General features: G+C 43.7%; 2 protein-coding genes across 2 annotated transcripts; one reads left to right on the top strand and one right to left on the bottom strand.

Annotated features, from left to right (window-relative positions):
* Positions 1 to 35,597: 35,597 nt before the first annotated feature.
* Positions 35,598 to 53,800, bottom strand: hrob (homologous recombination factor with OB-fold). The gene is made up of 10 exons (XM_084328728.1): positions 53,672 to 53,800; positions 53,298 to 53,342; positions 52,218 to 53,174; positions 51,654 to 51,737; positions 50,581 to 50,715; positions 48,926 to 49,034; positions 43,966 to 44,051; positions 38,106 to 38,228; positions 36,398 to 36,593; positions 35,598 to 35,872 (listed from the first exon to the last, which is right to left on the bottom strand). Exons 1-10 carry the CDS (start codon positions 53,672 to 53,674, stop codon positions 35,817 to 35,819), a joined length of 1,794 nt encoding a protein of 597 aa, XP_084184854.1. The 5' UTR covers positions 53,675 to 53,800; the 3' UTR covers positions 35,598 to 35,816.
* Positions 53,801 to 54,611: 811 nt separating this feature from the next.
* asb16 (ankyrin repeat and SOCS box containing 16) lies at positions 54,612 to 59,616 on the top strand (the record flags this gene model as incomplete). Its single annotated transcript, XM_084328233.1, has 6 exons — positions 54,612 to 54,954; positions 55,762 to 56,029; positions 57,573 to 57,981; positions 58,706 to 58,789; positions 58,883 to 58,993; positions 59,431 to 59,616. 6 exons carry the CDS (start codon positions 54,612 to 54,614, stop codon positions 59,614 to 59,616), a joined length of 1,401 nt encoding a protein of 466 aa, XP_084184359.1.
* Positions 59,617 to 72,089: the final 12,473 nt, after the last annotated feature.

Below are 72,089 nucleotides of genomic sequence, written 5' to 3'. Positions count from 1 at the left end.
CCAATCAGCCGCCCTTTAATTAAAATTGTTTAATTATTATTAAAAACGAAGGTTCGAACGTCCGTTCGGAAAAACCCTGACAAAGTTTGAAGCCCAAAAACAGGCTTCGGGGACAGCCCTACAGTGCAGTGCAATAACTAAATAACTATTAAATAATTATTAAATAATACAAAATAAATCAGAAAAAAACTAAAATGTAATTTCTTTCAAAGAGATGTGCTTTAACTCTTTGACTGCCACACTGTTTTTCCATCTTGACTCCCTGGAGACAGCTTTTTTTTTTACCATTTTCACGATGTTTGCAGACCCATCGTATATTCTATATTATAGCTATGGAGACAATAGTATGGCTCATTTGACAGGCACTATTTATACTCCAACAGGGAAAAACTTTTATTTCTACATGCCTTTGTTCGTGTGCTATCCCATGCTAAAAATCGTCCCGTTTCAAAATAAGCCAGTCTCGTTTTCTGGAACGCGAGATATGACGTGTTTTGTCAGAGAGAGAGAGAGAGAGAGAGAGAGAGAGAGAGAGAGAGAGAGAGAGAGAGAGAGAGAGAGAGAGAGAGAGAGAGACACACACACACACTCGCTTTACGGAACTCGCACTGCATTCCGTTGTCCCGGAATGGATTTGGTAGCGGTCATTTCTGCGTATCCGTAGGCCATGCAGCGTTACCGTTTTAGAGTTGTAGTGAATTAGGGATGGGTATCGTTAGGATTTTATCTATACTACTACTCTTATCGATACGGCTTAACGGTTCGGTACTTTATCGATACTCTCATCGGTTCTTTTTGATTATTTTGCAAGGCATTTTGTTTTTATTAATTAAGAACAGAATCGATATTGCTTTATTATTCTTTTATATTTACTATATTACTGCTAGAGTTGTTCCGATACCGATACCAGTATCGGAAATGCCGCCGATACTGCCTAAAATGCTGGTATCGGCGAGTACGCCGAAGGTCTAGCCTCCGATACCATATGACGTAATTTATCAACAACACTGCGGTCTGCTGAGTGAGCATTATAAAACAAACATGTTTTTAATCGACCGTGAATTAAAGTGTCAATGCTGTTTGTCATTTTAACAGCAGATACTTTCTTAATGCCATCGTCCCGAGAGAGGGGTGTTGACGGGGAGCTCTGATGTGTTCGTTGCTGGTGTTATTTAGCATTAGCTGAAGCGCTAACTGAAAGCTAGTTTTAGCTTTAACGTTACCTTGGCTAAAGTTGGGGCTATTCATAATCCAGCAATAATGGCTGCAGACCTGCAAGCAAAGTACAGAAAGTTGGCACAGGAGTATTCCAAGGTAAATAACTTTTTCATCAGTAACGTTACATTGTTTGTATTTCCATCTAACGTTAGCTAACGCTAACCTAGCTCACGCTAATGTGGCTAACTGATCGACCTCTCGCACACAATTAATGACATGTTGCGGACAGCCATATCGGTGACAATGTTTAGCTTTTAGTACCAAATGATAAGAGTCTGAGGCGGAGTCTCAAAAGAGAATGTTGAATATTTATTGTGCATTAAAAATCACAACAGCGCCTCTGCTACAAACTGAAGTTAACGGAGCCTTCTGGAGTGCAACAACGTATAACGTCCGTGCGGAATCAATGTCCCAACAACCATTCCGTGGGTGAACTCATTGAGATAGTTGTCAATTAATGATACTAATACTAATCTATACAATCACCTGTTGTTGAATAAATACCATTACTTTATAGTTATTACTAAAAAACAGTATATATAAAACAGTAGCTGTAAAAAATAAAATAAAATAAAAAAATTATAATTTTATATAATATTAAAAAAAATATATAAAAATTAATGTGTGCACTGGTATCGGATCAGTATCGGTATCGGCCGATACCCAAAGCTTAGGTATCGGAATCGGATCGGGAAGGAAAAAATGGTATCGGAACATCTCTAATTACTGCACATGACTACTTTTTTTTTCTTTTTTTTTTTAATCTTTTTCTCCCTCCTTTTTCCTCCGATTTTCTCCCCATCCCAATGTTAGTCGTTATGCCAATTCCCAATCCCCTTCCTGGTCGCTGCGCACTTACCCCCTACAGTCGGTCTGGGAGAGTGGAGGCTACCACGTGCTTCCTCCGACACACGTCCAGCCAATCAACCGCTTCTTTTCACCTGGCAGCGCGGACTCTCACTGAGAGCGTGTAACGTGTGGAAGGATCACACTATCCCACTTAGATCCTATCCGCGCTTAGCAGGCGCCCCGACCGAACTGTAGGAGTCGCTGTTTACAACGACCCGGACCCACCCCGCCAGCTTCTCCCACCCTCTAATACTGCCAATTGTATTAGTGTGAACGGCCAGCCAAGCTGGTGACAACCCCGGAGCTGTGAGCTGGAGGCGAATCCAGCCGCTCCGGGGTTGGTGACGAACGCAATCTCTGTTACGCCACCTGACCGCCCCCACATGACTACTTTTTGATCAATTAATACAAGCAGTCAGATAAATTAACAATTTTGGGACTTTCTATTTTATTTAGAAAGTTCGGAAAACTCCTACATTTTGGGAAATTAGCTTATTTAACATCTTCCCTGGAGTTAGACAAGAAAATACATACCTTTTTTGTCTCTGTGCATGCATTAGGCTTAAGGAACGCCTGCACCGTTAGCGTAGCTTAGCTTCATCACTGGAAGTGGGTCAGACTTTTACCCTGAAGTTCCCTACAGTCCCCTACAGTCACGAAATACACTCCAAATACAACTCCAAAACGTTCCTGTAAACATGTTGTGACCTGTGTATTTACCATGTGGAGAAATAAAAAATAATTTAATTAGACATTTACGTTTTCTAAGCAAATATACTCGGAATAATTTTTTGCCAAACCACTCCTGTCGGGGCGCAGTGATTTCACGCAACGCAGTGCTACTTTCTAACGCTAATGCCAGTGTTTGTTTACATTTTCATTTCATTCAAAGGATCCGAACCGATTGAAGTTTATGGATACCATGACTGTGGTAAGTTTTAATTTGTGTTTTTAGATGGAAGGCTGTATTCCATCTGTCTAACGTTAGCGAATATTGTGAGATTGATGAATAGGACATAACGTTGCTGGACTATCAACCTAGTTAGCCCCTTTCATGACTGCGATACACGGCTACAGGGTTTAGGCGAGTGAATCCACACTCGTGGTATTATTATAACTCATTTATTGTGTAACGCTAGCCCCTTAAAACTTACCACAGTCATGGTATCCATAAACTTCAATCGGTTTGGTTCAGTGTTAGGGGTGGAAAGCTGGTGGGTGGGAATCGGACGTTGTGGACAGCGACTCCTACAGGTCGGTTAATGCGCCTGCGCAGCAGAATCAGGAAGCAACAGGGGCGGCGTGACCCTCCCACGCAGACCCTCGCCGCTGAGAGATCGCGCTGTGCAGGTGAAAAGATGCGACGGCTGCCTCCTCGTGTACCGGAGGGGACACGTGATGCAAGGCTTCGTCCACATTGCAGCCGGCTTGTGGGAGGCATGGCCTAACAACGTTCGAGACAGGGGAGGGTAGAATACGAAATTGGGGATGGGAGAAAAGCGGAAAAATGGGGAGAAAAAGTAGATAAAAAAAAAATATATATATATAGCAGTGTTACACACGTCGTGATATGCATGCTTAGCTTGCTAACGTTAAGATAGCAGTGTAACTTAATGTTACACACGTCGCGTCATGCATGCTTTTTTCGAACGTTTCGTTCTCTCCGCTATGATGAGCTCTCTGAAGCACCTCTCAAGTACCCGTATGTATGTGCATGTGTGAGTGTGAGCTGAGTGCGTGTGTAACTAACAGCCCCGCTCCTCGTGCAGGCGGAGAGAGACCGAGGGAGGAGAGATATAGAAAACGGCCAACAAGATTAGTTTGCAACGTTTAAATTCCTCGAAAAATAACTCTTAATTTCTCGAGTACCGATAACAAAACCGATAACGTCGGAGCTTATCAATACTCTGTTTTTTTCTAATTTAGTACCGGTTCCCGTTTAGAACCGGGTTTCGGGGGGCATCCCTAGTGAAGATTGATTTATATGAAAACCGATTTATGTATAATTTAAGCAAATTCCACGCCATTCCGCGATGATTCAGAATTCCGTGTTAATATCTCAATTCCGTGAAATTCTCCGCGATCGCAGATTCCATAGGGCCCTACCAAACCCACACACAGGCCGAAGCATGACTTTTGACTGTCGTACTCTAACTAACAGCTAACACTTTTCTGATTGCTAAGGGAGGATCTAATCACTGTGAGATCAAAGTTGAATATTCCTTCCTCTATCTTGGCATCAGTGTAAGTGTAAACCTTCTAGCCCAGGAAGAGCAGGCGTCACACTGGATACTGACAAATAAATCATTTATCCTCACAAACACAAACAGCAAAAGACCATAGATGCAAATTGCCGAGATGCAGATACATATGAGGCTAAACAAACATGCAAGGTAAGTGTACAGAGTGACGCTGTTCTCTTTTGCACAGTGGATTCTGTGTGAGGTTCTGTTTTGCGCAGTAGGTTTTGTGAGTTTCCGTTTTTTGCACAGCGGGTTCTGTGAGGTTCTGTTTTGCGCAGTAGGTTCTGTTCTGCGCAGTGGGTTCTGTTCGGTTCTGTTCGGTGCAGTGGGTTCTATGAGGTTCTGTTCTGCACAGTGGGTTCTATGAGGTTCTGTTCTGCACAGTGGGTTCTATGAGGTTCTGTTCTGTGCAGTGAGTTCGGTGAGTATCCGCTTTGTGCAGTGGGCTCTGTGAGGTTCTGTTCTGCGCAGTGGGTTCTGTAAGGTTCTGTTCTGCGCAGTGGGTTATATGAGGTTCTGTTCTGCACAGTGCTCTGCAACAGTTCCACCAGTCACATGGTACTGACTTCCCTGTTCCCGCAATCCTCCCCACGGTCATTCATCACTGTCACTCAAACGCTGACTCTGGTCTCTGGAGTGTCATGGTAATGCAGTTTAACTCTGAATGTGTGTGGTGTCTGTGTGTGAGTGTGAAAGTGTGTGTGCGGGTGCGTGTGCGTGTGTGTGTGTGTGTGTGTGCGCGTGCGCGCATGTGTGTGTGTGTGTGTGTGTGTGTGCAGGAATGTAGTAGAGGGTACCTTTTATTCTGGAATTTGTATTCACTCACCTTTTTCATAGCGTTTAGTGATGCCAGTGTTGGCGCTCAAAGCGCCTCTTGTCAGTGAGTGAGCCAGAGGTTGCCCGTTTATTACTTTTGCTCGCCAGATTTTCCTGGCAGCTTGTTTCCAGTACTACTCTCTTAAACTGCCAACTCCACCCATTCACAGCATAGCATATAGGGCGGGGTGAATTATACATAAAACAAGCCCTCCCTCCCTGACAGGCAGGGACCACCTGCACAGATCCATGAGAATACTGTGGCATTAAATAACAAAGCCTGGACAGAATCATGTTTTTGTTGTAATTCATTCCGTTTTTAGAGTAGTGTCCAGGAACTTGCCTGATACAGAAGTAAACTAATTTAAGGGTTACTAAGTTGAGGAGGGTTACTAGGTTGAGAAGGTTACTAGCTTGAGGAGGTTACTAGGTTGAGGAGGGTTACTAGCTTGAGGAGGGTTACTAGGTTGAGGAGGTTACTAGGTTGAGAAGGTTACTAGCTTGAGGAGGTTACTAGGTTGAGGAGGTTACTAGCTTGAGGAGGGTTACTAGCTTGAGGAGGGTTACTAGGTTGAGGAGGTTACTAGCTTGAGGATGGTTACTAGCTTGAGGAGGTTACTAGGTTGAGGAGGTTACTAGGTTGAGGAGGTTACTAGGTTGATGAGGTTACTAGGTTGAGGAGGGTTACTAGGTTGAGGAGGTTACTAGGTTGAGGAGGGTTTCTAGGTTGAGGAGGGTTACTAGGTTGAGGAGAGTTACTAGGTTGAGGAGGTTACTAGCTTGAGGAGGTTACTAGGTTGAGGAGGGTTACTAGGTTGAGGAGGGTTACTAGGTTGAGGAGAGTTACTAAGTTGAGGAGGGTTACTAGGTTGAGGAGGTTACTAGGTTGAGGAGGTTACTAGGTTGAGGAGGGTTACTAGGTTGAGGAGGTTACTAGGTTGAGGAGGGTTACTAGGTTGAGGAGGTTACTAGGTTGAGGAGGGTTACTAGCTTGAGGAGGTTACTAGGTTGAGGAGGGTTACTAGGTTGAGGAGGTTACTAGGTTGAGGAGGGTTACTAGGTTGAGGAGGTTTCTAGGTTGAGGAGGTTACTAGGTTGAGGAGGTTATTAGGTTGAGGAGGTTACTAGGTTGAGGAGGGTTACTAGGTTGAGGAGATTACTAGCTTGAGGAGGGTTACTAGGTTGAGGAGGTTTACTAGGTTGAGGAGGGTTACTAGGTTGAGGAGGGTTACTAGGTTGAGGAGGGTTACTAGGTTGAGGAGGTTTACTAGGTTGAGGAGGGTTACTAGGTTGAGGAGGTTATTAGGTTGAGGAGGTTACTAGGTTGAGGAGGGTTACTAGCTTGAGGAGGTTACTAGGTTGAGGAGGTTACTGGGTTGAGGAGGGTTACTAGGTTGAGGAGGTTACTAGGTTGAGGAGGGTTACTAGGTTGAGGAGGTTACTAGGTTGAGGAGGGTTACTAGGTTGAGGAGGTTACTAGGTTGAGGAGGGTTACTAGCTTGAGGAGGTTACTAGGTTGAGGAGGTTACTAGGTTGAGGAGGGTTACTAGGTTGAGGAGGGTTACTAGGTTGAGGAGGGTTACTAGGTTGAGGAGGGTTACTAGGTTGAGGAGGTTACTAGGTTGAGGAGGGTTACTAGGTTGAGGAGGTTACTAGGTTGAGGAGGTTACTAGGTTGAGGAGGGTTACTAGGTTGAGGAGGTTACTAGGTTGAGGAGGTTACTAGGTTGAGGAGGGTTACTAGGTTGAGGAGGTTACTAGGTTGAGGAGGTTACTAGGTTGAGGAGGTTACTAGGTTGAGGAGGGTTACTAGGTTGAGGAGGTTACTAGGTTGAGGAGGTTACTAGGTTGAGGAGGTTACTAGGTTGAGGAGGTTACTAGGTTGAGGAGGTTACTAGGTTGAGGAGGTTACTAAATTGAGAGGTATTGAAGGATATTCAGTAATATCTCACACATAAGCCCAACGTATCTGCTGTCCCCCCGTCTCTCTCTCTCTCGACCTAACAACCTCCCTGTGCCTGGTGCCTATTCGACCCTAGGTCACAGACCGGTCACTGAAGGCTCTCTCGATCAGGAGCACAGCTCCTGTCCTGATCCTCTGTCATGCGTGCATGATATCATATGCATGGCCCAAGGCATGATGTCAGCTCACATGGTGTCATGCGCAGCTCTCTCTCTCTGTCTCTCTCGGTCTCTGTCTCTCTGTCTATCTCTCTCTCTCTGGCTCCCCACCTCTCTTTCTCTCTGTCTGTCTCCCCATCTCTCTCTCTCTCTCCCTCTCCCCTCGGAGCCAGCCAGACACACTGTAATACATGTGTCTGGAGTCAGCGGAATATCACTTAACCTAAACGACCTCGCTGTGCTTGGTGCCTATTCGGCCCTAGGTCACAGACTGGTCACTGAAGGCTCTCTCGATCAGGAGCACAGCTCCTGAACCTCTGTCTCTCTCTGTATCGTTCTCTCTCTCGCTGTCTCTGTCTCTCCCTACCACTCTCTCTCTCTCTCTCTCTCTCTCTTTGTCTGTCTCTCTCTCTGTCTCTCCCTACCACTCTCTCTCTCTCTCTCTTTGTTTGTCTCTCTCTCTGTCTCTCCCTACCACTCTCTCTGTCTCTGTCTCTCTCTCTTTCTCTCTGTCTGTCTCTCTCTCGGTCTCTCCCTAACACTCTCTCTGTCGCTCTCTCTTTCTCTCTGTCTCTCTGTCACCCCATCTCTCTCGCTCTCTCTCTCTCCCTCTCCCCTTGGAGCCAGCCAGCCAGACACACTGTAATCGAACATACACGCAACACATGTATCTGGACTCCAGCGGAATATCGTTTGACCTAAACGACCTCCCTGTGCCTGCCTGGTGCCTATTTCGGCCCTAGGTCACAGACTGGCCCTCATCATGCGTGCATAATGTCATGTGCATGGCACAAGGCAATGATGTCAGCTCACCTGATATCAGGCACAAGTGAAGTAAACACAAAAGAGACATATAGCTTGCATATTCCAGACATAGACTCATGACCATATTTTAGACACCGCCTATCTGCCATCAGTCATCAACCAATAAGCAAAATGGGATTCCCAAACGTATAATATAACCTTGTCTGTTTCTGTTGATCAGGACCTTAGTGCACGGTGGTGAGCTCTTGCGTGAGTCTCCACTCTGGCTCTGGTCCAGGCCTGTATTGTACTCTACATGTGCTTCAGACTTCAGAAGTCATCATTTAGGAGCACATAGGGATGGGTACCTTTCACATTTGAACCGATACGGTACCGGTACCTGTGAATCGATACCGGTACGCAACGGTACCTTTTTTCGGTACTTTAGTCTCAAAGATTTTTATTTACCTACCTTTAAATAACTACAATTTCGACAGTTTTTGGCTTGCCATTGGCCATAGGCCTTCGGTACCCATCCCTAGGAGCACAGTGTGCGAGTAATAGCTTTGTGTAGTGGGTGTGTCAACGCGCAATTGTCATTTCATAATAGACACAGAGCAGTGCGGACCTTCAATTTTAGAAGCTATGACAGCTCTGTGACAACTTCTCTCATGAGTCGCGCTGTTTCTATGTGCAATGAAAACTCTGCGAACAACGGGTCCAATGGTCTAACATGCTTTGCATCCCCGCCATTCCTGTATGCCCATGTCGCGGTAAAACCTTAACTAATGTTAGATGCTAACGCTAACTAAGCTAAGCTAACCTAACTAAGCTATCCCTGGAAACACACACAGGGAAGGAGGGGCTGAGAGTATCTCTCTCTCTCTCTCTCTCTCTCTCTCTCTCTCTCTCTCTCTCTCTCTCTCTCTCTCTCTCTCTCTCTCTCTCTCTCTCACACACTTTCCGGGCTCCAGTGCATGTTTTACCTCACATGCTCAAGTCTGCACACCTGTGATTGTCAATAATAAATTGCTCCTACATTTATTTGTGTGCTCCACGCATTTTTTTTAAATTTATTTAGGAGCACATGTACTCCATGGGGGAAATGTTAGCGTAGAGCCATGCAACAGACATGGTCCCTTTCCCCCATAGACACTACAAGTAACATGAATGGTCAGTCTCCACATCTGTCTGTTAACCCTTGCACACCTGATCAAGGTCTTGCACTCTCCTGTACAAACTGTACAAACATTTAGTCCTATTTTATATTTATTTGACTGTTTACTTGTATTTGTTTACAATTCTATTTTCATACTTTTCCTCTATTATTCTATGCACCAACGTACCAAAAAGAGAGTCAAGCTCGAACATTCAACAACATACTACAACAACGTATAGGCCTAGTACAATCAACAACATACATCAGCAAAATGGGACGCTTTTTGTTTGAAAATCTAGAGAGAGAGAGAGAGAGGGGGGGGATAGAGAGATAGACCAAAGCAACAGGCAGTGGTCAGAGATTATGACATTGTGCCTTCTATCTAGTACACACTCTGGTCATCTAGTCTGAACACAACTTGGGTCAAAGCAGCGGTCACATGACATACAACACAGTTCCAAAACAGAGGAGGTGGAGAGACTAGAGCTCTAGGATGTCACATAGTTAGTTCACATTCCCTGGGGAGATGACAACTAGTCCCCCTGACAGGAATCACTAAGAGACCCTCCACTCCCTGAGGAGATGACTACTAGTCCCCCTGACAGGAATCACTAAGAGACCCTCCACTCCCTGAGGAGATGACTACTAGTCGCCCTGACAGGAATCACTAAGAGACCCTCCACTCCCTGAGGAGATGACTACTAGTCCCCCTGACAGGAATCACTATAAGAGACCCTCCACTCCCTGAGGAGATGACTACTAGTCCCCCTGACAGGAATCACTAAGAGACCCTCCACTCCCTGAGGAGATGGCAACTAGTCGCCCTGACAGGAATCACTAAGAGACCCTCCACTCCCTGAGGAGATGACTACTAGTCCCCCTGACAGGAATCACTAAGAGACCCTCCACTCCCTGAGGAGATGGCAACTAGTCGCCCTGACAGGAATCACTAAGAGACCCTCCACTCCCTGAGGAGATGACAACTAGTCCCCCTGACAGGAATCACTAAGAGACCCTCTCCCTGAGGAGATGACTACTAGTCCCCCTGACAGGAATCACTAAGAGACCCTCTCCCTGAGGAGATGACTACTAGTCCCCCTGACAGGAATCACTAAGAGACCCTCCACTCCCTGAGGAGATGACTACTAGTCCCCCTGACAGGAATCACTAAGAGACCCTCCACTCCCTGAGGAGATGACTACTAGTCCCCCTGACAGGAATCACTAAGAGACCCTCCACTCCCTGAGGAGATGACTACTAGTCCCCCTGACAGGAATCACTAAGAGACCCTCCACTCCTTGAGGAGATGACTACTAGTCCCCCTGACATGAAAAGAGACCCTCCACTTGTAGCTGCAGAGCGTCTGTCGCCAAGTGTCTCTTCAGCAAACACATCCAATTGCCAAACTATGAAATCACTAAAAGCCATCACGTAATCCATCTGCTATTGTTGTTTTTCCAATTAGCGTTACAGCATTGAGGGGTGTCTCAAAGATGAATCGTGAAGATATCAATCCATCTGTGAGAGAAAACAATAAAGACCTAGGCTAGATGCTTTGCTGGTTTTAGACGCGATGCTTCGGGTGTTTCCCCTCGATGACAAGAGTGACTGCTCTCCTCAGCTAAAGTGATTCAGATCCTGGGGGGTCAATTCTATAGCACTGCCGGCGCCAATTGCTGGAAGGCGATAAGACAGTAAAACATAAAGAACATCTCATTAACAGCAACCCGTATCGGCTACAATCTGTGAAGAGGCTCCATCTAAGACAGTGTGGCTAGGTGCTGCTCCTTGCCTGTAAAATAACTTAGAAGTCCAGTCCAGCAACACACACCACTACATGAGGGCTTAGACCATAGATATGTGCGGTTAAGAGTGGCATATGACAGTTGTTTTATATAAATAGAAAAACACACTATCCACTCATCAAATGCTTAGAGGTCTTGTCTCATCCGATATGTATTTGTCTTTGGGCAAACATAACTGTTTATTTGGCAGACCAACGTTCCTGGCACCTGTCATATTTCCTCTTCTGGAGTGTGTGCTCCATATCGGGTGGTCTTGGCCGGTAATCAAGCTAAACGACCAAATGCATGAGTAAGCAACAGGTGTGTGTGCGTGTGCGTGTGTGTGTGTGTGTGTTTTACATACAACATGAGTGTTCTCACACAGAACAAGGTGATCATTTGAATCTGCAAAAGGAGTAGAAATACTAAATAGTGAAGGTATTGGGTCGCTCGTCTAAGTGCACGAGATGTATTTCTGATGCTGCATGAAATGCCACTATGCTACTATGCATAGCCACGTGCCTATGGATGATCCGCTCACATCATACTACCGTGGCATATGGTGGATTAGGCTGCTTTAGAAATCCTATCAAGGTGAAAATCAGAAAATCAGTGTTTAAGCAAAGACACAGCTCAGCTTCTTCCCCCAGGCCATCAGAGCCTTGCACACTGAACTATCCACACACAAGCACACATGAGCACACACACAACACACACACTGTACACGCTCACACACTAGCAGCCACTTTAACATGAGCACACACACACTCATGCTGCACACGCTCACACTTATGGTCACTTTACAAAATGAAAGGTCACTTTAAAAAATAGTATAGTATAACTTGAGATTGTATAGTATAGCATTGTATAGCAGTGTACATAAAGACCCAGTGCCTCATCCGTAGCTAACAGTGTATTGCACTATCACAGGACCTAGCATGTCTTACCATGCTCTTGTAAAAACTCATGTATATACCGATATGCCCTACTTTGATTACTTGTATTATTGCACAAATGTCGTTTGCATCCTATTGTATTCTTACTATTGTATTATTGTATTATGCACAATCGTTGCGGTCAAGACCCCCCACATTTCACTGTATACTTGTATGCCGTGACAAATAAAACTCTTGACTTGACTTGACTTGACACATGAGGCTTATAGACCTGTTGCGTCTGCAGTACACACCAACAGACTGGTTTATAGACCTGCTGCAGCAGTACACACCAACAGACTGGTTTATAGACCTGCTGCGTCTGCAGTACACACCAACAGACTGGTTTATAGACCTGCTGCGTCTGCAGTACACACCAACAGACTGGTTTATAGACCTGCTGCGTCTGCAGTACACACCAACAGACTGGTTTATAGACCTGTCGCGTCTGCAGTACACACCAACAGACTGGTTTATAGACCTGTTGCGTCTGCAGTACACACCAACAGACTGGTTTATAGACCTGCTGCAGCAGTACACACCAACAGACTGGTTTATAGACCTGCTGCAGCAGTACACACCAACAGACTGGTTTATAGACCTGCTGCAGCAGTACACACCAACAGACTGGTTTATAGACCTGTTGTGTCTGCAGTACACACCAACAGACTGGTTTATAGACCTGTTGTGTCTGCAGTACACACCAACAGACTGGTTTATAGACCTGTTGTGTCTGCAGTACACACCAACAGACTGGTTTATAGACCTGTTGTGTCTGCAGTACACACCAACAGACTGGTTTATAGACCTGTTGTGTCTGCAGTACACACCAACAGACTGGTTTATAGACCTGTTGTGTCTGCAGTACACACCAACAGACTGGTTTATAGACCTGTTGCGTCTGCAGTACACACCAACAGACTGGTTTATAGACCTGCTGCGTCTGCAGTACACACCAACAGACTGGTTTATAGACCTGTCGCAGCAAAAGCACAGATAAGCAGCGAGGCACCAACAGAGAATGTGCTGTAGCCTGCTAAGAAACCAAACTATAAATACAAGTGAGAAACTCAACGGTGGCGTTGTGGTTAGCTGCACCGTGGTGTGGCGTGGCGTGGCGTGACACAGTGGCGCAGTGATTAGCACTGACTGTTGCCTCACAGCAATAAGCCCTTGGGTTCTGTGTGGAATTGGTATGTTCTCCCCGCATTCGCATCAGTTTCCTCTGGGTAGTCCTCCCACACCTCGAAAGACATGAATATTAGCTGCAAAATCTCTGCCATTGTCCCGCACCAAGGCACTGGCACTAGAACTGCAGAAGCCCCCGATGCTCCTAAGTAGTTAGGGTGGGTTAAACACAGAGGACACATTCCCGGTATGTGTAGAAAATGTAATAGAGAGATTCTAACTGGAGAAGAATACACAGCAGGGGAACTCACAGCACAGCAGTGTGTGAGAGGGGAAACAGCAGCTATCAGTACACATCAAGTCAACTCACTGGCAGAAAGGGAGAAAGAAATCCACCCATCTCTCGGGGAAAAGGTGTAAAACACAACACTGCACTGGAGAGGACAAGCAGCCCAGACGCCTCGCTGCCACAGACCTCTGTGACCCGCAGCCCTGACATTTAAAAGACAGCGTGTGTAGGACTCACGGTTTTGAAGTCGCGGTGGCTACACTCCTGGCCCTGGTAACGACAGTACAGCATCATCTCCTTCAGCTCGTGGCCGACCCGCTCTGTGAACTCCTTCATGCTGAAGGCCTTGGGCCTGTAGGCGGTGAAGTTGGCCTTGTCCTGGAGGAAGGCCAGCACGTCCGGCTCAGCCAGGTGAGGCTGGGGAATGGCCAGGTGGACGTCCAGCAGAGCCAGCAGCTCCCCGGCGTGATACAGGTCGTTGCGCGTGAGGCGGCTGAAGCGGTAAGCGTTGAGGTTGCAAACGGTGACGGCGGGGAACACCAGGCTTCCCGACACCACGGCGTCCATGCTGGTCACGTGAGGGTAGGAGAGGAAGTAGGTCAGGCGCTCGGCGCTCTCCCAGAGCGAGCAGTCCCAGGCAGGCCAGCAGGGCGGCGGCCAGAGCAGGCGGCGCGCAGTGGGCTGACCGTAGGGGGAAGATGAAGCGCAGGCCGTGGAGGGTGCTGCTGTGGGCGAAGGCCTGCCCAGGAGGTGGGACGCAGGCTGGAGCTCTCGTGACTCCCCTCGCTACCACAGCTCTCCTTTAGATCCATCATGGCCCCCGCCAGCCCCTCAGCCAGGGAGCCCCCAGTGCACTGACACCTATACAAAGACACGGGCAGAGAGAGAGAGAGAGAGAGAGAGAGAGAGAGAGAGAGAGAGAGAGAGAGAGAGAGAGAGAGTCAATGAATTCCCTCTACTACATATAGTACAGAGAGACAACCTCACTATCCTCAACTATACTGATATGTTTAGTCCAGGAAATAAGAAAGACAGACAGACAGACAGACAGACAGACAGACAGACAGACAGACAGACAGACAGACAGACAGACAGACAGACAGACAGACAGACAGACAGACAGACAGACAGACAGACAGAGACGAAATACATATACAACGAGATCAGCATCCGCTGAGAGATAAGAGAAAAACATCCAGCCAAGTCACATATGACCTGCGCTGAGGAAATAAACATAAGCTAAGAGATCCTCATGCCCCCAATTACTACAACAGAGAGAGAGAGAGAGAGAGAGAGAGAGAGAGAGAGAGGAGAGAGAGGAGAGAGAGAAGAGAGAGAGAGAGAGAGAGAGAGAGAGAGAGAGAGAGAGAGATACTCCCTTGGGGGATGCCTCTTTTCCTCACCCCTCCCACACTTGTGGATGCCAATCTGCCTGTGGCTCCTAGCCGGTGGCTCCTACCCCCCCCCCCCCCCCCCCAGTCCCCTCCCACAAACACACACTGCCCCCATTACCCCCTCCCCTAACCTCTCCCGCTCTCTGTGACCAATCCCAGAGGTAAGTCCACCGTGACACAGAGTGAGGAGGAGGAGGAGGAGGAAGGGTGTCATTTAGGCGCAATCCAATCAAAGCTGCCTCTGTGTATACCCTGCTTCACATGCACTCGTAAACAAACATCAATTCGTACACGTGCACCATCATCACACACACACACACACACGCACACACACGCACACACACACACACACATGCACACACACACACATGCACACGCTACTCCGTCTACAGGATATCCCTGCGCAGCTAATGACAAGCCTATAAGCACCTCTCGTTCAGCCTAGCGAGATGACATCCAGCCAGTGCGTGAGTGTGTGTAAGTCTGAGAGCGCGTGTGTGTGAGAGGGAGAGAGAGAGCGAGAGCGGAGAGAGAGAGGGGAGAGAGAGAGAGGGAGAGAGCGAGGGAGAGAGCGAGAGAGAGAGAGAGAGAGAGAGAGAGAGAGAGAGAGAGAGTAAAAGAGGAACAGTTAGGGTGAGAGAGGGGGAAAGAGTGAGGGAGGGAGGAAGAGAGAGAGAGAGAGAGTCCGCTGATGATGAGAGTCTCGGTTAGTCGTGCATCACGCCGATCCAAACTCCTCCCGCTTTTTCCTCCAGCCGGCTACAGCAGCTGTCCCTCCTCTTCCCAGCGCCTCTGTGGAGGCAGTGGACAACAGCGGAGCCGGGAGAGACCAGAGACGGGAGGCGCACACACACACACACACACACGCAAGCACGAGAGAGAGAGAGAGAGAGAGAGAGAGAGAGAGAGAGAGAGAGAGAGAGAGAGAGAGAGAGAGAGAGAGAGGGGGCAGGCGACGCACAGTCAGACACACACTCTCTCCTCCGTGCTCCACGCCGCAAACGTCTCTTATTGAATCTGTTCCTGTTTTTTTTTTTCCACACTCTCTCTCTCTCTCTCTCTCGCTTTCCCTTCTCACACTCTCATTTTTCTTCTCAGCCCCGACTGTTTTCGTATCCCACGTCTCAACACGCTGACCGACCGTGTGATGGATGGATGGATGGATGCGAAACGGAGATTGTCAGGGAGACTGATGGTAGGGAAGCGGTGGTGCCGTGGTGGTGTTTGGGGTGGGGGGTGGGTGGGTGTGGGGGGGGGTGCAGGGGGTGGAGGAGGGTGCCAGAGGGAGATGAAGTGCTGAGGAGGAGGAGGAGGGAGCGAGAAAACAAGGGAGGAGAGAGAGAAAGGAGAGAGTGTGTGTCAGTCTCAGTCTCCCACATTAGCATCTCTGATAACACTGAGCCTTGCGGATGTGGCTTCCTGAAGCACCGTCACACAGGGAGAATACAGACACACAGCTTCCCATAGACCGGAGAGGACCTACTGGAGATTTAAAGGAGAATGTTAACAAAGTAATGTGTGTGTGTGTGGGGGGGGTTTCAGTGTGTGTGTGTTTTTCAGTGCGTGTGTGTGTGTTTTTCAGTGTGTGTGTTTTTTTTTCAGTGTGTGTGTGTGTCCGTGTCTGTGTGTCTTTCAGTGTGTGTGTCTTTCAGTGTGTGTGTGTGTATGTGTGTGTGTGTGTGTGTGTGTGTGTGTTTTTCAGTGTGTGTGCGTCTGTGTCTGTGTGTTTTTCAGTGTGTGTGTGTGTGTGTGTGTGTGTGTGCCCGTGTCCGTGTGTTTTTCAGTGTGTGTGTGCGTGTGCGTGTGTGTGTGTGTGTGTGTGTGTGTTTTTCAGTGTGTGTGACTGTGTGTGTGACTGTGTGTGTGTGTACATGCTTATGTACTTATGTATTATGTAGTATAAGATCAGCGTGAGACTGTATGTAGCAGTGCGTGTGTCAATTTACATTTGTGAATAGCTAAGTGTTTACCAGTGCAGAAGTGGGAATAGGCTGTATGAGAGAGAGAGCGGAGAGAAAGAGAGAGAGGAGAGAGAGAGAGAAAGAGAGAGAGAGAGAGAGAGAGAGAGACTCTGCATGCAGAATTTTGCAAATCCATTCTCCGCACCCAACGGAAAACACCAAATAATGCATGCAGAGCAGAGCAGAACTAGGAAGATACCCACTAATCATCAAAATTAAAAAAAAGAGCATTTAAATTCCACAATCACCTAAAAGAAAGTGACCCAGACACACTCCACAACAAAGCCCTCACCTACAGAGAGACCCTCGATAGATGCCCACTCAGCCAGATGGTTATGGGACTCTGCTCACAAACACAAGCAGAGCCACCAGACAGAAACCACACTGGACTAAATCAAATTATAAGAAAACAAAAAGAAAACTATCTGACACATTGGAAAGAATCAACCCAAAACCAGAGCAAATTGAAATGCTATTTGGCCCTAAACAGAGAGTACACAGTGGCAGAATACCTGAGCACTGTGACTGACCCAAAACTAAGAAGATACTTGACTAGGTACAGACTCAGCGAGCACAGCCTAGCCATCGAGAAAGGCCGCCATAGGCAGACCTGGCTCCCAAGAGAAGACAGACTATGCACCCACTGCACACAAGAAGAGGTGGAAACCGAGCTCCACTTCTTAACAACCTGCCCACTATACCAAGACATCAGAGACATGTACTTCCCACAAATTGCAAACACCGAAAGAGACTTTGAAGACATGGACAATAATTCAAAACTCCCATACCTACTGGGCGGCGTGGCTCAGGGGTAGAGCTGGTCGTCCAATGATCGAAGGGTTGGTGGTTCGAATCCCGCTCAAGCCCATGTCCATCCCACTGCCGTTGTGTCCTTGGGCAAGACACTTAACCTACTTGCCTCGCATGAATGTGTATGCATGTGAATGAATGTTGGTGGTGGTCGGAGGGGCCGTAGGCGATGATTATTCGCCACGCTTCCGTGAGTCTGCCTCAGGGCAACTCTGGCTGCAATTGTAGCTTACCACCACCGGTATGACTGTGTATGAACGAATAATGGACTCTGTAAGCGCTCTGGGGTCTCTGGGGTGTCACGAAGAGCGCTATATAAATCCAATCCATTATTATTATTGGGAGAAATACAAGAATGTGCAAACACAGCAGCAAGATTTGTGAGCTGCTGTGACAAGAAAAGGACATCCAACGGAATAAAACCACCATAAAAACTGTACAAGAAATTCCTTCTGTAATGTACTGATTTCCTTTGATTTCTCTGTTTGATTGTTTTGTTTGGCTTTGGCAATGTAAACGTATGTTTCCCATGTCAATAAAGCCCATTTGTATTGAATTGAGAGAGAGAGAGAGAGAGAGAGAGAGAGAGAGAGAGAGAGAGAGAGAGAGAGAGAGAGAGAGAGAGAGAGAGAGAGGGGGGGGGGGGGGCAGAAGTAAGTGAAGTGCCAGGACACAGCTGGGCGGAGTGAGAGGAAGAGGAAGAGTATGTAGGCCCAAACGCATGGGAAGTGTCTGACACACGCGTTTTCAAGTAAATCAATTGTTTTGATTGGCTGAACGTGCACTGTAAGCATTTTGTGTCAAACTGCCTCAACACCCCTACTCCCTACTCCCAAGTCTCCCACTTGTTTTTTTTACTTTACTTGACTGTTTGTGTACATGATTCTGTTTGAGGCTGCAGTAATCACTGACCCGTTTGAAGACAAAGCCAATGTATTTATCCAGGGAATGGGATGGGTATTTCTTTCAGTTACTCTGATGTTTAAACAAGCGTGTAACAACTGTCCTACCCAACTAGTTAAACAAAAACATTCCTGAAATTATAGCGGGCCAAATGAAACAGACACTCTATTTTTTCCACAGTAGCCCGGGAGGAGAGATTTAAGTCACACACATTATATTTCATTGATTTAATGACGTTTTTAATGTTCACCCACTTAGGGATGAACGTTTGGAAGAACTGAAGAGCACATCCAATTAATTTGCTCTGGCTGTACACAGTCCCACCGAAACAAATAAGACGCTTGTGTAATTTCCCCTCAGACTTGAGCAGCAAGAGAGGAACAGTAAACTTTGCCTACCGACAAAGCTCCCTCCTGTTGCAAAATATAGCTAGCAGCGCCATACCTACCACTGGCTCTGTGTGGGCATTTCAAATCGGATGCTTACAGTGCGTGCGCCATAAAACCATCAAATGAGGCTCGTCGCCACTTTTGGTATGTTTAAAAGAGGAGTAGAGGAGGGCGCTCGCCACGAATGCGGAGACGCTGGGCTCGCCTGTTCGAGCCCAGCGCTCCACATTGCTTTCAGTTTAGCTGGTCGTTCATACTAATACACATTGGCCGTATTAGGGGGTGGGAAACTGATGGGTGGGGATCGGGTGTTGTGGACAGCGACTCCTACAGGTCGGTTGGTGCGCCTGCGCAGTAGAATCAGGAAGTGTCGGGGGCAGCGTGAGCCTCCCACGCGTTACTCCTCGCCACTGAGAGATCGAGCTGCGCAGGTGAAAAGATGCGACTGCTGTTACCTCAAGTACCGGAGGGGACTTGTGCTATGTATGACTTAGTCCACATTGCAGCCGGCTTGTGGGAGGCAAGAAACAGCGTTCGTGACAGGGGAGGGTTGAATTGGATGATATGAAATTGGGATGGGAGAAAATATAGAAAATGGGAGAAAAAGTGGATAAAAAAAAAAAAAAAAGAGGAGTAGAGGAGGCAGGATTGCATAGATTAGATTAGATTCGAATTTCTGATGTATTGTCATATTACAGCACAAGTACAGTACAATGAAAATAGGTTTGGCATCCAACCAGAGTCAAAATGTAACAGTAAAGTGCAATAGTAGTAATATACAATCTACAGGTGATTAAGCTGGGTATAAGATATATAAATTATTACTACTGAGTATAGTGCTAATCAGATGTATGTACAGAGTTTTAGTATTTATATGTACAGGTATACAGGTAAGACATGGTAGTAGTCATGCTGGTCAGCAGCGTAACTAGTAAGAGGTAAGGGATATGTGATATAAATATAGTAGCAGGGGCGTCGTTTTGGTATGCCAAGGTATGGCACTCGCCATACCTTGGCAAATTAAAATTGTAAAACATTTATTCGGTACAGCCCTAGCATGTTTTGATATTGTCAATTATCTCACTTTTACTAGGTGACCTTTACTGTGACTAACTGAAATATGCCACAAAAAAAAGGAAAATGGACATACTGAAGTTTTTTAATCAAATGGTAGCAGAGACAAGTGATACAGGGACACAGGTAAGGTCTTACAATGGCTTAGTGATTATAACAGTGCAGTTCAGCATTCAGTAACCCATACATTTTGTGAACGTGTTTTTGTTACTGCATTCTGTTGAACACACACCTCAGAACCGTACCTAATGAAAATTGGCTCAATTACAAGAAAAATAATAATATTACATTCTGCATAATTTGTATGCAAAATATTGTGGTTCCCTGCTTTAGTCTGTTGACACATTTGTATAAAAAAATGCTTGTGTAGTCCTGTGTCATACCTAAATGTCATATAAGTGAATTGTATAGAAACAACTCACCAAAAGTGACTATTGCACAACTGATTTGACAAAAAAAATCCACCTATCCCCCCCCCCCCCCGCCATACTGTGGCTTTGACTGAAATGACGCCACTATAGGCTATATATATATGTAAAATGGATTATATGCAGGTATGTACCAGATTAGATATATACGGTAAGAATAAATACGGTATACAGCATTATTGTACATGCTATCATACAGAGATATATGGGTTATATGTAGGGGAGAACGGGGGACGTTGTCACATTCATTATATTTCACCACCAGAGGATCCTGTCTCCCATACTTTGGTATTTAAATTTCCAGAATTGGGGTCAGAGTTCACCTACATTGTCATATTTGGAGTGAAACAGCTGAATTTGAGGTGAGAGGACTTTTTGTGTTTTTCATGTCCATTTGTAAATATTCTTCTAGGCTTTTACACAATTGGTTTATAATGAAAAAAGTGTGAAGGGATAGCTATAGTTTAGATTGTTGTTAGCTAGCTAATAGTTGTTAGATGGCTGTTAGCCTTGATGCTATCAAGACATTCCAGTTGGGGTTGGTCGTCACATTTTATTTGGGGTTGGTTGTCACATGTTACAACTATGAATTGAAAATCGGGGACCCTGATGTAAACAAGACAAACGTCTTTCTCTGGTCTGCATCCCCTTAACAATTGTGTGTATTGAGCCGTACTGTAGTACCCATTCTGCAATCTGTTAAATAAAGTTCATTCATTCATGTTGTGTAGGCTATTGTTGTTAGGCCGATTTATTGTGTTCTTATTTTGTTATATAGGATGGCCTAAAGATGTGTTTCCTGTTTATGTTCATGTTAAGATGCATTAAGTTATGTATTTGTCAACTTGTCAATGCAATTAAACTTTCAAAATTAGTTCTGCCTTCTTGTCTTCTTTTCAAGATTTTCCCATTAAAAGTTTTTAAACACATGCCAACCCTTACCCCATAGTGTGTGACAACCTTCCCCATTGATTGATTGAATTGATTGAAAACTTTATTAACAGATTGCAGAATGGGTACAGTACAGTACAGCTCAATACATACAATTGTTAAGGGGATGCAGACCAGAGAAAGACTTTCGTCTTGTTTACATCAGGGTCCCCCATTTTCAATTCATCATAACATACATGACATACAGATAGACATACAGTATTTAAAAGTGACATTTAATGCTTTGCAACTTGTCCCTTGTCAAACACTAGACATCTACCAAAAACTGTCTCACCAAGGATATGATCCCAGCCTATCAAGTCCACACGCTTTTACATTATAAATATAAAAGCACAAATACTACTATAAATACCTTTAATATAAATACATATTACACCTCTAAATGTTTTACATATTTAACATTTTACTTTCACATCCATTACTCGTGATACCATGGGAAGTTCACTGTTGAATTATAGTGATTTGGTCTTGTGCATCGTTAAAAACCGCTATAGCCTACAATATGGAATTCACTGCTGAATTGTGATTTGGTCCATTACATTGTATATCGCTATCTCATAATCTGATTTGTGTTTCACTTTTGCTAGATAAACAATACAAATAATAAATAGTTGTGATTCATAAGTTAAAAATGTATTAGAAATCAAACAGTAAGCGTTCTTTCTCTATATACAAATATTATGTTAAGCTGGTCAGAGATCTACTGCACTAAATAAGCATCTTTTATGCAAACATCTCAAGAAAACCTACCTTAAAAATGTAAACTTTGCAGAGGATGGAATAAATAACAGTTACCTGCAGGCCCAGATTAAAAAAAAATTATATAAAAAAAATAATAAAAAATTATTATTATTTTTTTATTTTTTTTGCCAGGCCATTGTTTCTAGTTGTGGCGGCGGCGCGATAGTTAGATAACCTAGGTGGGTGGGGAACAACCAGGATTTCACTGTCTGCGACAGAGTTGGAGAACTATCTGACTCTCTCCCTCACGCGGATCACACACACAATGGAGCCGTGCTGCCGCTTGTGATTGGTGGAGGCGAGACCAGGCGATACAACTGATTGACAGCGGAGGCGGCGAATGGAATGGCAGACGGCACTCGGATGCAGAATAACAGCCAGGCAGTGAGCCAGGTAGTGAGGGACTCGGGAGAGATACAGTAGAGCGAAAGTCAATTAACATTGATGTCAAGATGGACAGTGGAAGAAAGAGAAAGGGTGGAGGAGAGAGGGATAAAACAAAGAAAAAGAAAGGCCCTTACAGGAGAGAGTGGTTAACTGTATTATAATAGTAAATAGAAAAATATGTTGTGCTCTTGCTTTTTTTTTTTTGAAGGTGGAGAGAGTAGCATTGCTAGTGCCACAACAGTTTTATTTGAGGTCCATAACAGTACATTGTACTAAGCAATTGTTGGCTCATTAGTTTGTGATTCACATGCACTAAAATTCACCAGAATGCAGGAAATTAAGTCTTTGTAACAAAAAATGTCCTGGTGGGGGACCCCCAGACCCCCCGCTTAAAAAGTGGCCTGATTGGGGCTATATTTCGCGCTATATCTCCCGGTATGAATTATTTCCCCAGTCCGGCCCTGGTTCCCTGGATATTAAAACCTAGTAATGGACAAAAAGTAACAGTCGATGGAAAAATGCCATTAAGAAAGCCCTTAAGAAAGCCCCTCAACCAGGCAGAAACCTGCCATTAAGGGGTTGGTTGTCACAATGTGTCAGAGTGTCTTTGATAGGTGATTAACTCTTTGTTACAATCAGCGATGCAGTCGTGCACACACGCAGTTACACGCCGTTGTAGTAGATCACTGAGGCAGAAGTGCGCACGGATGTGCATGCGTGCACACAAAAATGCGTTCACAATTGTCACTGGACTCGTCGCCGTGCGGCAAGTACCCGGCCGGCACTTATCACCTAGACTTTGCATAATAATAGGATACCGATAGCATAACAACGAGAAGAGCCAAACCAAAATACAAGCCCTGTACCAATTGGTGGGGGGTTGCATCCCCTTAACAATTGTATGTATTGAGCTGTACTGCACTGTACCCATTCTGCAATCTGTTAATAAAGTTTTCATTCATTCATTCATTCATGCTTGATCTGTGGTCCCGACTGGAAGGATGAGACATTAAGTTGTGCTTCAGTCTCTGAAGGAAACTGTCCTTCTGTAAACTAACTCTTAAGTTACATTGTTAATTTAGTTTGTATTTACTTTTCTAGTTTAAGTTAATTCAATTAAATAAATTGTATTTACAATTACAATTACATTTAAAACATTTATGCATAATAATCATCTGTTCTGTGCGCAACCGAGGGAACATGTATGCGCGTGCGTGCACGTGGCGTTTGGGCAGTTTCCATATTACGACTGCACCACTGGTTACAATACGTTGGAAAATGAGAGGGATACACATTTCAAGCCAACATCTTAAGCTTCAATTTAATGTAGGAATGACTATTGAAAGATGTTTTGATTATGAGCAATTCACACTGACTAGAGTAAAAAGTGTGACAACGTCCCCCGTTCTCCCCGTATAAGTAGCGGTATATAGAATAATAATATAGGTATTCAGACAGATATGGATATATATATATATATATATATATATATATATATATATATATATATATATATATATATATATATATATATATATATATATATATATATATATATGTATATATATGGAGTAAATATATAGTGCATATGGAGGGCTGATCATGAAGATAGAGAGCAGTGGGCATGATGTTGCGTGTGATTTGAGGCGGCGAGGGTGTAGATCAGGGGTCAGCAACCTTTTTGACATGGAGTGCCTGTTTGAAATATAGTTGTAACTAGTGTGCCTCAACAATATTCCATGCATCGTAATATTTTTTTCTCATAATCAGGTCTTTTTAACATGTGCAATGTTCAATGAAATAGAAAAATAAATAATACAATTTGTTGATTAATCCCACTGGTCACAATGGTGACCGTAATAATGTTTTTGTTATAAGGCTCTGCAAATGTTACTGAATGATGTAGCAATGTATTTCCAGCTAAATTGAAATAATAAACAAATAAAGGGTCTCAATTAAATATGTGGTAGTAAAAAGAACCTGTGGGAGGATTTCAACAAGATAAATGCGACAACAGTGCAAAATATTTCACTATAATATTTCAAAGCAAAAAAAATATATATATATATATATAATTTTCATTTTTTTTTTTTTTTTTTTTTTTTTTACTGCTGCCCCCTGTGCCTATGCAAATGCCCCCGCAGGCACGCGTGCCTAGGGTTGCCTACCCCTGTAGATAGAAGCTGAGCTGCATTATGCAAACATTTTACAAGTACACATGCTATCAGCCTATCACTTTAACCATTATGCATCACGCCTATGCAAACGCAGCCTCTCCCAGAGCCATTTATGACCCCCGATGTTACATCACAATTACATCGCACACACAGCTTTAGCCCAGCCCCAGCCTACTAATTGGACTATCAATAAATAAGGGGGGGGGGGGTGCAGTGCGAACTAATAATTGTAAAATGTATTATCTAGTAGCCTATCTATAGCCTTGTCAGACCTGGCTTTGTTGTTTGTTTAATACACTTACATTAGAATATTACACAGGAAATATGGTATATTTAACAACAACAGCAACAACAAAAACAAAAACAACAAGCAAACAAAATACTCACATCTGCCCAAAGTTACCTGCTTCTTCTGACTGAGCCCGCGGAAAGTGGATGTTGCACATGCTGGCGGGTCCCTGCAGCAGCTGGGCTGAATCCTTGATAAAGTGGTGGGCAAACTAATGACGGCTATTTTCAAAAACCAAATTGTACTCCACACGTGCTTTCTTCAGACTCTATGTAAGAGCCAAACTAACCGTCTCTAAAAGGCGCGACGGCTAGAAATGTCCACTAGGTGGCAGTCACCCATTTATTTACTAGTAGCCTACATGTTAGCAGTGTACAATTATGGGGGGGGGGGGGGGGGGATGTGTTTTGCTGTGCTGTCTGGCATGTTATTAATCATCTCCCTTAATCTCCTTTGCATAAATTGATATAAAAAGACGATATATATCCACAATGCAAATTAATTGAGAGAACACAGATAATAAAGCCACATATCTCTCTCTCTCTCAACAATACAAATTCTTCTACATCTCACATTGGCAATGCCTAATGTTTGCATGTAATTGCAGCTTTATTCAAATTGTTATTGGTTTCATTATTTAGGCAATGAAAAAGAGGCAGGGGAGTGGGACAAACGTAGATCTCCCCACATTATAACTAATAATAATAATAATAATAATAATAATAATAATAATAATAATAATAATAATAATAATAATAATAATAATAATAATAATAATAATAATAATAATAATAATAATAATAATAATAATAATAATAATAATAATAATAATAATAATAATAATAATAATAATAATACATCAGATATAGCGCTTTTCCAAATGCTCAATTACAATTACAATTATGTACTACACTGAGTACTGTACTATATGGTTGAGAGGAATAGGATGGGCTTATCTATTTTACTTCCTTTGAATCACTTTCTGTATGAGCTGGTTTTCATTGAGAGAAATATGGGTTAAGTGTTGATTGATAACTCAGTGCATGTGTGTTTGCTGGGAGCCGAAACTGGTCACCTCCATAAAGCAGCTGGGGTTCCGAGAGGGATGTTGAAGCTTGTGACACACAGACGGAGTGAGAAAGAAGTGGAACGCCATTGCCCACGAGACGGCTACTCATTGCGTTTTGTCTGATCAGAAAACCAGTATTTGTTTTTTCACTGCACCAAACCAAAAAATATATACAAATGAAAAAAAAATAACTATCTTTATCGACCGCTGCTGTTGGTATTTCTCTGTCCTTCATTGACAACCAGCCCCTTTATTCTGTTTCTTAGTATTTTCCTTAATCCTACATCTAAGGTTAGGGTTAGTCTGTAACAATACACACTGAGTGCTATATACTATACACACACTGAGTATTACTATATACTATACACACTGAGTACTACTATATACTATACACACTGAGTACTACTATATACTATACACACTGAGTACTACTATATACACACACACTGAGTACTACTATATATACACACACTGAGTATTACTATATACTATACACACTGAGTACTACTATATACTATACACACTGAGTACTACTATGTACTATACACACTGAGTACTACTATATACTATACACACTGAGTACTACTATATACTATACACACTGAGTACTACTATATATACACACACTGAGTACTACTATATACTATACACACTGAGTACTACTATATACACACACACTGAGTACTACTATATACACACACACTGAGTACTACTATATACTATACAGTATACACACTGAGTACTACTATATACTATACACACTGAGTACTGCTATATACTATACACACTGAGTACTAATATATACACACACTGAGTACTAATATATACACACACACTGAGTACTACTATATACTATACAGTATACACACTGAGTACTACTATATACTATACACACTGAGTACTGCTATATACTATACACACTGAGTACTACTATACACTATACACACTGAGTACTACTATGTACTATACACACTGAGTACTACTATACAGTATACACACTGAGTACTACTATATACTATACACACTGAGTACTGCTATATACTATACACACTGAGTACTACTATATACTATACACACTGAGTACTACTATGTACTATACACACTGAGTACTGCTATATACACACACACTGAGTACTACTATATACACACACACTGAGTACTACTATATACTATACAGTATACACACTGAGTACTACTATATACTATACACACTGAGTACTACTATATACTATACACACTGAGTACTACTATATACTATACACACTGAGTACTGCTATATACTATACACACTGAGTACTAATATATACACACACTGAGTAGTAATATATACACACACACTGAGTACTACTATATACTATACAGTATACACACTGAGTACTACTATATACTATACACACTGAGTACGACTATATACTATACATACTGAGTACTACTATATACTATACACACTGAGTACTGCTACTGTATATACTATACACACTTGTAACTTTTTTGTTTAATATCTGTAATACTGGGAAACCGGAGGGTTTGCACTCACAACTGTACCCAACTAATATGAGACATGGATATAACACAAGGCAAGCATTAGATTCATGCTTTACTTTACCTCTACCAAAAACAAATTCTCTGAAAAAGACGGTAATGTATAGAGCAGTTGCTTATTGGAATAATATACAGAGAAATATAACTATGGTAAGGAACAAATGTATGTTTAAAAAAAAGTTTAAATTTGCACTCATGAATAATGAGTTACATTCTGGTCATTGACTTATTATGGAAATTAGTATGGAAATATAAAGGTGGTCGGTGACTTGAGAAAAGTTATGCTATATTATGAGTTAAAATCATATACATTTTGATCTGTTTTGTTCTTATGGACTGACTATGAAATTTGTATTTTATGGTTGGAGAATTGTGATATCTGACTTATGAATATTGAGTGAGCTTTGATTCACTGTTTTGTTTGTTGTGATGTTTTCTTGTGAGTACTTCAATGTTTGTGGTTTTATATTTTTATTTATTTTTATAACTTTTTGTGTGTGTTTGTATTTTTAATGTTTGGACCCAGAGTAGTTTCACTTTGGTGTAGCCTATGGGGATCCACAGTAAAACAACAACAACAACAACAACAACAACAACAACAAAAACACTGAGTACTGCTATATACTATACACACACTGAGTACTACTATATACTACACACACTGAGTACTACTATATACTATTCATATAGTGGTGAATGGTGTAAAAGGTGTTAGAACTGTCACCTCTAGCCTATAACTAACTAACTACAATGTGTAAAAAAAAAAAAATGATAATAATAATAAAAATAATTATAATAATAAAACAATTCTTACGGTACTAGAAAACTCCGCCCGGATGATTTTCAATGATACACAGAGTCATACACAGAGTCACAAAGGAAGTGCGACATCGGCCGCATACCACCAGATGGTGGTATTGGACCTTTGCGATCTCAGACACATTGCCACACAGTACCACAGCCTTCCTGGATGATTTATGAATGGAAATAACGAATAAAAGAAATAACGATCATAATAACGAGTATACTCGTTGTTGGCGTCCAACAATTGACGGCCAATAACGAGTATACTCGTCGATGGCGGGGAATGAGTTAAAGACACTAAACAAACAAAACAAATGTCTGAAAACGAAAACAATTTTTTTAATTTAAATTGAATATTGTAATTAACCTGCAAATCAACTAAATAAGACCCCCCCCCCCCCTTCGCACGCACACACACACATGCACACTATAAGTCAATCAGTAAATCTTATCCCAAATTAAATTTGTTGTGGTCCCAGACAGCTGCAGGGTTTGCTGGCTCCTTAACGACTTAATTAGCAAATCTCCCCTTTCCCACTAAGGTAATGAGCATAGTTTTACAGGAATTAGCAGCAGTCCCGGGGGTTGAAGATAAGTCTTTATTATACCCCCAATTCTATGCTTAGCAAACATCATCTGCCTTGAGTAGATTAAATTCAACCAACTTTCCATCCACAAGATTCATAAGTGGCTGTATTAGCCTTACTGTATTCTTACTGAGCTTCTAGTAATTTGTAGGCTATTCACACTATACAATATGAACTGTATTGTAGGTATATTCATATTCCTTTTTATAGATCTCTTCCTCCAAAGTATAGCGAGAGGCAGAGACATCAAATATCAAGTTACCATTATTATGAGTTGTACTTCATATTACACAAAGCCTATACTGTATCTATCAGTTGAAATAGGCTACTGTGCTCAAAACTAGGACTGAACAATTTGGAGAACATACTGTATCTAACTGTGATTGTTTTGGGGGTAAGTTGACATGGTACGGACCTAGCACATTTGGCGCCCTAGGCGAGGTTCACCACTGCCTATCATCACACTTCAAGGTTAGCCTGTAGCTCCTACTGGTTTCCATTTACAGTGCAATCCTTCTGGCCTTCCTCGCTGCAAAGTCATCAATCACATCAAATTGTCCAACTCCTGAGCCAGCTCCTTCCCATCCAAATCAGATTGCCCTCCATGGTTTAAGGTGTGTACAAGTGCCTCTGCTTGTTTCATCAGCTCTTGGTGTGGCAGGTCTTGGAAGTTGTACAAAATTGCATACCTTTCACCTTGGCACGTTTTCTTCTCTTTTTATACTGGATGGCCGGATGGCTTTTGCCTCTTCATAGTTCTCTAACGTTAGTCTTTCTTTCCTCAACGCTCAATTCTATAAACACTTGACCGATACCCATCAATGCACAGCGCTCTAGCATGTTCTGACTGTGAACACCTAAAGCTGAGGCTCAGACCGACCGACCGTTTTAGATTTTTGGCTAATTTTCCCTTATGTTAGAATTTTTTTAATGTAAAAATAATGGTTGCAGATATAGAGGGGGGCGCCAAAACTGCGCAGAGCAAAAAAATAAAAAAATAAAATAAAATAAATTTGCTCTAGGTGACCGCCTATATCGCCTGTAGGAAGCTCCGCCCCTGTCTTTCATTAGGATAGCTGATTATATTTTATATTCACTTCTGTTTATATATTTTTCCACATTTATAGACCAGTATGCTATGTTACTTTTATGTGAATATTGTCTTCACCAACAGCCAGGTCATATTTCTGGTAGACATACAGTATGCTGAATACATCTGATCCTCAAGTAGAGCACAACCATTCCATGGTTAAAAATCACCCAACCATGACAGTGTCATTCATTAGCTGTCTTTGTGCATGGATGTGTTTATTCTCCATACTATGTCGTTGATTGATTGATTGATTGATTGATTGATTGATTGATTGATTGATTGATTGATTGATTGATTGATTGAAAACTTTATTAACAGATTGCAGAATGGGTACAATAGTCAATACAGTATGGCTCAATACAAACAATTGTTAAGAGGATGCAGACCAAAAAAAGCCTTTCGTCTTGTTTACATCAGGGTCCCCCATTTTCAATTCATCAAGACATTTATGACATACATGACATACAGATATACAGTACTGTTTCATCACAACATTTACTACATACAAGAATTATACACAATATACAGTACTGTTTGAGAGAAAGAAATGTTGACAGAATCCGGCTATAGGGCGACAATAATAATAATGTGGTTCTATAGTTCTCCTCTCACTGAGAGGCTGAGGGAAAGAGAAAGAATGGGAGGAGACATCTCTATTTATACTCGTCACCTGGTGGTGTTCCTGAGTGGCTCCGCCTAGAGCGCCCTCTAGTGGAAACAGTTATATATGCAGTTAGACAGTTACTAGTGGAAACAGTTATATATGCAGTTAGACAGTTACTAACAATCCTACACAGAACCTCTGACTTCAACAAGAGATCATAAAAAAAGATATATACATTCGAAGGGGAAGAAACTGTACATTGGAGGGGGTTCGGTGGGTGGGTGGGGGATTTGGACATTTACCGGGGCCAGTTCCTAATTGCAGCCACCCGTCTGTGCTCTTTGAGAGCGGTTTTGAAGGAGGGTAGGGATTTACATTATTTTACGGCTGTGGGTAGGGCGTTCCATTGTTGTGGCATAATTGAGAAACGTGTTTAGTCCCTTGTTTGAGCCGAATCTGGGTTGAACATGATTTGTGGAACTCCCTCTGGTGTTGTGGTCGTGGAATTCACTGACCTTTGGGAAGTATTTCGACATGTACATGGGTATCTTAGTGGTGTAGTGTATCTTGTACCAGGCCCATTGCAACTTGCTGTACTCTGTTGTCTACTCTAAGCCATCCTAGGTTGTCAAAATGGGCAGGGGTGAGGTGGGTTTTAGGAGTAAGGTCAAGCAGTAGTCTGACCAGTTTGTTTTGTGATGTTTGTAGTCTTGTTTTTAGGGCCTTTGAGGTGCAAGCATAATCGTAGTACCCTTGAATGAGTGCTCCTGTTAAGAGTCTTCAAGGTATTCTTGTTTACCAGAGAGGAGATCCGGTACAAGAATCTTGTTAGTTAGTTGACTTTTTTTTGTATTATTACATTGGTTGCCATTTTGTCACAGGAAAGATTTGCCTCTAGGGTGGAACCCAGGTAGGTAATTTCTAGGGATGCTCGATATTGGCTTTTTTACCAATACCGATATACCGATATTGTCCAACTCTTAATTTCCGATACCGATATCAACCGATATCAATATATGCAGGGTCCCACCCCCCCAAAAAATGGAATAATTTCAGGTAATTAACATTACATATCTCTTGTTGTGGAATTAACACAACATTATGCATACTTTTGACAATAAATACAATCAGAATTTGTTCTTACTTGCTTGCCTGGGTAAATAAAGGTTATAGAAAAAAAATTTGAAAATCGATACAGATATTTTCCGATATCACATTTTAATGCCGATATCGGCCGATAATATCGGTAGGCCGATAATATCGGACATCCCTAGTAATTTCATCTTTCCTTGTAACAGAGAAGCCGTTGGCCTTGCTGAGTTTGTTATTGTCATGTAGCGCACTGTATGTATGGTTGTGGATTCAGAAGCTGAACATCACTCCCCTGGTAGGAAAGGACCAACTGAGGAGGACTGTGCTTATTGGAGTGGATGGCTTCACTAGTGATTCAGTCTGTGTCCATTAGTCCCATACTTGGGCCATGTCTGCTGTTGCTGAATCTATTCACCTCCCCCCAAACCTAAGAGCATGTTTGTGACCTTTACTGAAGCCTTTGATTTATTCTATAAGCCGGGAATCAAAATGAATTATTAATGCAGTCCAAATCAGCAGCCTGTTACAAAAAGATGGATAGGATCAGGGATATCAAACGTGCCTCAGTGGCAAGTGGATTCAGAATTCTACCAGCCACCTGAATTTCCTATCTACTACAGCCAGAATATACCAGCATCTGGCTCGTTGCTGGTCTTATTTTCAGACTTTTACACGGCTATTTCTCTTGACTATAACCTTGGAAATGTAACTTTATTTTCCATCAGTTAAAAACGTTCTACGCCCCCAAGGTGTGAAACCCCAGGTGGACAAAACTACAGATAAGAATTAGGGATTTACATTTTATCGCCTTTTTTTTATAAGAAGCTCTGATATGTTTGTCGAGATTGAAAGAGTAATTACACTTTCATACTATCTTAAAGGATTATGGAAATGAATAAGCGCTCACCAGGAGATCATTATGAAAGGTAAAAGTGAGGAGAGAGAGAGAAGGGGAGACCGGGCACAGCTGATTATTACCACTGGAGAGAGGTGAGGTGATTGAAGTTGAAGGGCCCATTTGTCCGGTGCAACATCCGCACACTTGCTGGAATTGAGCCAAGTATAGACCGGCTTTTTGTGACCACCTTAATGGGAAGATCTGCCGACAAAGGAAAGAGCAATCGTAACAATCACATTGAGCGTGTGCACGCATGCACACAAGATGTATATTTTCAGTTTCTCTGGGATTCCGTTGCAATTGGGAGTGTGGTGACTCTCAAAATGGGTTATGCATATCTGTGTGCTTGAAGTTCATAATGCTCAGGCACTTGACTAATGATGTCCACAAGGAGCAAGGGAGCAACAGCGTCAACAGCGGAGAGGGTGTTAACCACTGCCCCCTGTTGGTGGGAGACGACGCAGCCTGGTTGCGTCTATTCTTAACCCAAACGGTTCATGCGTTTTACGAATCTGATTGGCCACTGACGTTTCTGATCATGTGACATGTGCGCCCAATCGCGTGACGCGCCCATTTCCGCCTCGACCAGCAGCAAACCCTAACCCTAACCGTTCTATCGCCATGCTCTAAGACAAACTCTAACCTTAACAGACCAGGCTGCAGAAACAAATTAGTGGGGGGGCATAAAATGTTCTCGGGGGGGCACAATGGTTTTTCAACACAGGTTCCCTTTTATACGTTTCAGCTGGGACAACAGCGCTGTGGCTTCCTTGGTGCTGCCCAAGGTGCTGAACTAAACAGCAGAGAGGCAATTGAAAAATCAAATTTCTCTCTATCTTAAGAACATTCACTTATACAAAAACAGACTGAACGGATATATATAACAAACCTGCTGGGGCAGCGAACTGAGAGCAGGGGACACAAACAGGCTGGATAAGATGGTCAGGAAGGCCAGTAGCGTGGTTGGGGTGGAGCTGGACTCTAGCGAGGGTGGTGGAGAGGAGGAACCTTGCTAAGCTCCAGGCCATCAGGGAAAACCCCACCCACCCACTATACCCAGACTTGGCTGACAGGAGGAGCATGTTATAGGCTCACACTACCTAAATGCAGCACTGAACGGCACAGGAAGTCCTACATTCCGACAGCCATCAGACTATACAATGCATCACTGTGCCTCACTGCATCACTGAGCACAGAGTGACAGTTACCATCTTCCTGGACTCTTACTTTTTAAACACCACTGTGCAATATTACACCTACTGTAGACTTCAGTATATTTTTACTGTATCTTTTATTCCATTTCATTTTATTCTATTCTTAGGCCATTTGTTTTGTTATTCGTGACTTGTTCTGTCTAAATGTTTAATGTTGAGTGATTCGCAGTGTCAAATTTCCCTCAGGATAATACATTTCTATTCTATTCTATATCTTTGAAAAGTCTCCATTTATTCAACACTTATGAATTCACTGACAAAAATAAGGTGCATAAAAAAGCAAACTAAATTCCTCCACAGGCTACTCACCATCATTAGTAGAGCGGCAAGCGGCGTTTGGGGACAGAGTGAAATCTTCTTAAAACACTGCCCCTCCATTCATTCCTGAACTTTTTTGTTAAGTCCTTCTCAAATGCCAACTGAATTAAATTGGCCTTGCGTCGATGAAGCATACTAAGGCGATGTTCTGTAAAGACGTTCTTGAGGGTAGAAAACGAATTCTCACAGAGTGCCGTACTAGCTTCAGTAGTGTTGTTGTTGACATAAGTGCCCACTAGGGCTGTCCCCGACTAAGGATTTGGATAGTCGACTTTGATTGACAAAAAAAAAAAATTTACCAGGGTGGGCACAGCTAACTTGGTGGGCGGGCCCGGCCCCCTAATGCCCGGGTCTGAACCTTAACCAACTTCGAAAGAGTGCCTAAGCTTAACCGGGGAAAGAACTTGCCGTCACACGATTGGTGCGACCAGAAACATCAGTGGCCAATCAGAGCGCAAAAAGGGAACGCGGAAGCATGCACCGTTTGGGTTAAGAATACAGGCAGCCTGGTTACCAGATCAGGTTCCATTCAACCTTTTCCTGAACACGAGTTCAAGTTTTGTTTTATTTGTCACATACAGTACATGTACATTACAGTGAAATACTTGGTTCTGTATGAGCCCCGAGAATGTGCTTCATACAGTAAAAAAGTCAAAAGAATAAAGTCAAATATACAAACTAAAGTACAAAATGCTAACTTTTTTAAATGCTAAAATGATGTTGGGATGTAGTGCAAATATTTTTTTGTAATAAATAAATAGATACGAATATAGTGTTGTGTTAAAGTGTCTGAAACTGGCCGTTTGTGAGTCTTATTTACCCGACAGAATACGCTTCATAAGCACTATAGGACACACGTTCACAATGTACTTTCAAACGGGAATTACCGGTAATCAGAAAAGAAGACGGAAAATGAAACACATTTTGGAGAAACAAGGTTTTGAATTTTGATATGACAGCGGCATCTCTTTTAACATCATCTGAGAGACAGACAGCAGTGAAGAGTAGTCAGGGTTTGTGTTCCAGTCGGATCCCGCTGCTAAAGCCTTGATAAAACCCCATTAGTCAGGCTGTGCCTCCCTCAGATGATCCTCCCTGGACAGCGCTGGGTAAATACAGTTGGCCAGGCTGATGGAAGGGGCTTCAACTGCACACAGACTGGCCCCCCGCTGTCCCAGGCCTTGACACACTCTTAATGCATGGTAATCACAGAACCAGTGTATCCAGTGGGCTTTGAGGTCGGGACAAAGACATGAAAATAGAAACGGAAAGAAATAGAAAAATTCAAGTCTCCAGGCTAGACGGATGCTTCTTCAGACGTTTACTTGGGATTACAATTACAGAAAAGCACAGTGATTTAGCAATTTACACATCTTAAATATTACATATCATTTGATATAAATATATACTTATTTGCAGCCTTCCTAAAATGCCACAATAAAAAGAGGAATTCAAATCAACAAAGTGGATTTGTGGAGGCGTTTAATTCTTTGAGCAGATGTTGATAACTATTTACACTCTTACAACACAACATATCCAGTAATTATGGTTGCACAGAAATTCCAGAGTAGAAAACAAAATCGGACCATATTTATTGAGTCTATGATGTATTTTAAACTGGACAAACTTTCTTTTAATATACAGAAACAGAAAATCTTTTTCACTATATACATATTGTACAAGATGTTTTGTGCTCATGATTCTATGATCGGAATAAATCATGACTTGACTGAGGAGATGGATGCAAAGTTGAACCGTAGCCAGCCATGTGAAATAGCCAAACTCCAAAGCTCGCTGAAGACGATGTCAAAGGCTGTACGCTTCCTCGGGTAACTCTCCCAGGAGTTCGTCCAGGTCATCATCTGTAAAACAGAGCAGAAAAGTCAAACAAAGACAAAGACAAACAAAGATGAACACCCCTCACTTTTTCCCATTCCAGACGTTTCAACGGGACCATTATCGATTAGGGAGGGGCAAACCTCATAACATATGATTATTATGATATTGTTTTTACTTAATACTAGCGAATGTGAGATAATCAAACAAGAGAGCTATGCTGGCTGCTGTCATTGCCAACCGCTAGATATTTAGGAGTCAAAGCAAGCGCTCTTTCTTTATCTTTCACTTCTGTTCTCCCAGCTGTTAACAGACTGTTATGCTACCTGGCAAGTGAGCTGTACCCAGCATGCCGTTCAGTGGTGTAACAGTTAACAGAGTCCCTTCTTAATACACTGTACAGTGTAGGTGCCGGTAAAAAAGGGAAATATAATTTTTGAGACAAAACAATATTCGCATTAACAATTATATTTTTTCTTTATAATTTAACCACTATTTGAATATTCGAAAATGTATGCCCATCACTATTATTGATTGTGAAAAAGCCCCACCTGCATCCCAGGTGGGGTACGACGCCGGAGCTGCTGGGTTTCCAGCTGGCGTTTCAGGGGTCCCGCTGGAGTGGCCTCTACAGTCTGCTGGAACTGGACCTGCCTCCCCGCTGTTCTCCTCCTCCTCCTCCTCGAACACCAGATGCATCTGAGACATGTGGCCATCAGGGACACCGGGAGACGACAACACAGGCTCCTAAATAGAGAAGCTGCTATTAAGGGAACAGCTAGGGTTGCCTACTTTCTCACTACCAAATATGTGACAAAAGGCCTGAAGAAGACACAGAATACATGCACAGTGTTTCTGGGGGCATGCTTTAACCGTCTGTAGTGTGGTGGTGAAAGGGTTAGCCTTCTGTATTGTCACAGTGAAAGGGTTAACCCTTTGGTAGTGTGGTAATGAAAGGGTTAAAGTAGCCTCTCTCAGGCAGCCATGAAATAACACCAAATTACTCCATCTGGTTCTCCACAGGAAAAATAAGTCCATGGGACCATTGTATGTGCATGTGCAATCTTACCAGGTAAAACAGTCAACAAAATGTTGAACTTGCACTTTTTTTTAAGACAATTTTACCGACTTGATCATAACAATAGTTTGAACTGAACAATGGGCTTGTCAGCTAAACAGCAAACTCTTACTTATTATTATGACTCATCTCTCTCTCAAAGTTCTTGTTTGAGAGACTGTCTATTGACAATCACTCAATATCAGCAGCATTACAGCAAACACAATAATTTGATAGGAATACAAAAGGAAACACGTGTGAAATAAACAGAATTATATAGAAGGGAAATAAACAACATTTGAATGATCCATCTTGATTTTAATTTGGCATGAGCCAGGGTCAAATGACGACAAACTGCGTTGTCCATGGTCCTTAAAAAACAGCATACTGTCTCCTCTCCACTCCTTATCACAAAGCATTTGGCAGTCAGTCAATATTCGGGACAAGGGAAGTCCTGTATAGGACAAACCAATTTAGCCCAATTTGCGGGATGTCCTGGCTAATGCAGTACAGTTGGCACCCCTAGGAACAGCTGACACAGGCTGACACAGGCCATGTTCTACAGGAGGGCAAAGGAAGGCATCGCATTAGCGATAGAGTGCCCGAATTCAAACGCCCCCTTAGTGATTTTGTTCTGCAAACAATGTTGCAGACATCTCTTGGGTACACCATTTGAGTCACGTGACTCAACGGTCATGGGTTTGATCCCTGTAATGTGTCCATTCTTGTTGAAGCAGCATTTAACTCTTTCACTACCACACTACCAAAGGGTTAACCCTTTCACTGCCACACTACAGAAGGTTGACCCTTTCACTGCCACACTACAGAAGGTTGACCCTTTCACTACCACACTACAGACGGTTAACAGTCTGTAGTGTGGTAGTGAAAGGGTTAACCTTATGTAGTGTGGTAGTGAAAGGGTCAACCTTCTGTAGTGTGGCAGTGAAAGGGTTAACCTTCTGTATTGTCGCAGTGAAAGGGTTAACCCTGAAACTGAACCCGTCTGCTTCAGGGGTGCCCTGCACTCCGTCCCCTCATGCTCATATGCACGTCTTTCTCAGTGGGATATGCAAAGAAATAAATCCCTACTCACACTGTAGTTGAAAAGAACATGTCCAAAGAATAAAAAACATTTAAAAAAGTGGGAACATTTTATTTTAATATAATCCAATTGGAGTCTTAAGTGTAGTGGTTTGACTCACCAGGACGGGTGGGCAGAGTTGACTGGCGGACAGGCAGTGTCCGTCAGGAGGATATATCTTCAGCAGGTTGTTGGGCGTGACGTTCAGGTAATGGTTACGGTGGGAGGGAGAGAACACGCCCACCTGTCCAGAGTCAACAGGAGAGGAATTAGTTGAAAGCTGAAGGAAAAACCCTCTGCAAGACCAGCGCCGCACGGGCAACAGTGTCCACACAGCACCGCTGCATACAGCCTTTGTGACCGATTCACTAACCACATACAGTCTGTTCACTAACCACATACAGTCTGCTTCACTAACCACATACAGTCTGCTTCACTAACCACATACAGTCTGCTTCACTAACCACATACAGTCTGCTTCACTAACCACATACAGTCTGCTTCACTAACTACATACAGCCTGCTTCACTAACCACATACAGCCTGCTTCACTACTAGTCAAATTTCCCACGGGATAATAAAAGTATTTCTATTCTATTCTAGCCACATACAGTCTGCTTCACTAGCCACATACAGTCTGCTTCACTAACCACATACCGTCTGCTTCACTAACCACATACAGCCTGCTTCACTAACCACATACAGCCTGCTTCACTAACCACATACAGCCTGCTTCACTAACCACATACAGCCTGCTTCACTAACTACATACAGCCTGCTTCACTAACCACATACAGCCTGCTTCACTAACCACATACAGCCTGCTTCACTAACCACATACAGCCTGCTTCACTAACCACATACAGCCTGCTTCACTAACCACATACAGTCTGCTTCACTAACCACATACAGCCTGCTTCACTAACCTCATACAGTCTGCTTCACTAACCACATACAGCCTGCTTCACTAACCACATACAGTCTGCTTCACTAACTACATACAGTCTGCTTCACTAACCACATACAGCCTGCTACACTAACCACATAGCTGTACTTCCCAGGCCCCGGTTGTTTTACCACAGTTGGCAAGATAGACTATCGAGGTAATTTGTTTTTGTGATCTATGGATAAGTATATTTTAGTTTATTCAGTTATTTAGGCTATTTATTTATAATTTACAGCAGTAAATAGGAGAAGAGCTCTTGTCCATTTTGGTTGAAATTGTGTCCAGCATCAGTAACAACAGACGCCCACTGTGGGGTTATGGACTCTTACTGTAGCTTACAATTACAACAAGTAAGATGGATGGATCCGGTAATGTGAACAGATACTACGGATGGGTCGCAAAAACACTGCCATGTGCAGACAGGATAAGGGCGACATTTTCAACTTGGTGTGAATCCTGAGAGAGACAATTCTAGACTGTAGCCTACTGTATGTCAATTTGACTGGCAATGTCCAATGGCTGTATGTCCAATGACTTTCTTGAATCTGTGGAGCATATTCGTTAGCATAAAACCTAAGAAACGAGTTTAAGTAAAAGAAAAATGGCATACATCTGTTTATTTGCAACTTATAAATGTACAAACCTTTAAAAAAAAGATTTTCCAGCACCCCTTTCTTCCCTTGCATTGAAAATGCCTTTGGTGGGTGTAGCAAAACACCAAATGTTAAATTAATGATTCCCCTCCCTGCCAGGCCGCCCCACACCCAAGAGTAAAAGAAAAAATGTGTCTCCAAAAAGCACAGCAAATTGATTAATCAGAGCTAATTAATTGCTTGTGTCTCTCCCTATGTGCCCAAATAAGTTTGGCTGCGGCCCGACTGCTGCAGGCAAGTCCACACATTATCCAAACCACTTTGTATGGACACAAAACTTGCCAGAGGAGCACAGTCCACTGTTATGAAGGAAAGGATGTAATTTTATCAGTTGTGGCATGTCTCTCTCTCTCTCTAAACTGATGACATCAATAATTGTTTTGGGATTGCTTGCCATCATGAAAAGGCATGGGGCAGCTGGGGTGGAAGGGGGCCACAATATAATTCATTTGAACAAATTCTATTTTACTTTGGACTTGTTCAAACTTGATTTTCAGAAAAAGTGACAGCCCTAATTACCATGGGTCGAATGAATCATAGTCATTGGTTTATTATCATGGGAAAAATATGAGTCTAAATTCTTAGTGTCATGGATCTATAATTTATTTTTCTATTTAATTTCAACCTTTATTTAAAATCGTAAGCTTCTGACTGAGGTTTCCCTCATTTACAGAAATGACTATTGTACAAATGTAAACAGTACATAATAGAAAGCAATATCCACAGAAAATGAAACAACATAATAAGTAATAAAGAAATAATAATAAAAAAATTTAAGAATAAGAAAATCGGCTAAAACAGTAGTCACACAATGGTCTGAATTTTAAATCATAGGTTTAAACATACCAAGAGAAGGGAGAACCTCCAACTTCAGTGAGAGTTGGAGGACATTCCAAGAGTTAAGAGGCATCAAAGGAAAAACAACGAGTTGCAAGTATCGTCATGGGTGCAATACTAATATGTACTGTATAATCCATTTGAATGGCAAGTCTTACTGTTCGTTCATATATCAGAATCAGAATGCAAAGGGGAATTTTGAGGCGGCGCGAATGCATACAAAGTCAATTGAAAGACGTGGACGGAGGCAAACTAACACAGCTTCGCTTTAGAGTTGAAAATATTTCAACTTGAGTGAGAAATTCACCAGGCGAGATGGAACAAATATAGGTATATCTTAACGATGAATATGAAACAGACTGCTATGAATGCTCTGTGGCATATAGATATTGAATAGGCTACATTTAGAAATGTCGTTTTTGTAAATGTCAACAATACCACTGTTCAAACACATTAGCATGTCTCCGCATCAGTTTTGCTAGTCATCAACTGTCAAACTAATGAGAGCAAAGCGAGACAATATTTCTCTTTGCTTCATATCTGAACTTCAAGTTTCAAGTTTCTTTATTAGTTGTCATATAGAAATACAGAATACTTTTATATGAAATGCTTCTTTCCGTTTTGCTCCTGAAAGTGCGCTATATAAAAGGATAGAATAGAAAGTCACCAACAGTTGGTACAAACAAAACCCTTAAAACTATAAAAATTAACAAAATGAAGCACAGTCTCGACGGAGCACACGGAGAGGCAGCCGGCCGTTGCGGCGCCATCACGGGTGTATGTGGTGTGGGGATGGCTGGTTTAAGCAGCCACACTGGCCCAGTGGCCCACGGTCAAGCTAATTAGACTTGTGTAAGAGTTGTTGCATCCCCCACACACAGAGAACTCTGTCTAGACAGCATGTTTCATCTGCTCCTGGCTTGTAAACATCTTACCACCGCTGTTCAATAAATATCTTCAACCATAAGCTAAAAATGTACCTCTTCACCTGAGCCTTTTAATGCACTCTGCCACTTACTCATTACATCCACAATATAATTATTGTACTGTAAATTATATGCTGCCATCTATTTTATACAAATGTCTCCACTTTATGCATTGGTTTTAGTCAATTCTCTGCTCATTTTATGCCCGTCTATTTTTATGCTCATTTTATGCCTATGTCTATTTTTGTCTAATTGCATCACTTTGGGCTGCAATTCTTGTATGGAGGATGCTATACAAAGCGTTTATTATTATTATTATTATTATTATTATTATTATTATTATTATTATTATTATTATTATTATTATTATTACCCGTGTCTCAGAGCCCCTAGAAGAGCCACTCAGGTGGCAGATGCCACTGTCACAGTGTAATCTATAGGCTTTTTCAATGGTAAGTCTTACTAGTATCATTGTCATGGTGTAGGCTGTTTCAATGGTAGGTCTTACTAGTATCATTGTCATGGTGTAGGCTGTTTCAATGGTAGGTCTTACTAGTATCATTGTCATGGTGTAGGCTGTTTCAATGGTAGGTCTTACTAGTGTCATTGTCATGGTGTAGGCTGTTTCAATGGTAGGTCTTACTAGTGTCATTGTCATGGTGCAATATGTGTAGGCTGTTTCAAAGGTAGGTCTTACTAGTATCAATGTCATGGTGCAATATGTGCAGTGGCGAATCCTTATGGAAGCCAACGGAAGCCATGCCTCCCTATTGAAATATGAATTCATATCAAATATGAAATATGAAAGAAAAAAAAAGAAAAAAAAAATATATAATTTTTTTTTAATATAGTTTACATTCTTTTTCATCTGTGTTATAATTTTTTTTTTTTTTTTTTTTTTTTTTTTAATGTCTCCCTCTTCTCCTTCTCACTCCCTCTAACACACTGTCAGCCTCACTATGCTCACTGCAGCTAGTATAGAGGAGAGGAGGCAGGGGGTAGGTCTCTTTCTCCAGGCTTCCAGCATGTGATTCATGTATCTAGAGTCCAAATCCGATCCTAGCCAATCAGATTCGAGCTGACTGCCACACCCTAAAAGTTTAAAACGGGGCTGTGAGGAAGACACATGAGTGTGGCCTCCCCTTTGCACTCAGCATATTTCCCCCCCTGGAGGCGGGGCAGGTCAGAACACGTCTGAACGTCAAACCCTCGCAGGATTGATTGAAAATGTTATTAACAGAGCGGGCACGTTCGAATCCTCTATTAGTGTATCTAACATTTAGCACTTTAATAGCAACTTATTTTCGCCGGCGGGACATTTACTGAGGACCAGCAGAGCACACCACTGTGGATATTATGATTTAACAAATCTATCTGGCAAGAGGAGGACCACATTATTGACCAGGTAAGCACTGAGCAGCCTGACTAAGGACTAACTAACGTTATCAGGCAAGCTTGTAGACCCTTTCATGACTGCAATGCAAGCCAGGGGCTGGAATACGCAGTCACTTATTCCTCGTAGTAGCCAGGTTAATGTGCACCATCAAGCACTGCTTAAAAGCTAGCGGTGGGTCCAAAATATATCGGATATAAATGTCAAAGGTACCCAGCGTTCCATTAGGGTTTCACACACAGATGCGGCAGGGTTTGAAAGCTCGGCGTTGCTAATAAACATTTAAAATTTTTTTTATAAACGAGTAAAACTGAGGCTGAAATGGCTGCTTCCTCATTTTACAGTAGGAGCGCTCTGATGGCTGGGCGCGCCGCGCAACAGACACGTGAATGAATGAATGAATGAAAACTTTATTTAACAGATTGCAGAATGGGTACAATACAGTACGGCTCAATACACACAATTGTTAAGGGGATGCAGACCAGAGAAATACGTTTGTCTTGTCTTGTTTGTCTAGACTCTAGACGTCATATTCTCTCCCGGCCGTATGTATATTTCTCTCCCACCCACCCACCCCCTCCTAATGTACAGTCTCCTCCCCATCATATACTCTGTCAGGATCTATGGGTAACAGTACTGTATATTTGAATATCGTATATGTCACAAATGTAACCATACTAAATACCTGTATGTCATGTATGTCCCTATGCCATAAATGTCATGATGTCTTGTATGTCATAAATGTCACTATGAATTGAAAATGGGGGACCCTGATGTAAACAAGACAAACATCTTTCTCTGGTCTGCATCCCCTTATACAATTGTGTGTATTGAGCCGTACTGTATTGTACCCATACTGCAATCTGTTAAATAAATAAAAAGAAAGTTTGACTGGCCGCCGAGCCATACATGGTGACTGCTTGACTTAAAAAAAAATATATATATATATATATTAATAAAAATGTTTAATCATTTTTTTTTTATTAATTTTTTTGGCTTCCCCTGTTATTTTACCCACGCGACGCCACTGAATATGTGTAGGCTGTTTCAATGGTAGGTCTAACTAGTATCATTGTCATGGTGTAATATGTGTAGGCTGTTTCAAAGGTAGGTCTTACTAGTATCATTGTCATGGTGTAATATGTGTAGGCTGTTTCAAAGGTAGGTCTTACTAGTATCATTGTCATGGTGTAATATGTGTAGGCTGTTTCAATGGTAGGTCTTACTTGTTTGAGCAGCAGCACAGCGCCGGCCTTGAGCTCAGCCAGTCTGTCCTCTAGCAGCCGCCTGTGCACCGTTCCTTGGATCTCTCCTACAGTAATACAGGAAAAGACACACACACACACACACAACCCCCAAGCGTAAGTATAATATATATATACAATTATATATTATGTTAGGGATGGGCACGAGTAAAGTTTTCCCAGATCGAGTACTCGCATGAATTACTTGACTAGTGCTTGAGTAATTGTTTAGGGAAATCATTTTTTAGAACGCATCTTAAAGCACATGCCAGCAGCAATAACGAGATATTGCACTGAGTCACACACACACAATTATATTATGTCTCACTCCGCGGACATAATGCACATATGCAATCAATATACCCCAATGCTTAATGCGCATAGTCAGTCAAAACAGTCAGTTACCATTTGTAATAATTACATTACCTCCACTCTCTGTCTGCAACAGCTCACCGCTCATGGAACAGCATGTCCGTATCAATACTAGTCTATGAACACTAGTCTATGACCCAGCACACCCCCTGTTTCAGCCCCTGCCCTCAGGTAGGCGCTTCAAGTCAATCTTTTCAAAAACCACCCGCTTCAAGGACAGCTTCTTCCCAACCGCCATTCGGACCCTGAACTCCCTTGGCCCCCCTCTCCCCCTTACACTAACCAAGCTCCTGACCAGATGGACTAGACTCTTCCGTGTGTTTATGTTGTGCTGTGCTGTATTTATGTATTTATTGTGTCATGTTGTGCTGTATTATGTATACATTTTTTTTTTAATCAAATATTTTTATTTTATTTTTCTCTTTTTTTTTCAAACATGAAACAAAACATATATCACATACAATACAATAATACATAAAAAGACTTCCCAAGACAATAACTTAACACCACATGACAAGACAATAACTGATACAGACTGTACAGTGATCATCCTACATGGACACTCGCTCGTTCTCTTCCCCCCCCTCCCCCGCTCACCCATGGACCTCAACATGAGTCACACTCACAATACATTATTCAGTAAAAAAAAAGAAGAAAAAAAATCCCAAACTTATATGCGTTCTTTTAACTTTGCCACTGCAGCCAACCAAATTGTGATATTAGATTCCTTAACCCCTACAACACGTGCCGTGGATATCTCCAAATAGATCACATCAAGGTAGGTGAGAAACCATACCTTCGGGCAGAGTTTGTCTGGGTGAAACCAACGTGAGGCAATAAAAAAAATTGCGGCTGTGAGGCCGGCCAGGATGAGTCTTTTCACCTGTATAGAGGTCGGCAATTGAGAGAGATCATTCAATAACAATACAGAAGGAGATACAGGTATGGTTAAAGAGAAAATGTCTGAGAGCTGATATGTAACATTTTCCCAAAAACTCACAACAGGAGGGCATTCCCAGTACATATGCATAAATGTACCTGTGGCGCCGTTTGGACACAAGGTACATAAAGAGTCAAGTCTGAGACCCATTGAATTCAATCGTCTAGGGGTTAAATAAGTCCTGTGAATAAAATTTAGGTGAATCTGTTGGTGATCTGGGTTGTGTGAGGATAACTGAACATTTTCCCAGACTGCATCCCAATCAAAATCTACATCCAACTCCGGGACATCCTTTCTCCAAATCGTATCCAGGGGAAGGTCTTTATACGAGGACATGAGTAAATGGCGATAAAAGTCAGAAACAAAGCCTCGCCCTCTCGGTGTCTCTTTGTCATAAAAGAATTTGTGAAAGCGGTGATGCACTAGTGGAGCGTCCCATGGCACGCCATGAGCCTTCAGAGCTGCTCTTATTTGTAATTAAAAGAAAAAAGGAGGTTCCGGGGAGATCATATCCGTTGGATATATCCTGAAAAGAGCGGAGACCAGAGTTATCGAAGATATCCCCCAATGTGTGTATGTCTTTCTTTTCCCATCTAGGGTATCTAATAGGTTGTTGTCCAATAAGGAGAAGATTGTTATTAAATAGGGGGAATGCGTGTGCCATTGATGGCGTTTTGTACCCACTTTCTGAGTGTCACGCCAAGTCTGGATCACATGTGTGATAAGAGGGCCAAATCGTAATTTACATTGTTTAATTGATATGTTGGTATACACAATATCCTGAAGTCTATGTATCCATTTGTATCTATGTTCCAGTTTCATGTATTGTAGAGCTATTACACTCTGTACCGATCAAGAATACCACCAACCTGGTTGTGTGGCAATAAAGGAATCTTGTATCTTGTTCAACGCAACAACGTTTTCAGTCACGGTTACACTCTCATGCTCCAGCTGACCAGTGTTTTCTAGGGCTGACCTTCAAAGCTTTTTTTGGCAATCGAAGCTTCGGGGCCGAGCTTCGATTTTAATTCGAAGCTTCAAAAAAATATTAAAAAAAATAATAATATATGGTAAATTTTTTTTAATCTTATGTTGTGGGACTTGTACAGCACGTTGGTAAACTTTGTTGTTTTTAAATGTGCTCTATAAATAAAGTGGATTGGATTAATTAATTAAGTAGCCCCTTTCGTGACTGTGACGCAGCCAACAAGGTTTCACTCGGCTGTGTGATTTAATTCAAGGTGGATCGCTGTTGTCGTTTGAACAACTTCAGATTTCATGGGAACTACCAATCCCCCAAATCAAGAATGTTTAAGATGAATGAAGTAAGATTTTGATTATTTGAAATATGGCCTGTGTAGAATAAACTATGCACAGAATTATGTCAGTTTACAAGGTCCGGATTCTACATGGTCCGGCAATGTAGACCTTGTAGACTCCACTACAGACAAATTATCAGTGAATGTTCATGCATTTTTAAGAAGGGCTACTTCCACAAAAAAACAAAGAACTCACCAAAACATCTCAGTAGCACCTTATCTAGGGATGGGTACCTTTCACATTTGAACCGATACCGGTACCGGTACCTGTGAATCGATACCGGTACCCAACGTTACCTTTTTTCGGTACTTTAGTCTCAAGAAATTTAATTTACCTACCTCAGTCGTAAAAAAAAATCCAAACTTCAAATAACTACAATTTCGACAGTTTTCGGCTCGTCATTGCTCCGACTGCTTTGTTGTTGAATCAAGTCAAATCCTAGGTAAGCATATATTGTGCGTGTGAACGTTGACATGAAAAGAAAAAAGTAAAAAAATAATAATAAAAGAATGTATTTTTTTTATCTTTTTTTAGTTTCTCACTTGATTTGATACTCGGTAGTACCGACGTGTTTCGGTTCGGTACCTCAAAAGTACCGAATTCGGTACCCATCCCTAACCTTATCTAAATGTTCTATTTCATATATGGAGATTCATATTCATTTATGTATTGCATGCATTTCTACATTTTATTTCCTATTTTGTTTATTCATCCCAGTATCTTTCTTTCTTATGTGTGGAATTCTACAAGGCATGTATGTGTTTGAGGATGATATCCTTCAAACAGGCAATAGTGATGATATAATTTGGGAAGTGCTGAGCTGGGTTACTTTCCTCCAGTGTATTTGTCCCCCGGCCCCACCCAATGCGCGCCCGTGCGCGGACACACGCGCACACACACACACATCGAAGTAAAAAGAAAAACTTTAACTTTGATTTTTTTTTTATGTTCGAAGCTTGTGCCATCGAACAAAGCTTCGAAGTATTTAAGACAGCCCTAGTGTTTTCCTGCAACAACTCACAGGATTTCAGAGTGGGATTTCCGTTTCAGTGGCACAAACGAGCACTTTTTGAGCACCCTCAAAAAGAGTGAAAACAGCGAGTACTCAAGTAATTGATTACTCACACCCATCCCTACAACGCCCGATCCCCACCAATCAGTTTCCCACCCCCTAATACTGCCAATGTGTATTAGTACGGAAGACCAGCTAAACTGAAAGCAATGTGGAGCGCTGGGTTCGAACAGGCGAACCCAGCGTCTCCAGTATTCGTGGTGAGCGCCGTGCCCACTGCACCACGTAGCCGCCCAAACACAGATAATATTCAACAGAATTTCTCACGTTTGTTCAGGACATTGAAGTCCTCCAGGACACGTGGAGTGCCACCAATTCTTTTCTAAAAGGAAACCCTGAGGTACATTATAGATTTGAAGTCTTGCGTCGCCTCGGAAGCGCGTAATACCCACTCAATTCTGTTGCTGATCCATGCTATTGAACCACTAATAAGCATTTAACTCCTTTGTGGAGTAGAGCATCTACTATTAGGGTGTATAATCAGTCTCCACCAAGCTGCTGGGTCTCTGGAGGGCGAGGCACCCTGCTTGACCTCGGATCGGCTCGCTTGGTGGATAAGAGAAAGGGGTGAGAGCAGAGAGAAAGTAGAAAGCTGAAGAGGGAGAGAGGGAATTAAATATGGATGGCCACTGAGCTGTGTGTGTATAATTAAGCATATTACAATGGCTGAACTCTGGTCTCCTACTGTGTGGAGCTCAATCGATAGTTAAAAAGAGGCTGTGAGGTTATTTCAATGAGTCCAGGGCGTTGCAGATTATGTTGCAGGCGGAGCGGGATCAGCAGTATTCTTAGCAAGGGTATCTGCAGGTTTATTTAAATTTAAGACTTTTTAATACTACAAAATTGAATACCAATTTCACGACCATACTCGCAAAAGAAACCAAAAACACTGAACTGGTGGCTGCACTTGCGCGCCAATTTAAATTCTCACGCGTTCCATACAAGCTCTCGCCAGACGCACCAAGCTCCTGGCAGCCCCGCAAAAAAACTACTTCAATAGAAAAACATGTAATATATTTGATATTATTTGATATTATTTAATCTCTTGACAGCCGGGCTGCCCCCCAAAAAATTTTATACCCGAATTTAATACTTTTAGTTTTTAAGTTTTGAATTTAATCCTTTTTTCCCCCAGAATGTCCCCAAGGGGATCAATAAATAAAATAGACAAGATAAATATCTTAAGACTTTTTAATACCCTGCAGAGACCCTGTTAGTGAAGTGTGTGTGTGTCCTACCTGTCGGGTCCCTGAAGACGGCCTTGGCGTCGGCGTGTGTGTTCAGGATGCTCTTCAGCATCACCGCCATGTTGGGGACCTTGTTCCTGGTCAGCTGCTTCAGGGCAGCCTGAGGGGGGATGGGTACAGAGGAGGAGACGGTGGGATGAGACCCCCCACACACACACACACAGTAGAAACCCCCACACTGGAGGCCTCAGAGCAAGTTCGAACAACTGTTACTCGGCAATCGTTTGCCAATTAACCGCTGATCAATTATTCATGCGGAACTGCCACCGGTGGCGACACATTAGGACAGTGAAGAAACAATAGAATGTCCATTAGAGCGATTGATGAGTGATCGTTCTGGGGATAATTAGAACGCGGCACTCCGGTCGCGAGGCTCTTGTCATGTTAAGTAAAATTTTGAGCTACTTGTACTTTAGGTGAGTATTTTCATTTTGGGGAACTATATACTTTTACTCCACTACATTTCAAAGGAAATATTGTACTTTTTACTCCACTACATTTGTCTCAAACCATCCAGTTACTTTGAAGAAAAAGATTTTGCATAGAAAACGTGGCAACGATTTATGGAGATTATTAGGGCTGTCTTAAATACTTAGAAGCTTCGTTCGATGGGCATGGGATTCGAATATGAAAATTAAAAAAATATATATATGTATGAATTTTTTTATTTATTTATTTATTTTTTGCAAAATCAACTCTGCCTCTCTTTGTTAACTACAACAAGCAATGCCGTTTGTTATTTAAGATGAGGTCGGACTCTGCACTGACAGATTTGTGTTCATTGTGCTGCTTTTATAAAGCCTCAAATGACGGCTTACAATATTTTATGAAAGCAAAGTGTTTCGTTTGTCTAAGATTTAAACTTTACAGCACTGACAAAGTTGAACAAAGTGCTGTACAAGTCCCACAACATAAAAAAATGTAAATAAAAAAAGTTTAAAAAAATATATATATATATATATATTAATTAATAATTTTTTATTTATTTATTTATTAATTTTTTTCGCTGCTTCGAATTAAAATCGAATCTCGGCCCTGAAGCTTCGAATTCCAAAAAAAATATCGAAGGTCAGCCCTAGAGATTATATACTTTAATATTTGAAGCCTGTCAAACTTCAAGAGGACGTAATCAGAGAAGCATAACTGGACCACATACCACTTTAACATAACCTTTAATCAGAACAGCATAACTGGACCACATACCACTTTAACATAACCTTTAAATCAGAGCAGCATAACTGGGCCACATACCACTTTAACATAACCTTTAATCAGAGCAGCATAACTGGACCACATACCACTTTAACATGACCTTCAGAGGTCAATGGATTGAGGATCAAATGCTCAGAAGCACTAGAATACACAAACATCATGTAGAATGCAATACTTTTACTTTAGATACTTACCGGTAAGTACATTCAATAGCAAATACTTCTGTACTTTAACTTAAGCAGAATTTTGAATGGAGGACTTTTACTTTGACCAGAGTACTCATTTATCTGGGTATTTCTACTTTCACTTAAGTAAAGGAACGGTGTACTTCTTCCACCACTGGTGATTTATATAGCGTGCTGTACAGTAAACAACAAAAGGACAGGCGGTGGATTAAAATAATGACACACGATTGGTTGAAAAGTGAGGGTTACCTTGCGAAGCACCATCACGACACTGTATGAGTGCAGGAAACAGGAGGGATTCCTTTCATCCAGTCCCATCTCTGCCTTCATCACCGCCCACGGCCCGCCGCTGAACTCGTCTTCATCGCCCTGGGAGCTGGGAGCCTGTGAATTGTGTTTATACACACAGAGAGAAAGCACTCGGCGTATGAGAAACCCCTGTTCTGATGCGACGAGTGGGCTGTCAGGAGCCAGCTGCGTCAGCCGTCTCATCGATGTGCATCACGGATCACGCATCGAGACTCGTTTATACTTCCCTGTGATGAGAATATGGTAATGTTGACCTTTGAGAGTTATTGCTTGGCGCCATGTTGACGGTTCCACCTTGACAACATAGACAACACACACATTCTAAAAGGACCCAGGTTGATTTCCTGTTGCAGTCTTTGCCAATATCAATAGCTGACGGGGAACAAACGTAAAGAGTCTAAGCAAGCTGTTACCCTGGCAACGCAATTGATCATCTTATGTCTCACACTCAGGTTTGGTTCCTTTCCACCCTGTCCCCGGTTTTCCCCTAGTCACCTGGCTAATTTGCCTCCCCGTCGTTGGAAAAATCAACAGGATCTAACATCACTAACATGGAGTTAGTTGGCTACTGCTGAGTGAAGTGGGGAATCCTGATTACGTAGACGTGTTTTCAAATCCTGTTTCAGATTGTGATGTCACACAATTTCCCCTAGCAATGGGGCCCCGCCCCCTTTTCTCGTTACTAAGTGACACGATACCATGGCAACAGCAGTCTGGTCTCTGACACACTAAATGTCCCTTTTCTCCCCATAGCTCTCCGACCAAACCTCCCCCCACCAGTACTATCAGTTGTTGATGTTACCAACCTGCCGACGACCTTGGAGCCCAGCCCATGGCCCTATTAGCCTGTGGCTTCCCAGTCTAACTTGAAAGCACACACCACTAATACTGTTCTCCTCATCTGAGATCTAATAGCAGATGCTGTCATCCACTGATATGTACAGTATATACACATTGAAAGGCCATTTCTATCAATAGGCAGTTACCAGACACAACAACTTGGATTACCTCACCTGGCTTGGTAATCGAGCTACAGCGCCATGAGCAGGAGTCTGAGGGATGGATACAACAATGTCATCCAGGCTCTGCCCAAGAGGCTGCCGTAAGGGAGGGAGAGGGAGAGAGAGCAAGAGAGAGCGATAGAGAGAGAGAGAGAGAAGGCGAGGGAGAGCGAGAGATAGAGCGAGGGAGAGTGAGGGAGAGAGGGCAAGAGAGAGAAAACGAGGGAGAGAGAGAAAGGGAGGGGGGAGAGAGAGAAATGGGGGAGAGAGAGAGAGAAAGGGGGAGAGTGAGGGAGAGAGGGAGAGAGAAAGAAAGAGAGAGAGCGGGGGGAGAGAGAGGGGGGGGGAGAGGAAGAGAGGGAGGGGGAGAGAAAAAAGAAGAGGAGAGAGAGAGATGTTAAGTATTATCAATATATGCCAATCTAAAATCTGACCAAAGGTTGATCACGCAAATGAGACAGGACAGCTCCAAGCTGACACAGACATTAACAACATCCAGAAAGCAACTGAGATACAGTAAAATTCTCCTATAGACAATTCAAAACACATCCACCATGGTGGCTGAAGGAGACGCACCTGTTGTGGCAGGAGTCCAGCAGGACCAGGGAAGCGCCGTGTCTTGGCACGGCCGGGGTCCGAGCGAGGCCTCCTGTTGGGGGTCTTATTAGAGGCAGACACCAGCTGGACTAGGTGATTGGTGAAGACAGGCGTGTGGAGACCGGGGGAGGTCATGGGGGTGGGGGGCCCCGGGGATATGGGCTCAAACAGGCTGCGGCCGCCCTGGGGGGACGGCCCTGAGGTCGCCCATGTTCTTCGTGGCTGGTGAGGTGGGAGCCCTCTGGGCCTGGGAAGGGGGCTGCGGTAGGGGGAGGCTGAGGTGAGGCCGGGGAAAACACCAGGGCTCTGGGGAGGGGGCCCTGGAGAGGGCAAGGAGACAGTGGATGAGGACCTTAGCGGTGTGTTGCTACTAGACAAACTAGATATCTGGTTTGGAGTCCTTATCCCTCTCGGACTACTACTAGACGCACTCTGTGCCCCACCACAGGTGGAGGGCCGCAGCCGCTTGGATCCAGTCTCGATCCTGGCCACAACCGGAGCGGGTACATGAAATGTCTGAGGGACATGGGTTGCAATCCCCATCTGTGGATCACTCTCATCCAGGTCTGCCAAGTCAATATCCCAATCATCAAAGTCATCCTGGGGTACAAAGGCCTTCTGCTGTCCTCCCGTGTGAGACAGGAGAGAGGAGGAGGAGGGAGGAGGAAGAGGGGTGGAACGCTGTTGAGCAGACGTGGACAGCTGTCTCAAACCCCAAGCCACAGTCGGTCCAGCAGCAGTAGTCTGTGTTGTCGTGTTCTCTGATCCCACACCACCATGCGAGGCAACTGATCGTTCTCCATTTGGCTGGAGGGAGACTGCATTCTGTCCGTTGTAGGCAGCAGAGGAAGCACGCAGTTCACAGGATGGGGCTGCGGCCGCTGCACTGGGAGGTTTAGATACTGGTGAGGTAGTCCAGTCTGTACCTAGCAGGTCCTGTAGAACACACACACACACAAAGGGGGGGGGGGGGGGGGGGGGGGGGCATTGTACGTTATAGAATGCTAACTGCTTAAGTCATTATTACAATCAGGTGTGATAAAGTTGGGTTGAAATCACCTCATCATCAAAGTCCTCCCCAACGCTGAAACTCAACTTGCACGTCTAAAAAAAAGAGGGTAAAAGACAGTAAAGGATGTTTTTATATTTGCAAGAAATAGTCAGATGCTAGTAGTCATCTCTGATTCATCACAAGGCGGTCAGATGTTGTCTGTAATACAAGGTAAGCTAATAATATTGTGACAAGTTAGCTTGTTGTAGCTGAACTTGATTGATTGATTGCTTGAACATTTTATTAACAGATTGCAGAATGGGTACAATACAGTACAGCTCAATACACACAATTGTTAAGGGGATGCAGACCAGAGAATGACTTTCGTCTTGTTTACATCAGGGTCCCCCATTTTCAATTAATAATGAACTGGCTCACTTACCATTGCGGTCGTGATGAAGGCGCTATCTGATCAGTTTCGACAGATACACAAAATAATGAGAGCCACCGAGCATCATTCAATAATATACGACACTGTCTCCGTCCGTCAGTAACACAACTTCAAAAAGACATCGCCATGTTGTTTGCTTGCGAGTGTGTTTTGCTCTTGGCGCCGCCACGTTCAAGCAGAACGTGCCTACGTATCAATGTTTACTTGACGTGCCTGCGTCATCAATGTTTACTTGACGTGCCGTGGAGAGAGGAGAGGGGAGATTCAACGTTAGTCTTCTGGATCCACCTCAGCTGAACCATTTCTGCCCTTTTTCAAATGTCAGGATTCTATGATTCTATCCAAGGGAGTCGCCTCAACGTCAGGTACTATAAAGTGTGAAGGGCAAAAGTTGGCGATTCAGGGATCCATGCATCCAGCCTACGGGAGATTAACACTGGGATAACACTGCCATCTAGTGACCATTTTTGGGTAAGACAGCAGCCGGGTGTCGATTTGCATTCTTGCCTATTTATAACCATCACAGAACTTGTATGAGACTATTGGGAACAACAATCATCGTGTGGCTCTGTGAGTTTACACTTCTTCTAAAGGGGCATTTGGACTCCTGACAAACGAATCTATTGGAAATATTTCATTCATTTAAACATTTATCTTTTTGTTTATCTTTAAAGATTTTAAAATGACAAATGACCTATAGCCCACTTCAATGTCCTGCAATTTGACTTTGAAAAACGTTAGGGTGAGTAAGAGAAGTAGAGAACTATCCCTTTCTCCAGCTTACTGTGGCAATTCAGATGCAGTGTTGTTCCTTTTGAGTGCACAAAACATGGATCTCTAGCTACGATTACAATTGTACTTTAATGAATCAACCTGCTCTTTGAGTGGTCTTAACAAACCGACACTTCTGGAGGATCACTTTGGTCGTGTCATGTCAAAGGACACGTTTGCCTTCAGCTCTGCCTCGCTACGCTCGCTGAGGTTAGAGCAGGATCACCAGGAGTGGGAGGACGCAAGGCGGGCGTTGGCCCAAAGAAGGGCCATGACCAGGGCCCCTCTGCCCCAAGCACCCAGGCCTCCTCCTCCCCCCAAGCGGAGGCCGCTCCAGGAGGTCCGGGTCCCTCCGCCGCCAGTCCGCTGCAGAGACACAGCGGTGCACAACACTTTCATGTGTGGAGACATGAAGGGAGTGTACACCGTACTAAAGGACCCCGCTATGGTCAACGCGCTGATGGAGACGGTGCATGATGAGATGGTGTGGGCTCCAGAGATGAGTATGGAAAAAAATAAATAAAAGATTGAAATGTATTGTCATTATACACAACAAGTACAGTACAAACGAAAAGAGGTTTGTCATCCAACCAGAGTGCAAATGTAGCAGTAAAGTGCAACAGCAATATACAATGTACAGGTGAATAAACTGGGTACAAAATAATATACAAATTAGTACTACTGAGTGTAGTGCTAATATACATTAATCTAAGTTAAAAGTGTCACACCTTTTAAAAGGTCCTTTGGAAACAGAACGGATTACCCAAACATTGTTGATTTGATTTCCCTCTATTTGTATTATAACCCTGACAAATACACGAAACATACCCAGGAAACTTCAATACTGACTGTCCAAGGATGGAAGAGGCAGGGGCACTCTGCAGATGCCAGTGCTCATATCTCTGCCCTCTTTGGATAGTCAGCAGTAGGCCTACTGAGGTACCTGGGTAAGAAGACTTGTGTCACATTAATACAAGTCCAAGTTGAGCAACTAGTACCTTGTTTTGAACAAAAAAAAATCCTAAATGTTTTACTATTATGTACTATGCTTCTATTCTTATACTACGACCTATCTTGCTAATACTATGCACTCAGAGTGTAGCACTGAAGTTTGACATTGCTAGATGAACAATACCACTTAGTTGCCAGAGGTCCACCGCTCCTGCTGACCACAATTTGTAAGTCGCTAGTAGCTACGGATAAAGGCGTCAGCTAAGCACCTAATTGTAAACTTTAACGCTGGCTGAGGTGCACTGGGGAATAGACTTTTCAAAATATCTCCTCTAGCATTCCTTTATTTCCTCCGTCAGGAATGTGGACCCTGAGCTCCAAGATCAAGCAGACGTCGCCCCTGCGTCTGGCTGCCAGCAGGGGCCACACGGGCTGCGCGGAGGAGTTGTTGTTCCGTGGGGCCGAGGTGGACGCAGACCCCGGCGGCAACACTGCCCTTCACGATGCCTGTGCAGGTGGCCATGACGTCTGCACTGGGCTGCTGCTCTCTCACGGAGCAGACCCTGAGCTGTTAGCAGACGACGGCAGTGCCGCCCTTCACCTCTGCAACTCTGCCCAGTCATTCCAGTAAGGGATATAACTGTCATATATATATATATATATATATATATACTGGGCCTGGAAACACTACAATAACATGTTTGCTATTTGCAAAGCCAGAGAAATGTGTTTAAAGGTGCTATAGATATGTTTTTTTTATATTTTTTATTTAACCTTTATCCAGGCAAGCAATTAAGAACAAATTCTTATATATGTAGAGTAATCATTTAAAAATATATATTTAATCATTCTTTAATCAATAGTTAATCAATAATTATTCATTCATTTATAATTTGAAACATCTTTGCGGGTCCAAAATGAATATTATTGTTTACATGTTGCCTGCATGTATCCCCTCCCTACGTTTTCTCCCATTTCTCCATGTGGAATGCACATGATTGGATAAATGTCATGCTGGCACTCCAGTGCGACATCTAGTGGCTGAATGTTATCTATAGCACCTTTAATCCTTCCTACCTTTAAACATAATGATATGCTTAACTCATTGACCGCCATGCTGTTTCCCCATCTCTACTCAATGGCGCCAGCGCTATTGACCATTTTAGCGATGTTTGCGGACCCATCGTGTGTTCTGTATTATAGCTATGGAGACAATAGTATGGCTCATTTGACAGGCATTGTTTGTAGTCCAACACTGACTAACCAGTTCATTTCTACATACTTTAGTTTGTACGCTATTCCATGCTAAACATCGCCCCTTTCCAAAATAATCCAGTATTTTTTTCTAGATCGCGAGATATGACGCGTTATATGCATTATGCCCAAATCGTTCGGGTTGCTCGCCTGAAACTGCAAATATTTCCAAATCAAAGGTATATACCATATATATATATATGTGTGTCTTCACAAAATCATCAAGGGGGGGGGGGGGGGGGGGGGGGGGGGGTCGTTTTACCTCGAAACTGCGATCGTTACCAAAAGCATGTTTTAGGTCCGGTAAAATACGAGACTGATCGGTACAAAAGCATGTTTTAGGTTAAAAAAATACCAGCAGGTTACCTAAAATAGACCTTACCTCAGTCAGAAGGTACTCCAAAATGAATAAATCCTAGTCGTCCCATCGCGATCGCAATTACTCGTGTATATTGGGCATGGCTATCATACGGGAAACAATTGGTTTGAACAAAGGTTTGAGGCATCAAATCTCCGACCGATTGCTATGTCCTGATCCACTTTGAGGGGGAAGCAGCCGGAGGTAACTCAGTACTGGAAGACAACTGATATCCCCAGTTCACCTGGCGCGATTCGACCGTCATTGCAATTTTAACATAGGCAGCTGTGCCAGGGAGACACAGGCAGCTCCGAGCGAGTGTTTAGAATGGGGATAAAAGTAAAAAGATCAAAGGATCTAAAAACTTTTTTGGCGCTCAAGCGTTTGTAACGAAACACGAGTATACTCATTTTTGCCACCCAATGAGTTAACAGAAGGAAGTTATCAGGTGGGGTAATATGATAACTACTTGGGAGAAGAAAGGGGTAAAGGCTAGCTTTAGGCAGCTGACGTTGGTGCCCGAGGAGGGTAATAATAACATGTGTATCTTGGCTCCAGGTGTGCCGTGTTGCTGCTGGAAGGTGGCGCGGAGGTGAACGTGCTGACAAGAGAGTCCAGACTCACGCCTCTGCACGTGGCAGCTCGGCGGGGCCTGGAGGCACACGTGGAGCTCTTCCTCTCTCGCGGCGCAGACGTGCTGGCCAGGAACCGAGAAGGAGAGACCCCCCTGAACGCGGCCTGCGCCGGGGCTGAGAAGCCGGCCGAGACGGGGCGGTACCTCCGCGTGGTCCAGATGCTGCTGGACGCCGGCGCCGACCCCCGCACGGCAGGCAGGAAGCTGCACACTCCTCTTCACAATGCCTGCGCAAACTGCAGCCATCGCATCGCAGACGTCCTCCTGCAGCGAGGAGCCAGGGCAGACGTGGAGAACTGCATGGGCTACACGCCCATGGACTGTCTGGTGCAGGTGACGGAGGAGTGCTGGTTAGAATGCAGGGGGGATAGAGAGGGGAAAGAGCAAAGGGATTCAGTTGTTTTTGGAAATTACAGTGTCGGTGCAGCAAGGCTAATAGATTGGATGCTTAGTCACCCATTGGGAGGTTGGGGCATAGGCATAGCTTTAGGGGGGCTTGCAGGGGACATATATAGGTAATATGAAAGACAACCCCCTCTCCAAAAGAGGTCAAAGATAAGGGCGTCAAAACATTTATCTATCCTTCTTACATGTAACTATATATTAGCCAACAATTTCAGACACCCCTACAGGACCGTACCATCTCAACCTTTCAGACGTGCCTCTCATAAAAGTACACCAGAATGCAGGAAGGATTTGACACTCAGAATTTCCTGGGGGAGGTTTGTTGAAACCAAACCTACGCCCCTTGGGTTGGGGTGTGACACATGTGCAAAACGCTGCTGGGTGGATTGCCAAATCAAATGGGTAGCGTAGACTTCCCAATGAACCTATATCTCAAACCCCAGCCCTCTTCTCTTCATCCTCTTCTTGATCCTCCAGTTACAACTGGAGTTCCCTGCGACAGTTGTGATCGGAGGATCAAGAAAAGAGGGGCGGGGGTCCAAGATAGGTCAATCACTCAACGCGGTATGACGGCTGTGACCTCTCCGCCACCCAACCCCCTCGTGGGCAGTGGGACGTAACGTTCTTCTCTTTTCCCTCCTGCTCTCCGAAGGTGGTGGAGGACTACCCAGACCAGCGACCCGAAGCAGTAGCGCGTTCCCTCCTGAATCACGGAGCCGAGCTAGCTTCCCCTCGGGTCAGACAGAACAGCCTCAAATGAATTGGTGGTTACTGAGAGACGTTCTTGTCTAGTAGGGACTAAAACGCCTGTCCATTTTCCTCCATAAAGATGCTGAAGTACTGCGTGCGGTCCCCTGCCACGGTGGAAGTGATTCTGAACGCGTTTACTACCGTTCCTCACTGTGAATGGATGGAATCTCTATCTGCTGAGATAGATGAGGTTAGCTTCCCGTAGAGCTTTATTTATTCACCTCTCTTATCACGTTACATAAGCGTCTGTCACAATGTGATACATTAACACACCCTTCCTGGACTATTATATTTGCACATATACTCAAAACTGTGAGCATCTGAACATGACACACTGTTCATATTTTTTGCACAATACTGCACAGCTCTGTTACATATGCTATTCCACTGTATTTGTATTCTAATTTAGTGTATATATTCTACAACAATCCTGCACAATTGTACAGCCCTGTCCTATATTATATTATATTTTTATTCTAATTTAGTTAATATATTCCATTTTATTTTATTCTACTTCAATTGTCTGTTAATGTTGATGCACCAAATTACCAAGACAAAGCTTACTTGGCAATCGACTCTCTCTCTCTCTCTGTGCCTGACTATATTTTCTGTCTTTTTCCGCCTCAGGAACACCAGTTTTTCTTTGACTCTGTGCGTCAGATGAGTGGCCAGCCACGTTCCCTGCAACACCTGTGTCGTTGTGCCGTGCGCCGGCATTTAGGGGCCTTGTGCCACACAGCGGTCAGCAAACTGGACATTCCTGGTTCTGTGAGGGATTATCTGCTCCTTCAAAATGATGGCGAGCTCCGGTGAACGTAGCGTGTCGCCTGTTGCCATGAAATTATGTTGGATGCATTTTTCTTTTGCATTATTTATTTACTTGTTAACATTATGAACAATACCTGTTGTTTTGATGCAAACATTTGTTTTGCCCACCGTTAATAGGTGCAGGATGCTTTGAATGGGGTGATGTCATTTGGATACTGTATTATTAAAGAAAAGGGTGCTGTTTTCTTCCTTTTTCTCTCAGCATTAGGAAGACAAGACAATGGAGTGGTTTGATGGTGTACACAGTATATGAATGGTGTACAAACAAAATGTATAGCGGGCCTCTATGAGGGGCTGTAGAACAGTTAAATGATTTCTAATATCTTACATCTCTGTAACTTATTGCCTTTGAGTTTCATGTTCATGTTTTTATTTGTCACATATTAGTTACATGTATATATAGTGAAATGCTTGGTTCTGTATGACCCTCCTGAGATTGTGCTTCATACAGTAAAAGAGTAAAGACCAAACACTATACAAAATATATAATATACAAAACTAAAATGTACAAAATGCAAAAATGAGATAGAAGAGGTAGAGCAAATGTGTAAGAATAAATAAATTAAATGTGGTTTAAAGTTTAAATGTTTTAAAACTGTTTAAAGTGAATGTTCAAGGTGAATGTTTAAAGTGAGTGTGTGCATGTGGATGTTGTATGCTATGAATGTAGAACGGATGAGTTAATGTTAGATTGAGTCCACATTGAGCAGCCCGATGGCCTGGGGATAGAAGCTCCTGTCAGACAGTGCCTTATTGTGTGCACAAAACATTGGCTACACTTCCTTTAAACAATAGATGCCAAACAATGGGTAGAGTTGGGAGAAAAGGCTAATAAAGTGAGCTGTCTCACACTATCTTTGTCAAACAGCTTTGTGGACCTTTCTTTCACTCTGGTGTTCATTTGGATTGACGTCAGAGATACGATGCAATTCTCTTGTGGGTTTTCTCTGAGAGACACATTTGATCACTTCATCAAATTACAAAACATGTGAAGGAGGCTGAAGAAGAGGAGCCTGTTTCAGTTGGAAGCTTCACACGCAGCAGAATGAATGAATGAATGAAAACTTTATTAACAGATTGCAGAATGGGTACAGTGCAGTACAGCTCAATACATACAATTGTTAAGGGGATGCAGACCAGAGAAAGACTTTCGTCTTGTTTACACCAGGGTCCCCCATTTCCAATTCATCGTAACATATATGACATACATGACATACAGATAGACAGTACTGCTACATCTATACATTTATGACATACCAGATTTGCAATTACAGTACTGTATTTGTGATACAAAAAGAGTCCAGAAAGAAAAGAGTATATACATTAGGCGTAGAAACTGTACATTGGATTGGGTAGGTGGGGGTGGGACTGTACATTGGAGGGGGGGGGGGGGGGGGGGGGGTTGGGTAGGAGTGGGGGGGTTGGGTAGGAGGGGTGGGTGGGGACTGTACATTGGAGGTGGTTGGGTGGGTGGGGGGGGGGGGGGGGGTGGGTAGGAGGGGTGGGTGGGGGACACTGTACAACTGTACAAACAACACTGTACATTGGATTATTGACAAGACCATACTTGGTAATTTACTGTACATTGGAGGGGGTTGTGTTCGGACATTTACAGGGGCCAGTTTCGAGTTGCAGTCTCCCTTAGGTGTTTTTTGAGAGTGTTTTTGAAAGTGGGTAGTGATTCACATTCCTTTACAGCTTTGGGTAGGGCGTTCCACATTGATGTGGCATAATTGCGAAACGTGTTTAGTCCCTTGTTTGAGCCGAATCTGGGTTTAACATGATTTGTGGAGCTCCCTCTGGTGTTGTGATCGTGGTATTCACTGACCTTTGGGAAGTATTTAGTCATGTACATGGGTACCTTGGTCGTGTAGTGTATCTTGTAGACCAGGCCCATTGCAAGTTGCTGTACTCTGTCGTCTACTCTAAGCCATCCTAGGTTGTCAAAGTGGGCAGGGGTGAGGTGGGTTCTAGGAGTAAGGTCAAGCAGTAGTCTGACCAGTTTGTTTTGAGATGTTTGTAATTTTGTTTTTAGCGCCTTTGAGGTGCTTTGGTACCATGAGGTGCAAGCATAGTCGTAGTACCCTTGAATGAGTGCTCCTGCTAGAGTCTTCAGGGTATTCTTGTTTACCAGTGAGGAGATCCGGTACAAGAAACGAGTTCGTTGGTTGACTTTTTTTATTACATTGGATGCCATTTTGTCACAGGAAAGATTTGCCTCTAGGATGGAACCCAGGTAGGTAATATCTTCTTTCCTTGTGACAATATTGTCACCCACTGTAACTGAGAAGCCGTCGGTCTTGCTGAGTTTGTTATTTGAACCGAAGAGAATGGACTCTGTTTTGCCCATGTGTAATGATAGTTTGTTATCAGCGAGCCATATGCAGATTTTGCTTAGTTCTGAGCTGAGGGTTTTTTCAACCTGTAATTTGTTCTTGTCAGAGACCAGCAGGGCTGAGTCGTCCGCAAACAGGAACAAGTTGCAGTCACAAGCTGACGACATGTCATTTGCATAAATTAGGAACAGTAGCGGACCTAGTATGCTTCCTTGTGGAACACCACAGTTTACTGTGAGGGGGGGGGATAGGGTACCGTTTACCTCCACCATCTGCTCTCTCCCCTCCAGGTAGGATTGCATCCAGCTCACTGATAGACTATCAAAACCAATTGCTTTTAGCTTGTCAATCAGAATGGTGTGATTGACAGTGTCGAAGGCCTTTTGTAGGTCCAGCATGACCATGCCGCAGTATTTGCCCGCGTCCACCTCTTGTTTGATGTGGTCGTTTAAATAGAGAAGGCATGTGTCAGTGGAGTGGGATGTTCTGAAGCCAGATTGGAATTCGTAGATTAGATTTTTTTCCGCAAGGTATTTTTCGACCTGTTCGTATACAATTTTTTCCATGACTTTCGAGATGGAGGTAAGGATAGAAACAGGGCGGTAGTTGCCTGGGTCTAATTTACTGCCTTTTTTGTGCAGAGGGGTCACTCTCGCAATTTTGAAGTCCTTGGGGACGTGTCCCTGTTTTATAGAGAGGTTTATTATGTGTGTGATGACTGGGGTGATGGCGGCTGCTGAGTCTCTGAGGAATTTGGAGGGGATGTTGTCATGGCCAGTGGCCTTGTTAGGTTGGAGGGCGCTCAGTTTTTTGAGTACCTCATCTGTTGTTACCATTTCCAGTTTGAAGTCATCTTTGTGGACCCCTAGGTTTTTGTAGTAAGCTACTATGTGTTCTACCCCATAATGCCCTGAGTGGGAGGGTAGTTTGTTTACCAGTGTTGTGGCTATGTTTGTGAAGAAACTATTTAAGTAATTGGCTACATCCAGCTTTTCTGTGATGAGCGTGTTGTCCGTCTTTATGTTTATGTTTGAGAATCTGGTTTTAAGTTTTTTACTGCAGCCTAGTTGGTTATTGAGTAATTTCCAAAGTTCACGCGGTTTGTTTTTGTTTTCCTCGGTTTTGTCATTGATGAATTTTTTCTTTGCTGTTTTGATCATGGAGTTTACATCATTTCTTAGTCTGTTTCTTTCCAGTTTGAGTTCCGTCACGTGGGCTTGGAGTTCACTGCTCGTGCTTATGTTAAGCTTTGACTGACTTTTACGAAACTCAGAGCATTTTTTGTCTCTGGTTTTCATAGCGGTCAGTATTTCAGCGTGCATCCACGGCTCAGCGCGATTTTTTACCCTGGTGGTTCTTAGGGGGGCCATGTTGTTTAGTATCGTTGAAAATTTGGTTTTGAAGCCAAGCCATGTTTCTTCAACCAGTGTACCATTGAGCTCATCTGACCAGTCCAGACCCTCCAGTTCAAGGTTAAAGGCCTTGCTAGAGTAGGTTTTTAGGTCTCTAGATGTGACTGTTTTGTGACAGCCAGCCTTTTGTTTTAGCTTTTTGCGGGTACAGAATATCATATAATGATCACTTAACCCGCATGCTATAACCCCTTTATTGGCGATCTTGGACTTGTCAGAGGTCAGGATGAGGTCAATGGTAGTCTGAGTTGACTCACACACACGTGTGGGTTGTGTGATTAGTTGGCTGAGGCCGTGCAGATCACAAAACCTATTGTAGGATTTGAAGACGGGTGCATCTTTTTGTTGCATATCCGTGTTCCAATCCCCAATAAGAATCATTTCTGTATCCTCAACTCCAGCTAAGCACTCATCCAACACGTCATAAAAGCCATTTTGGTCTGGCGGTCTGTAAATTGTGCCGACTAGAACAGATTTAGCCCTTTCAAATAGAATTTCTACAAAAACAGTTTCAATAGCCTCATGATCTAGGTCTGTACGGTTAATAAATTTGGTGTCTTGATGGATGTACATACAGACACCTCCTCCATGCCTGTTCCTGTCATTGCGGACTAAAGAATAGTTCTCTAATTCAATTTCCGGGTCTGTTACTGATGGGTCCAGTTTGGTTTCTGAGAAACATAGTATGTTTACCTTTCCGCTACTGAAATGATTTCTTATTTCTGCCAGTTTGTGCCTGAGGCTATTTACATTAAGATGAAAGATATGTAGTCCGTTTTTATCTGCTGTGTCGTCAATATCATTGAGATAAAGGTAGGATTCTTCTTCTGTGGGAAGGGGGGGGGGCTCTGTGATGTCCGGAGGGGGGGTGGGGGATCCTAGTCCGTGTGGTTGATCTTGTGGCGGTAGGTGGGGAGGGGGGGATGGGGTCCTGTGTTCATTGATGTTAGGAGGGGGGGTGGGGATGATCCTTTGTCCTCTGCTGGTGTATTTGGTCGGTGTGAAAACCCGCGACGTGGGGGGGGGGGGGGCTGGTTGCTGTCCTCAGATGTCTCTGGAGGCCCTCCGTTGTGGGGGAGGGGGGGTGGGTCGGTTAGTCTAGCTGTCCTGGCGGGGCTAGCCGAGTCAACCGGCGGGTCCCTGGTGCTCACGTCCCGCGCTGATATGAGTCCCCTGATTGCAAGCTCTCTCCCTCTTGCATCTCGGCTCCTCTGCTTGGGCTTCGGTGAGGGGATGTCGCCGCCTGCTGGTCGGTTGGTGCATCCGCTGGCCGTTGTGTCCTGGGCCGGCGACGGTGTGGAGATGCATGCTATTGACGGTGTGAGGATGAGCCGTTGATTCTTCGCCTGTTGGCGCGTTAAAACAGGTCCTGGGTTCTGATGAATGTCTCCAGACAGGAGCAAATACAATAAAAACATCGATTTTCTATCAAACTTGCCTGTCGGGGGTAGTCTCTTTCTTTCGGGATTCGCCGTCAACAGTCTGTGAATAGTTGCCGCTCCAATAGCCGGATGTTTACTCTCCGAGCCATTCAACAGGTAAAAGTCACAATGGGACTGTAGATTTGCGCGTTTGTTGCCTTCCACCGCCGTTTCCTGACGATTCTGTGCTGAATTCAGGCACACGTCTGTAATCCAAAGTATGGCGAGCAAGAAATGCATAAATATTCCTGTATATCTTCTTTTTGTTGATTTTTGTTGTTGGTTTCCATGGGAACAGCAAGAGCTGGATATTCTGCGACCGTTCATGTCGAGAGCCGGAAGTATCGGATTTACCGTGGCAGTTGTAGCTACTATTGGATTACCTGATAACAAGGAAGATACTGTAACCGCGGCACTGGCTGTGAACACGGTAGTCTTGCTGTTATTAAGTCTGCATGAGGGAGGATAAAGGAGATGTCTGTGTTTTGTTAAAGGTGCTGTAAGTGTTATCTTTTGTTAAAATAAGTGTTAGCTCTACATTCCAACAGACATCACTGATATAGAGTGTTTGGTCGGTCACTAACATGGTAAATTGACTGCATTTATATAGCAGCTTTTAGACAAAGCACTTTACAATTTGTTCCTCAGATTTGACCCATTCACTCACACATTCACACTGACGGCGGAGGCAACCATGCAAGGTGCCAACCTGCTCATCGGGAGCAGTTAGGGGTTAAGTGTCTTGCTCAAGGACACTTCGACACGCTGTCCAGGAGTGTCGAAGTCGAACTGGGAACCTCTGGATTACCAGACGACTGCACTACCTCCTGAGCCACTGTCGCCCCGGGTCTCCCAGTCCCTCCGCTCTGCAGTAAACTCAAAATAAATTTTCTGATATCCCTTCCCACTTTATCAATCAGGAGAGAAAACCCTTTATTATTAATTTTTTTTTGATCAAATTTTTTTATTGACATTCTCACAAAACAAGACAACACATTAACCACAATCACAATACATAGAACTTCACAAGAAAATAACAAAAACAATAATAATAATGACTAACAATTATACAGACAAAAGAAAAGAAACCAGAGTTCAACCTACTAAATTAATTCCAAGGGGTACTATCTAATAAATGGTCTTTCCCAGTGTTCAGTCCCGATTCCCGGCCGTGTGACCCTATATTAATAAAACGTACATCTCCAATCCACCACAAGGACCATTTTTTGGGGGGGGGGAACACGACCTGAAACCAGAGCAATGAACCTTCATGAAAAAACAAAAACCTGTAGGTGTTCCATAGACTCACAGAGACCGTGTAAAAGTGGCCAAACAGTGAAGAACTAGTTAAATAGCTGCCCCCCCATAATATCCCCAGCTAAACTCAAGATGACAAGACAAGGGACAAGACAGACAAAAACATTTCCTCCTCCCCCTCCCAAGAGACCGCCGGACTCACCCGAACACGCACCCCAACCCCGCTCAGCCGCACACTGCGGTCTTTACCTTCTCAGCTGCTGCGAACCACAGGTCAATTCCAGCCTGCCCCACCCCAATCACCCGGGCTGTGGATATCTCAAGATAAATCACATCCAATAGAGTTAGGGACCAGTTAATCATTGTAAGCTTCTCAGGCTCCTTCCATCTCATTGCTATCAGCTTCTTCGCTGCTGTGACGCCCGCTAGGACAACCCTTTTCAGTTGTACGGAAGCGGGTAGTGTCGTTATATCGTTCAGGAGTAGCGTAACAGCTGTGAATGGGATAGTTAAGCCACACAGATCTGATAGTTTGTCCGTTATTGACCTCCAGAAGCGGGCCACTGGTGGGCAATCCCAATACATATGCATATAAGTGCCTGTGGCCTTTTGAGAGCACAAAGTGCACCGAGAGTCGGTTATCAGTCCCATAGCAAATAGCTTCCTAGGTGTAAGATAGGTCCTATGAATATAATTAAAATTAATTTGCTGGTGATTGGGGTTGCGGGAAGATAATGCCACATTTGCCCAAACATCATCCCAGTCAAACTCGGGGTCCAACTCCGGGATATCCACACGCCAGATTGTATCCAATGATAAATTTTTATACGTGGATCGAGAAAACCCTTTATTATTTATTTATTTTTTACTTATTTCAAGAAATCTTGCCAAGCCAAATTTGCTGGCTGATTATTTTCCACTTAAAACTATCTTTTATTTCTTATTTTTGCAGTGTGGAGTTCTCTCTCCTGGTTGGATAATGAAATTATATGACTGGTTTTCGTCGCGATTATAAACAGGATAATTAAGTAGATAAATAGCTTTATTCAGGGTCTTCCCTAAACTGGTTAGTTTTTTTTTTTTTTTACTTTGACCAGTCACCTGGTTCTTTTAGCGTTTATCGCTTTTTTTCTTCGCATTCATACTTGGTCAAGTTCGACCGACAGAAGCAGGCTGAAAGGGTTCAGATGGGGGGGAAAGACACTCTGGGAAAGGCACGGCTGCCGTCCGGGATTCGAACGCGCTCAGCCCCAGATCCGCGCGAGCGCGGTTGTCCACGGCGCTGAAATAGCACTCGCGGTACGTGGTGAGCTACTGGAGCTCCCTAACTGGTTAGTTTTTAAAGTAAAGCGTGGCTTGTTGGAAAAACAGATGCCTGGCTAAGACAGAGGCCGCTTCAAGGCCACATTATTTTAGAGATAACATTCGCTCTACACAACAGACGGGCAGATAGAGAGAGCGGTGTGTTTTTGGGTTAGGGGTGACGAGCAGCTGATGGCTGCCGTCGCCTAGGTAACGAGACTGAGCTAGTCAAGGTTGGCATTCCTTAATCTCTTAAGGATCGGGCAAAAACGTATTATACGTTATACTTATAGCACATGCATGAGTCTGATCTCTTGAAAGGTAACATTCTGAAGCTTCTTACACAATAAAGAATATTCACTTTGAGTGCTAATGAAATAGAGTAACAGAGGTTTGAACACTGAAGTAAATGTTTTGTGTACTCACATTTCTTTTTACTGGTTGCCAGATGCCTGTTTTTAAGTTCCAGCTGAGAGGTAGGAACTGTGAGAAGGGGATTTGGCGGAGCCCAATAGCAAACACAGGAGGAGAGAGAATGGAGCGTTTTAGGGTATTTTAATGTAGTTTTCCCCAAGCAGACAGTTTGACAGATGGAATGTGCGACAGACGGGTATAGAAATGTTCTTGGGGTTAGTACAGGTGTACTCCTTGTGCAGTACGGGAGAATGTTCTTGGGGTTAGGACAGGTGCACTCCTTGTGCAGTACGGGAGAATGTAGACACAGGGCTGTGTCGGGGGTGAGAGCAGGAGCACTCCTTGTGCAGTACGGGAGAATGTTCTTGGGGTTAGGACAGGTGCACTCCTTGTGCAGTATGGGAGAATGTAGACACAGGGCTGTGTCGGGGGTGAGAGCAGGAGCACTCCTTGTGCAGCATCAGCACGGGATGTCCGGGTAGGAGGGACACTGGAGCAGAGGTCCTGGGCACACGGAGAACAAAGGTTAGGTCAGGGAATATCAATGAGTACAGGTAGCAAGGCTTAGGTTCAGTCTTCTTACTTGGAAGGTAATTTAACACTCCCACGACGGGCGGCTAGGTGGTGTAGTGGGCAAGGCGCTCGCCACCAATGCTGGAGACGCTGGGTTCGAGCCCAGCTCTCGGCGTTGCTACCAGCTTGGCTGGTCGCTCATACTAACACAATTGGCAGTGTTAGGGGTGGGAAAGCTGGTGGGTGGGTCCTGGGCGTTGTGGACAGCGACTCCTACTGTTCGGTCGGGGCGCCTGCTCAGCGAGGGAAGGATCTGGAGAGAGGTAGTGCGACCTTCCACACGTTACACTCTCCCAGTTAGAATCCACGCTGCCAGGCTGGCTGCCGGCTGGCTGCACATGTGTCGGAGAAAAGCATGTGACAGTCTCCGGCCTCCCGGACCAACAGTAGGGGGGAGGGGGTGCGCAACAACCAGGAAGGGGGTTGGGAATTGGCATAACGACTATTTCGATTTTTATAACGATTTTTCTGGGATGGGAGAAAAATCGGAAACAAGGGGGGGGGGGGGGAAAGATAATATAAAAAATAAAATAAAAAACACTCCCATGACGAGGGAACAGGATCCGCCAGCTGAAGTATCTTCTGGCTGATGAGGGGATGAGTGACAGCTGTGTTGATGAGGGGATGAGTGACAGCTGTGTTGAGTGGAGAGCTGGCAGCGTGCGAGAGTGTGGGAGAGGATAAGGAGGAGTGAATAAGGTGTGTGGAGAATGTGGAGGGAGGAGTGAGGAAGGCTCTTGCTGTGATTACAACAGGAACTGGAAAACATAATGGTTCCATAGCCTGAAGTATCATGTAGTACAGGTCCAAAGTTTATAAAAGTCCCATGGAAAATGAGTGTTTCACAAAGGTTTTTGTAATGTGCGTACTGGTGAAAATTCAGCGTGATTATCCAAAAGGGCCGTCCACTCCCATTAATTCAGACGCGCGACTCAAAACAAAGAGCTTGTTTTCTTCTTCTTCCCCTTTCTCCTTGCAATCAGTGCTCGTCTGGGGTCGCTTTCGGAGCAGACACTCCTTGGCTACACCGGTGGTCAATCATTTTCGCCTTCAACGGTGACTGGTCAGTTCAGGACCGTTTACAACCGGACATGGTCACTCATCGGAACGGCTTGTCAAATGACGCTCGCCGGATATTTCGTCTTGTAACTCGGGACCCGAAGCACACAATAACTTTGTCAAACACAAATTTTCCGTGGAATTTTTATAAACGTTGGACCTGTACTGTAAGACTTCAGGCTATGGAACCGCTGTGTTTTCCAGCTCCTACCTCTCAGCTGGAACTTAAAAACAGGCATCTGGCAACCAGTAAAAAGAAATGAGAGTACACAAAACTTTTAGTTCAGTGTGTTCAAACCTCTGTTACTCTATTTCATTAGCACTTTTTTTCCTTTATTGTGTATGACACTTCAGAATGTTACCTTTCAAAAGAAACCAGACTCATGCATGTGCTATAAGTATAAAGTATAATAAATCGCAAATTACTTTGGGTATGCAATCATCAAAAACTAAAATAAATAGCCCCATTTTTGCCCGATGCTTAAGAGGTCAACAAAGAAAACACCACTTACAGCACCCTTAATTTAGAGATTTCTGATTAGAATAGCCCTTTGGGGTCACTGACAAATGAGGGAGCCAAAAGGCAATCTGACTGCCTTCTCTACAAACACGCACATAACCTCAGATAGGAGGTGTGGGCTGTGTCCCAATGTCTCCATTAAAGCCACCTCTCGTCCTCCACTACCTGCTCCATTCCTCCGTGACCCAGAAATCGATTTTTGCTTCTGCCAACATTAGGCTGTGGAGAAAAGGGGAGATTTTTTCTTCAACTTCAACTTTGTGGAGGATTAGGACTAAGTGACATCATTAACGGAGGCGGCCATATTTAATACAGTGATCCATTTTCTCCTCTTCTTCCACTCTTTCTGCCTCCCCTCCCTTCCTTCTCGTCACTTGACACTCCTAGTTGGAGACAAGTGGCAGTATAGGAGAGGAGAGGTAGTAAAGATTAAGGAACAGGGCGCAGCCATGGTTCTTCCTCTCGCCCTAAAAAGCATCGTATCAGCAACACCCTCGTTAGCTCTTGTGGGAACTTGATAGCCGTGTCAACTCCTAATGAGGCCATAGACACTATCGGTGAGCTCCTTTGAGAGCATGTGAAGGTCACTGCAGGAAATTAGATTCTCCAATCTCTCACGAGCAAATGTTAGATTGCTGCTCATGGCTCCCGGCTTCTCATCATCCGGTGCGAAGATAATCTCGATCAACCTGTCGCCTATGCCGAGGACTAGTCTGCATTTTATTGTGTCTTGATGCATAAGGGGGGGTTTCACACAAAGGGTCCGTTAAAGAGGTCCATCTAATAAGGCAGTAACTCAAATGGCCTTGTATTGGGCGTGATAACGCTTGGCTGTAGCTCCAGGGGTGTCCCGGAAATTGTGCCGTGAAGCCTGGCTTGATAAGATGACCAGGGAAGATTGGACTGGCGATGAGCCTGTTAAATGCCTTGATACATGGGAAACATTTTGAGGGCACATAGATAGACAAGGCGATTCTTCCAGCTAATGATCAACAGTATTTATTGACCAACAGTATTCATCTTTTCTTCCTCCTTTATAGCTCAGTCCATTATCCACATTGATTTTACCCTCGTTGCCAGTCCCCGTTTATTTTTTTGAATTTTTTCTTAATAGTTTGTAACACAAACACAAAACAGCTCAACATAATTACAGTACAATACAAACAAAACAAAACACACAAACATAGTACAATACAGTACAATACAGACAAACAAAACACACTAACAAATGGGGGGGGGGGGGGGGGCAGATCAGGTAGATGGATGTGGTGGTGGTTGGATGGGGGGCGCGTGTGGCGTTGTGGGTAGTCTGGGATGGCGCTGGGACCTTTCGGGACATGTTGGGGTGCTGTGGGGGTTGTGGTGGGTTCTTCATGCGGGGGGGCCCTGGGGTGTCGGTGGGTGGGGGAGTCTCGGCGATGGGGGCTGGCCGGGGTCCGTCGGGTGCATGCAGGGGGCTGGCGTTCGACTCTGGGGGGGGGGGGGGTTTGGTTGGAGCCTATGGCGCCTGTGGCTTCGGCTGGACATTTCCCAGACCTTCCCTGGAGTTGGGTATTGGTCTCTTGCGTGTGCTTTGGTGGATTTTGGTTGGTCTTCGTCGCTGGGCTCCCTCGGTTCGCTGGCTGGTTTTGGGGTTCCTTGCGTGGGGGGCTCGCTGTGGCTTATGCTGTGTTCCGGGGTGTCGCGGGGGTCCCAGTCTCATCTCGGACCGTCCCGATCCTGCGTGTCTTCTCATTTGGCCGCTGTTGCGTCTGTCTGCTTGAGTGTTTGGAGTCGTGTCTCCTTTGGCGTGTCTGCGGGTCCTGGGGTGCGTGGCCTGTCATTCCTCTGTGGAGTTTGGGGGTGGGGATGTGGGATTCGCTGGTTCTGCCAACATTAGGCTGTGGAGAAAAGGGGAGATTTTTTCTTCAACTTCAACTTTGTGGAGGATTAGGACTAAGTGACATCATTAACGGAGGCGGCCATATTTAATACAGTGATCCATTTTCTCCTCTTCTTCCACTCTTTCTGCCTCCCCTCCCTTCCTTCTCGTCACTTGACACTCCTAGTTGGAGACAAGTGGCAGTATAGGAGAGGAGAGGTAGTAAAGATTAAGGAACAGGGCGCAGCCATGGTTCTTCCTCTCGCCCTAAAAAGCATCGTATCAGCAACACCCTCGTTAGCT

This window comes from Notolepis coatsorum (genome assembly GCF_963971535.1).
Source record: "Notolepis coatsorum genome assembly, chromosome: 14".
Classification (NCBI taxonomy): Eukaryota; Metazoa; Chordata; class Actinopteri; order Aulopiformes; family Paralepididae; genus Notolepis; species Notolepis coatsorum.
This window is presented reverse-complemented; position numbering and strand designations above follow the sequence as displayed.

Bases quoted from the DNA above. Each gene is read 5' to 3' on its own strand.
- hrob (XM_084328728.1), bottom strand. The intron at 53,175-53,297 runs GTGATTTCAACC...TGTGTTCTACAG, and splicing joins GGGAGGACTTTGATGATGAG to GACCTGCTAGGTACAGACTG. The intron at 35,873-36,397 runs GTGGGGCTTTTT...TCTGTTTTACAG, and splicing joins GTACCCCACCTGGGATGCAG to ATGATGACCTGGACGAACTC.